Raw genomic sequence first — 72,089 nt, forward strand, 5'->3', positions numbered from 1 at the left:
CCCCGTGGGATATATATTCTACCCACACACAATTGGAACTCTCCTGGGGTACCCTCACACATATTATTCCCTCATTTAGTGGATATTTTCACAAAAAAAGAGAAATTTTCAAAAATCCAAACTATTGGCTGAAAACGACAAAATATCAAGGACTCATTGGGCGAATCACTCTGGAACTGAAATCGGAACGCTCACTGACATTTGCCCTATCTGAAAGTCTGATAAACGTCGGAAAAATGACTAAGTCCAAAAAAAAAATTTTTTCAACTTTTTTCAATTTTGCCCCCGTGGGATATATATTCTACCCACACACATTTGGAACTCTCCTGGGGTACCCTCACACATATTATTCCCTCATTTAGTGGATATTTTCACAAAAAAGTGAAATTTTCAAAAATCCAGAAAATTGGCTGAAAATGACTAAATATCAAGGACTCATTGGGCGAATCGCTCTGGAACTGAAATCGGAACGCTCACTGACATTTCCCCTATCTGAAAGTCTGATAAACGTCGTAAAAATGACTAAGTCCAAAAAAAAATTTTTTTCAACTTTTTTCAAGTTACCCCCGTGGGATATATATTCTACCCACACACATTTGGAACTCTCCTGGGGTACCCTCACACATATTATTCCCTCATTTAGTGGATATTTTCACAAAAAAGTGAAATTTTCAAAAATCACGAAAATTGGCTGAAAACGACTAAATATCAAGGACTCATTGGGCGAATCGCTTTGGAACTGAAATCGGAACGCTCACTGACATTTCCCCTATCTGAAAGTCTGATAAACGTCGGAAAAATGACTAAGTCGAAAAAAATTTTTTTTTCAACTTTTTTCAATTTTGCCCCCGTGGGATATATATTCTACCCACACACAATTGGAACTCTCCTGGGGTACCCTCACACATATTATTCCCTCATTTAGTGGATATTTTCACAAAAAAGTGAAATTTTCAAAAATCCAAACTATTGGCTGAAAACGACAAAATATCAAGGACTCATTGGGCGAATCGCTCTGGAACTGAAATCGGAACGTTCACTGACATTTGCCCTATCTGAAAGTCTGATAAACATCGGAAAAATGACTAAGTCCAAAAAATAAATTTTTTCAACTTTTTTCAATTTTGCCCCCGTGGGATATATATTCTACCCACACACATTTGGAACTCTCCTGGGGTACCCTCACACATATTATTCCCTCATTTAGTGGATATTTTCACAAAAAAGTGAAATTTTCAAAAATCCAGAAAATTGGCTGAAAATGACTAAATATCAAGGACTCATTGGGCGAATCGCTCTGGAACTGAAATCGGAACGCTCACTGACATTTCCCCTATCTGAAAGTCTGATAAACGTCGGAAAAATGACTAAGTCCAAAAAAAAAATTTTTTCAACTTTTTTCAATTTTGCCCCCGTGGGATATATATTCTACCCACACACAATTGGAACTCTCCTGGGGTACCCTCACACATATTATTCCCTCATTTAGTGGATATTTTCACAAAAAAAGTGAAATTTTCAAAAATCCAGAAAATTGGCTGAAAATGACTAAATATCAAGGACTCATTGGGCGAATCGCTCTGGAACTGAAATCGGAACGCTCACTGACATTTGCCCTATCTGAAAGTCTGATAAACGTCGGAAAAATGACTAAGTCCAAAAAAAAAATTTTTTCAACTTTTTTCAATTTTGCCCCCGTGGGATATATATTCTACCCACACACATTTGGAACTCTCCTGGGGTACCCTCACACATATTATTCCCTCATTTAGTGGATATTTTCACAAAAAAGTGAAATTTTCAAAAATCCAGAAAATTGGCTGAAAATGACTAAATATCAAGGACTCATTGGGCGAATCGCTCTGGAACTGAAATCGGAACGCTCACTGACATTTCCCCTATCTGAAAGTCTGATAAACATCGGAAAAATGACTAAGTCCAAAAAAAAATTTTTTTCAACTTTTTTCAATTTTACCCCCGTGGGATATATATTCTACCCACACACATTTGGAACTCTCCTGGGGTACCCTCACACATATTATTCCCTCATTTAGTGGATATTTTCACAAAAAAAGTGAAATTTTCAAAAATCCAAACTATTGGCTGAAAACGACAAAATATCAAGGACTCATTGGGCGAATCACTCTGGAACTGAAATCGGAACGCTCACTGACATTTGCCCTATCTGAAAGTCTGATAAACGTCGGAAAAATGACTAAGTCAAAAAAAAAAATTTTTTAAACTTTTTTCAATTTTGCCCCCGTGGGATATATATTCTACCCACACACATTTGGAACTCTCCTGGGGTACCCTCACACATATTATTCCCTCATTTAGTGGATATTTTCACAAAAAAGTGAAATTTTCAAAAATCCAGAAAATTGGCCTAAAACGACTAAATATCAAGGACTCATTGGGCGAATCGCTCTGGAACTGAAATCGGAACGTTCACTGACATGTGCCCTATCTGAAAGTCTGATAAACATCGGAAAAATGACTAAGTCCAAAAAAAAATTTTTTTCAACTTTTTTCAATTTTGCCCCCGTGGGACATATATTCTACCCACACACATTTGGAACTCTCCTGGGGTACCCTCACACATATTATTCCCTCATTTAGTGGATATTTTCACAAAAAAGTGAAATTTTCAAAAATCCCGAAAATTGGCTGAAAACGACCAAATATCAAGGACTCATTGGGCGAATCGCTTTGGAACTGAAATCGGAACGCTCACTGACATTTCCCCTATCTGAAAGTCTGATAAACGTCGGAAAAATGACTAAGTCGAAAAAAAATTTTTTTTCAACTTTTTTCAATTTTGCCCCCGTGGGATATATATTCTACCCACACACAATTGGAACTCTCCTGGGGTACCCTCACACATATTATTCCCTCATTTAGTGGATATTTTCACAAAAAAGTGAAATTTTCAAAAATCCAAACTATTGGCTGAAAACGACAAAATATCAAGGACTCATTGGGCGAATCGCTCTGGAACTGAAATCGGAACGCTCACTGACATTTGCCCTATCTGAAAGTCTGATAAACGTCGGAAAAATGACTAAGTCCAAAAAAAAATTTTTTTCAACTTTTTTCAATTTTGCCCCCGTGGGATATATATTCTACCCACACACATTTGGAACTCTCCTGGGGTACCCTCACACATATTATTCCCTCATTTAGTGGATATTTTCACAAAAAAGTGAAATTTTCAAAAATCCAGAAAATTGGCTGAAAATGACTAAATATCAATGACTCATTGGGCGAATCGCTCTGGAACTGAAATCGGAACGCTCACTGACATTTCCCCTATCTGAAAGTCTGATAAACATCGGAAAAATGACTAAGTCCAAAAAAAATTTTTTTTCAACTTTTTTCAATTTTACCCCCGTGGGATATATATTCTACCCACACACATTTGGAACTCTTCTGGGGTACCCTCACACATATTATTCCCTCATTTAGTGGATATTTTCACAAAAAAGTGAAATTTTCAAAAATCCAAAAAATTGCCTGAAAACGACTAAATATCAAGGACTCATTGGGCGAATCGCTCTGGAACTGAAATCGTAATGCTCACTGACATTTGCCCTATCTGAAAGTCTGATAAACGTCGGAAAAATGACTAAGTCCAAAAAAAAAATTTTTTCAACTTTTTTCAATTTTGCCCCCGTGGGATATATATTCTACCCACACACATTTGGAACTCTCCTGGGGTACCCTCACACATATTATTCCCTCATTTAGTGGATATTTTCACAAAAAAGTGAAATTTTCAAAAATCCAGAAAATTGGCTGAAAACGACAAAATATCAAGGACTCATTGGGCGAATCGCTCTGGAACTGAAATCGGAACGCTCACTGACATTTCCCCTATCTGAAAGTCTGATAAACGTCGTAAAAATGACTAAGTCCAAAAAAAAATTTTTTTCAACTTTTTTCAAGTTACCCCCGTGGGATATATATTCTACCCACACACATTTGGAACTCTCCTGGGGTACCCTCACACATATTATTCCCTCATTTAGTGGATATTTTCACAAAAAAGTGAAATTTTCAAAAATCCCGAAAATTGGCTGAAAACGACCAAATATCAAGGACTCATTGGGCGAAACGCTTTGGAACTGAAATCGGAACGCTCACTGACATTTCCCCTATCTGAAAGTCTGATAAACGTCGGAAAAATGACTAAGTCGAAAAAAAATTTTTTTTCAACTTTTTTCAATTTTGCCCCCGTGGGATATATATTCTACCCACACACAATTGGAACTCTCCTGGGGTACCCTCACACATATTATTCCCTCATTTAGTGGATATTTTCACAAAAAAGTGAAATTTTCAAAAATCCAAACTATTGGCTGAAAACGACAAAATATCAAGGACTCATTGGGCGAATCGCTCTGGAACTGAAATCGGAACGCTCACTGACATTTGCCCTATCTGAAAGTCTGATAAACGTCGGAAAAATGACTAAGTCCAAAAAAAAATTTTTTTCAACTTTTTTCAATTTTGCCCCCGTGGGATATATATTCTACCCACACACATTTGGAACTCTCCTGGGGTACCCTCACACATATTATTCCCTCATTTAGTGGATATTTTCTCAAAAAAAGTGAAATTTTCAAAAATCCAGAAAATTGGCTGAAAATGACTAAATATCAAGGACTCATTGGGCGAATCGCTCTGGAACTGAAATCGGAACGTTCACTGACATTTCCCCTATCTGAAAGTCTGATAAACATCGGAAAAATGACTAAGTCCCAAAAAAAATTTTTTTCAACTTTTTTCAATTTTACCCCCGTGGGATATATATTCTACCCACACACATTTGGAACTCTCCTGGGGTACCCTCACACATATTATTCCCTCATTTAGTGGATATTTTCACAAAAAAGTGAAATTTTCAAAAATCCAAAAAATTGCCTGAAAACGACTAAATATCAAGGACTCATTGGGCGAATCGCTCTGGAACTGAAATCGTAACGCTCACTGACATTTGCCCTATCTGAAAGTCTGATAAACGTCGGAAAAATGACTAAGTCCAAAAAAAAAATTTTTTCAACTTTTTTCAATTTTGCCCCCGTGGGATATATATTCTACCCACACACAATTGGAACTCTCCTGGGGTACCCTCACACATATTATTCCCTCATTTAGTGGATATTTTCACAAAAAAAGAGAAATTTTCAAAAATCCAAACTATTGGCTGAAAACGACAAAATATCAAGGACTCATTGGGCGAATCACTCTGGAACTGAAATCGGAACGCTCACTGACATTTGCCCTATCTGAAAGTCTGATAAACGTCGGAAAAATGACTAAGTCCAAAAAAAAAATTTTTTCAACTTTTTTCAATTTTGCCCCCGTGGGATATATATTCTACCCACACACATTTGGAACTCTCCTGGGGTACCCTCACACATATTATTCCCTCATTTAGTGGATATTTTCACAAAAAAGTGAAATTTTCAAAAATCCAGAAAATTGGCTGAAAATGACTAAATATCAAGGACTCATTGGGCGAATCGCTCTGGAACTGAAATCGGAACGCTCACTGACATTTCCCCTATCTGAAAGTCTGATAAACGTCGTAAAAATGACTAAGTCCAAAAAAAAATTTTTTTCAACTTTTTTCAAGTTACCCCCGTGGGATATATATTCTACCCACACACATTTGGAACTCTCCTGGGGTACCCTCACACATATTATTCCCTCATTTAGTGGATATTTTCACAAAAAAGTGAAATTTTCAAAAATCACGAAAATTGGCTGAAAACGACTAAATATCAAGGACTCATTGGGCGAATCGCTTTGGAACTGAAATCGGAACGCTCACTGACATTTCCCCTATCTGAAAGTCTGATAAACGTCGGAAAAATGACTAAGTCGAAAAAAATTTTTTTTTCAACTTTTTTCAATTTTGCCCCCGTGGGATATATATTCTACCCACACACAATTGGAACTCTCCTGGGGTACCCTCACACATATTATTCCCTCATTTAGTGGATATTTTCACAAAAAAGTGAAATTTTCAAAAATCCAAACTATTGGCTGAAAACGACAAAATATCAAGGACTCATTGGGCGAATCGCTCTGGAACTGAAATCGGAACGTTCACTGACATTTGCCCTATCTGAAAGTCTGATAAACATCGGAAAAATGACTAAGTCCAAAAAATAAATTTTTTCAACTTTTTTCAATTTTGCCCCCGTGGGATATATATTCTACCCACACACATTTGGAACTCTCCTGGGGTACCCTCACACATATTATTCCCTCATTTAGTGGATATTTTCACAAAAAAGTGAAATTTTCAAAAATCCAGAAAATTGGCTGAAAATGACTAAATATCAAGGACTCATTGGGCGAATCGCTCTGGAACTGAAATCGGAACGCTCACTGACATTTCCCCTATCTGAAAGTCTGATAAACGTCGGAAAAATGACTAAGTCCAAAAAAAAAATTTTTTCAACTTTTTTCAATTTTGCCCCCGTGGGATATATATTCTACCCACACACAATTGGAACTCTCCTGGGGTACCCTCACACATATTATTCCCTCATTTAGTGGATATTTTCACAAAAAAAGTGAAATTTTCAAAAATCCAGAAAATTGGCTGAAAATGACTAAATATCAAGGACTCATTGGGCGAATCGCTCTGGAACTGAAATCGGAACGCTCACTGACATTTGCCCTATCTGAAAGTCTGATAAACGTCGGAAAAATGACTAAGTCCAAAAAAAAAATTTTTTCAACTTTTTTCAATTTTGCCCCCGTGGGATATATATTCTACCCACACACATTTGGAACTCTCCTGGGGTACCCTCACACATATTATTCCCTCATTTAGTGGATATTTTCACAAAAAAGTGAAATTTTCAAAAATCCAGAAAATTGGCTGAAAATGACTAAATATCAAGGACTCATTGGGCGAATCGCTCTGGAACTGAAATCGGAACGCTCACTGACATTTCCCCTATCTGAAAGTCTGATAAACATCGGAAAAATGACTAAGTCCAAAAAAAAATTTTTTTCAACTTTTTTCAATTTTACCCCCGTGGGATATATATTCTACCCACACACATTTGGAACTCTCCTGGGGTACCCTCACACATATTATTCCCTCATTTAGTGGATATTTTCACAAAAAAAGTGAAATTTTCAAAAATCCAAACTATTGGCTGAAAACGACAAAATATCAAGGACTCATTGGGCGAATCACTCTGGAACTGAAATCGGAACGCTCACTGACATTTGCCCTATCTGAAAGTCTGATAAACGTCGGAAAAATGACTAAGTCAAAAAAAAAAATTTTTTAAACTTTTTTCAATTTTGCCCCCGTGGGATATATATTCTACCCACACACATTTGGAACTCTCCTGGGGTACCCTCACACATATTATTCCCTCATTTAGTGGATATTTTCACAAAAAAGTGAAATTTTCAAAAATCCAGAAAATTGGCCTAAAACGACTAAATATCAAGGACTCATTGGGCGAATCGCTCTGGAACTGAAATCGGAACGTTCACTGACATGTGCCCTATCTGAAAGTCTGATAAACATCGGAAAAATGACTAAGTCCAAAAAAAAATTTTTTTCAACTTTTTTCAATTTTGCCCCCGTGGGACATATATTCTACCCACACACATTTGGAACTCTCCTGGGGTACCCTCACACATATTATTCCCTCATTTAGTGGATATTTTCACAAAAAAAGTGAAATTTTCAAAAATCCAGAAAATTGGCTGAAAACGACTAAATATCAAGGACTCATTGGGCGAATCGCTCTGGAACTGAAATCGGAACGTTCACTGACATTTGCCCTATCTGAAAGTCTGATAAACATCGGAAAAATGACTAAGTCCAAAAAATAAATTTTTTCAACTTTTTTCAATTTTGCCCCCGTGGGATATATATTCTACCCACACACATTTGGAACTCTCCTGGGGTACCCTCACACATATTATTCCCTCATTTAGTGGATATTTTCACAAAAAAGTGAAATTTTCAAAAATCCAGAAAATTGGCTGAAAATGACTAAATATCAAGGACTCATTGGGCGAATCGCTCTGGAACTGAAATCGGAACGCTCACTGACATTTCCCCTATCTGAAAGTCTGATAAACGTCGGAAAAATGACTAAGTCCAAAAAAAAAATTTTTTCAACTTTTTTCAATTTTGCCCCCGTGGGATATATATTCTACCCACACACAATTGGAACTCTCCTGGGGTACCCTCACACATATTATTCCCTCATTTAGTGGATATTTTCACAAAAAAAGTGAAATTTTCAAAAATCCAAACTATTGGCTGAAAACGACAAACTATCAAGGACTCATTGGGCGAATCACTCTGGAACTGAAATCGGAACGCTCACTGACATTTGCCCATCTGAAAGTCTGATAAACGTCGGAAAAATGACTAAGTCCAAAAAAAAATTTTTTTCAACTTTTTTCAATTTTGCCCCCGTGGGATATATATTCTACCCACACACATTTGGAACTCTCCTGGGGTACCCTCACACATATTATTCCCTCATTTAGTGGATATTTTCACAAAAAAGTGAAATTTTCAAAAATCCAGAAAATTGGCTGAAAACGACTAAATATCAAGGACTCATTGGGCGAATCGCTCTGGAACTGAAATCGGAACGTTCACTGACATTTGCCCTATCTGAAAGTCTGATAAACATCGGAAAAATGACTAAGTCCCAAAAAAAATTTTTTCAACTTTTTTCAATTTTGCCCCCGTGGGATATATATTCTACCCACACACATTTGGAACTCTCCTGGGGTACCCTCACACATATTATTCCCTCATTTAGTGGATATTTTCACAAAAAAAGTGAAATTTTCAAAAATCCAGAAAATTGGCTGAAAACGACTAAATATCAAGGACTCATTGGGCGAATCGCTCTGGAACTGAAATCGGAACGTTCACTGACATTTGCCCTATCTGAAAGTCTGATAAACATCGGAAAAATGACTAAGTCCAAAAAATAAATTTTTTCAACTTTTTTCAATTTTGCCCCCGTGGGATATATATTCTACCCACACACATTTGGAACTCTCCTGGGGTACCCTCACACATATTATTCCCTCATTTAGTGGATATTTTCACAAAAAAGTGAAATTTTCAAAAATCCAGAAAATTGGCTGAAAACGACTAAATATCAAGGACTCATTGGGCGAATCGCTCTGGAACTGAAATCGGAACGTTCACTGACATTTGCCCTATCTGAAAGTCTGATAAACATCGGAAAAATGACTAAGTCCAAAAAAAAATTTTTTTCAACTTTTTTCAATTTTGCCCCCGTGGGACATATATTCTACCCACACACATTTGGAACTCTCCTGGGGTACCCTCACACATATTATTCCCTCATTTAGTGGATATTTTCACAAAAAAAGTGAAATTTTCAAAAATCCAGAAAATTGGCTGAAAACGACTAAATATCAAGGACTCATTGGGCGAATCGCTCTGGAACTGAAATCGGAACGTTCACTGACATTTGCCCTATCTGAAAGTCTGATAAACATCGGAAAAATGACTAAGTCCAAAAAATAAATTTTTTCAACTTTTTTCAATTTTGCCCCCGTGGGATATATATTCTACCCACACACATTTGGAACTCTCCTGGGGTACCCTCACACATATTATTCCCTCATTTAGTGGATATTTTCACAAAAAAGTGAAATTTTCAAAAATCCAAACTATTGGCTGAAAACGACAAAATATCAAGGACTCATTGGGCGAATCGCTCTGGAACTGAAATCGGAACGTTCACTGACATTTGCCCTATCTGAAAGTCTGATAAACATCGGAAAAATGACTAAGTCCAAAAAATAAATTTTTTCAACTTTTTTCAATTTTGCCCCCGTGGGATATATATTCTACCCACACACATTTGGAACTCTCCTGGGGTACCCTCACACATATTATTCCCTCATTTAGTGGATATTTTCACAAAAAAGTGAAATTTTCAAAAATCCAGAAAATTGGCTGAAAATGACTAAATATCAAGGACTCATTGGGCGAATCGCTCTGGAACTGAAATCGGAACGCTCACTGACATTTCCCCTATCTGAAAGTCTGATAAACGTCGGAAAAATGACTAAGTCCAAAAAAAAAATTTTTTCAACTTTTTTCAATTTTGCCCCCGTGGGATATATATTCTACCCACACACAATTGGAACTCTCCTGGGGTACCCTCACACATATTATTCCCTCATTTAGTGGATATTTTCACAAAAAAAGTGAAATTTTCAAAAATCCAGAAAATTGGCTGAAAATGACTAAATATCAAGGACTCATTGGGCGAATCGCTCTGGAACTGAAATCGGAACGCTCACTGACATTTGCCCTATCTGAAAGTCTGATAAACGTCGGAAAAATGACTAAGTCCAAAAAAAAAATTTTTTCAACTTTTTTCAATTTTGCCCCCGTGGGATATATATTCTACCCACACACATTTGGAACTCTCCTGGGGTACCCTCACACATATTATTCCCTCATTTAGTGGATATTTTCACAAAAAAGTGAAATTTTCAAAAATCCAGAAAATTGGCTGAAAATGACTAAATATCAAGGACTCATTGGGCGAATCGCTCTGGAACTGAAATCGGAACGCTCACTGACATTTCCCCTATCTGAAAGTCTGATAAACATCGGAAAAATGACTAAGTCCAAAAAAAAATTTTTTTCAACTTTTTTCAATTTTACCCCCGTGGGATATATATTCTACCCACACACATTTGGAACTCTCCTGGGGTACCCTCACACATATTATTCCCTCATTTAGTGGATATTTTCACAAAAAAAGTGAAATTTTCAAAAATCCAAACTATTGGCTGAAAACGACAAAATATCAAGGACTCATTGGGCGAATCACTCTGGAACTGAAATCGGAACGCTCACTGACATTTGCCCTATCTGAAAGTCTGATAAACGTCGGAAAAATGACTAAGTCAAAAAAAAAAATTTTTTAAACTTTTTTCAATTTTGCCCCCGTGGGATATATATTCTACCCACACACATTTGGAACTCTCCTGGGGTACCCTCACACATATTATTCCCTCATTTAGTGGATATTTTCACAAAAAAGTGAAATTTTCAAAAATCCAGAAAATTGGCCTAAAACGACTAAATATCAAGGACTCATTGGGCGAATCGCTCTGGAACTGAAATCGGAACGTTCACTGACATGTGCCCTATCTGAAAGTCTGATAAACATCGGAAAAATGACTAAGTCCAAAAAAAAATTTTTTTCAACTTTTTTCAATTTTGCCCCCGTGGGACATATATTCTACCCACACACATTTGGAACTCTCCTGGGGTACCCTCACACATATTATTCCCTCATTTAGTGGATATTTTCACAAAAAAAGTGAAATTTTCAAAAATCCAGAAAATTGGCTGAAAACGACTAAATATCAAGGACTCATTGGGCGAATCGCTCTGGAACTGAAATCGGAACGTTCACTGACATTTGCCCTATCTGAAAGTCTGATAAACATCGGAAAAATGACTAAGTCCAAAAAATAAATTTTTTCAACTTTTTTCAATTTTGCCCCCGTGGGATATATATTCTACCCACACACATTTGGAACTCTCCTGGGGTACCCTCACACATATTATTCCCTCATTTAGTGGATATTTTCACAAAAAAGTGAAATTTTCAAAAATCCAGAAAATTGGCTGAAAATGACTAAATATCAAGGACTCATTGGGCGAATCGCTCTGGAACTGAAATCGGAACGCTCACTGACATTTCCCCTATCTGAAAGTCTGATAAACGTCGGAAAAATGACTAAGTCCAAAAAAAAAATTTTTTCAACTTTTTTCAATTTTGCCCCCGTGGGATATATATTCTACCCACACACAATTGGAACTCTCCTGGGGTACCCTCACACATATTATTCCCTCATTTAGTGGATATTTTCACAAAAAAAGTGAAATTTTCAAAAATCCAAACTATTGGCTGAAAACGACAAAATATCAAGGACTCATTGGGCGAATCACTCTGGAACTGAAATCGGAACGCTCACTGACATTTGCCCATCTGAAAGTCTGATAAACGTCGGAAAAATGACTAAGTCCAAAAAAAAATTTTTTTCAACTTTTTTCAATTTTGCCCCCGTGGGATATATATTCTACCCACACACATTTGGAACTCTCCTGGGGTACCCTCACACATATTATTCCCTCATTTAGTGGATATTTTCACAAAAAAGTGAAATTTTCAAAAATCCAGAAAATTGGCTGAAAACGACTAAATATCAAGGACTCATTGGGCGAATCGCTCTGGAACTGAAATCGGAACGTTCACTGACATTTGCCCTATCTGAAAGTCTGATAAACATCGGAAAAATGACTAAGTCCCAAAAAAAATTTTTTCAACTTTTTTCAATTTTGCCCCCGTGGGATATATATTCTACCCACACACATTTGGAACTCTCCTGGGGTACCCTCACACATATTATTCCCTCATTTAGTGGATATTTTCACAAAAAAAGTGAAATTTTCAAAAATCCAGAAAATTGGCTGAAAACGACTAAATATCAAGGACTCATTGGGCGAATCGCTCTGGAACTGAAATCGGAACGTTCACTGACATTTGCCCTATCTGAAAGTCTGATAAACATCGGAAAAATGACTAAGTCCAAAAAATAAATTTTTTCAACTTTTTTCAATTTTGCCCCCGTGGGATATATATTCTACCCACACACATTTGGAACTCTCCTGGGGTACCCTCACACATATTATTCCCTCATTTAGTGGATATTTTCACAAAAAAGTGAAATTTTCAAAAATCCAGAAAATTGGCTGAAAACGACTAAATATCAAGGACTCATTGGGCGAATCGCTCTGGAACTGAAATCGGAACGTTCACTGACATTTGCCCTATCTGAAAGTCTGATAAACATCGGAAAAATGACTAAGTCCAAAAAAAAATTTTTTTCAACTTTTTTCAATTTTGCCCCCGTGGGACATATATTCTACCCACACACATTTGGAACTCTCCTGGGGTACCCTCACACATATTATTCCCTCATTTAGTGGATATTTTCACAAAAAAAGTGAAATTTTCAAAAATCCAGAAAATTGGCTGAAAACGACTAAATATCAAGGACTCATTGGGCGAATCGCTCTGGAACTGAAATCGGAACGTTCACTGACATTTGCCCTATCTGAAAGTCTGATAAACATCGGAAAAATGACTAAGTCCAAAAAATAAATTTTTTCAACTTTTTTCAATTTTGCCCCCGTGGGATATATATTCTACCCACACACATTTGGAACTCTCCTGGGGTACCCTCACACATATTATTCCCTCATTTAGTGGATATTTTCACAAAAAAGTGAAATTTTCAAAAATCCAGAAAATTGGCTGAAAATGACTAAATATCAAGGACTCATTGGGCGAATCGCTCTGGAACTGAAATCGGAACGCTCACTGACATTTCCCCTATCTGAAAGTCTGATAAACGTCGGAAAAATGACTAAGTCCAAAAAAAAAATTTTTTCAACTTTTTTCAATTTTGCCCCCGTGGGATATATATTCTACCCACACACAATTGGAACTCTCCTGGGGTACCCTCACACATATTATTCCCTCATTTAGTGGATATTTTCACAAAAAAAGTGAAATTTTCAAAAATCCAAACTATTGGCTGAAAACGACAAAATATCAAGGACTCATTGGGCGAATCACTCTGGAACTGAAATCGGAATGTTCACTGACATTTGCCCTATCTGAAAGTCTGATAAACGTCGGAAAAATGACTAAGTCCAAAAAAAAATTTTTTTCAACTTTTTTCAATTTTGCCCCCGTGGGATATATATTCTACCCACACACATTTGGAACTCTCCTGGGGTACCCTCACACATATTATTCCCTCATTTAGTGGATATTTTCACAAAAAAGTGAAATTTTCAAAAATCCAGAAAATTGGCTGAAAACGACTAAATATCAAGGACTCATTGGGCGAATCGCTCTGGAACTGAAATCGGAACGTTCACTGACATTTGCCCTATCTGAAAGTCTGATAAACATCGGAAAAATGACTAAGTCCCAAAAAAATTTTTTTCAACTTTTTTCAATTTTGCCCCCGTGGGATATATATTCTACCCACACACATTTGGAACTCTCCTGGGGTACCCTCACACATATTATTCCCTCATTTAGTGGATATTTTCACAAAAAAAGTGAAATTTTCAAAAATCCAGAAAATTGGCTGAAAACGACTAAATATCAAGGACTCATTGGGCGAATCGCTCTGGAACTGAAATCGGAACGTTCACTGACATTTGCCCTATCTGAAAGTCTGATAAACATCGGAAAAATGACTAAGTCCAAAAAATAAATTTTTTCAACTTTTTTCAATTTTGCCCCCGTGGGATATATATTCTACCCACACACATTTGGAACTCTCCTGGGGTACCCTCACACATATTATTCCCTCATTTAGTGGATATTTTCACAAAAAAGTGAAATTTTCAAAAATCCAGAAAATTGGCTGAAAACGACTAAATATCAAGGACTCATTGGGCGAATCGCTCTGGAACTGAAATCGGAACGTTCACTGACATTTGCCCTATATGAAAGTCTGATAAACATCGGAAAAATGACTAAGTCCAAAAAAAAATTTTTTTCAACTTTTTTCAATTTTGCCCCCGTGGGACATATATTCTACCCACACACATTTGGAACTCTCCTGGGGTACCCTCACACATATTATTCCCTCATTTAGTGGATATTTTCACAAAAAAAGTGAAATTTTCAAAAATCCAGAAAATTGGCTGAAAACGACTAAATATCAAGGACTCATTGGGCGAATCGCTCTGGAACTGAAATCGGAACGTTCACTGACATTTGCCCTATCTGAAAGTCTGATAAACATCGGTAAAATGACTAAGTCCAAAAAATAAATTTTTTCAACTTTTTTCAATTTTGCCCCCGTGGGATATATATTCTACCCACACACATTTGGAACTCTCCTGGGGTACCCTCACACATATTATTCCCTCATTTAGTGGATATTTTCACAAAAAAGTGAAATTTTCAAAAATCCAGAAAATTGGCTGAAAATGACTAAATATCAAGGACTCATTGGGCGAATCGCTCTGGAACTGAAATCGGAACGCTCACTGACATTTCCCCTATCTGAAAGTCTGATAAACGTCGGAAAAATGACTAAGTCCAAAAAAACAATTTTTTCAACTTTTTTCAATTTTGCCCCCGTGGGATATATATTCTACCCACACACAATTGGAACTCTCCTGGGGTACCCTCACACATATTATTCCCTCATTTAGTGGATATTTTCACAAAAAAAGTGAAATTTTCAAAAATCCAAACTATTGGCTGAAAACGACAAAATATCAAGGACTCATTGGGCGAATCACTCTGGAACTGAAATCGGAACGCTCACTGACATTTGCCCATCTGAAAGTCTGATAAACATCGGAAAAATGACTAAGTCCCAAAAAAATTTTTTTCAACTTTTTTCAATTTTGCCCCCGTGGGATATATATTCTACCCACACACATTTGGAACTCTCCTGGGGTACCCTCACACATATTATTCCCTCATTTAGTGGATATTTTCACAAAAAAAGTGAAATTTTCAAAAATCCAGAAAATTGGCTGAAAACGACTAAATATCAAGGACTCATTGGGCGAATCGCTCTGGAACTGAAATCGGAACGTTCACTGACATTTGCCCTATCTGAAAGTCTGATAAACATCGGAAAAATGACTAAGTCCAAAAAATAAATTTTTTCAACTTTTTTCAATTTTGCCCCCGTGGGATATATATTCTACCCACACACATTTGGAACTCTCCTGGGGTACCCTCACACATATTATTCCCTCATTTAGTGGATATTTTCACAAAAAAGTGAAATTTTCAAAAATCCAGAAAATTGGCTGAAAATCACTAAATATCAAGGACTCATTGGGCGAATCGCTCTGGAACTGAAATCGGAACGCTCACTGACATTTCCCCTATCTGAAAGTCTGATAAACGTCGGAAAAATGAATAAGTCCAAAAAATAAATTTTTTCAACTTTTTTCAATTTTGCCCCCGTGGGATATATATTCTACCCACACACATTTGGAACTCTCCTGGGGTACCCTCACACATATTATTCCCTCATTTAGTGGATATTTTCACAAAAAAGTGAAATTTTCAAAAATCCAGAAAATTGGCTGAAAATCACTAAATATCAAGGACTCATTGGGCGAATCGCTCTGGAACTGAAATCGGAACGCTCACTGACATTTCCCCTATCTGAAAGTCTGATAAACGTCGGAAAAATGAATAAGTCCAAAAAAAAAATTTTTTCAACTTTTTTCAATTTTGCCCCCGTGGGATATATATTCTACCCACACACAATTGGAACTCTCCTGGGGTACCCTCACATATATTATTCCCTCATTTAGTGGATATTTTCACAAAAAAAGTGAAATTTTCAAAAATCCAAACTATTGGCTGAAAACAACAAAATATCAAGGACTCATTGGGCGAATCACTCTGGAACTGAAATCGGAACGCTCACTGACATTTGCCCTATCTGAAAGTCTGATAAACGTCGGAAAAATGACTAAGTCTAAAAAAAAATTTTTTTCAACTTTTTTCAATTTTGCCCCCGTGGGATATATATTCTACCCACACACATTTGGAACTCTCCTGGGGTACCCTCACACATATTATTCCCTCATTTAGTGGATATTTTCACAAAAAAGTGAAATTTTCAAAAATCCAGAAAATTGGCTGAAAATGACTAAATATCAAGGACTCATTGGGCGAATCGCTCTGGAACTGAAATCGGAACGCTCACTGATATTTCCCCTATCTGAAAGTCTGATAAACATCGGAAAAATGACTTAAGTCCAAAAAAAAATTTTTTTCAACTTTTTTCAATTTTGCCCCCGTGGGATATATATTCTACCCACACACATTTGGAACTCTCCTGGGGTACCCTCACACATATTATTCCCTCATTTAGTGGATATTTTCACAAAAAAAGTGAAATTTTCAAAAATCCAGAAAATTAGCTGAAAACGACTAAATATCAAGGACTCATTGGGCGAATCGCTCTGGAACTGAAATCGGAACGTTCACTGACATTTGCCCTATCTGAAAGTCTGATAAACATCGGAAAAATGACTAAGTCCAAAAATAAATGTTTTCAACTTTTTTCAATTTTGCCCCCGTGGGATATATATTCTACCCACACACATTTGGAACTCTCCTGGGGTACCCTCACACATATTATTCCCTCATTTAGTGGATATTTTCACAAAAAAGTGAAATTTTCAAAAATCCAGAAAATTGGCTGAAAACGACTAAATATCAAGGACTCATTGGGCGAATCGCTCTGGAACTGAAATCGGAACGTTCACTGACATTTGCCCTATCTGAAAGTCTGATAAACGTCGGAAAAATGACTAAGTCCAAAAAAAAAATTTTTTCAACTTTTTTCAATTTTGCCCCCGTGGGATATATATTCTACCCACACACATTTGGAACTCTCCTGGGGTACCCTCACACATATTATTCCCTCATTTAGTGGATATTTTCACAAAAAAGTGAAATTTTCAAAAATCCCGAAAATTGGCTGAAAACGACCAAATATCAAGGACTCATTGGGCGAATCGCTCTGGAACTGAAATCGGACTCTTACTGACATTTCCCCTATCTGAAAGTCTGATAAACGTCGGAAAAATGACTAAGTCCAAAAAAAAATTTTTTTCAACTTTTTTCAATTTTACCCCCGTGGGATATATATTCTACCCACACACAATTGGAACTCTCCTGGGGTACCCTCACACATATTATTCCCCCTCATTTAGTGGATATTTTCACAAAAAAGTGAAATTTTCAAAAATCCAGAAAATTGGCTGAAAACGACTAAATATCAAGGACTCATTGGGCGAATCGCTCTGTAACTGAAATCGGAACGTTCACTGACATTTGCCCTATCTGAAAGTCTGATAAACATCGGAAAAATGACTAAGTCCAAAAAAAAATTTTTTTCAACTTTTTTCAATTTTGCCCCCGTGGGATATATATTCTACCCACACACATTTGGAACTCTCCTGGGGTACCCTCACACATATTATTTCCTCATTTAGTGGATATTTTCACAAAAAAGTGAAATTTTCAAAAATCCAGAAAATTGGCTGAAAACGACTAAATATCAAGGACTCATTGGGCGAATCGCTCTGGAACTGAAATCGGAACGCTCACTGACATTTCCCCTATCTGAAAGTCTGATAAACGTCGTAAAAATGACTAAGTCCAAAAAAAAATTTTTTTCAACTTTTTTCAATTTTGCCCCCGTGGGAAATATATTCTACCCACACACATTTGGAACTCTCCTGGGGTACCCTCACACATATTATTCCCTCATTTAGTGGATATTTTCACAAAAAAGTGAAATTTTCAAAAATCCAGACAATTGGCTGAAAACGACTAAATATCAAGGACTCATTGGGCGAATCGCTCTGGAACTGAAATCGGAACGTTCACTGACATTTGCCCTATCTGAAAGTCTGATAAACATCGGAAAAATGACTAAGTCCAAAAAAAAATTTTTTTCAACTTCTTTCAAGTTACCCCCGTGGGATATATATTCTACCCACACACATTTGGAACTCTCCTGGGGTACCCTCACACATATTATTCCCTCATTTAGTGGATATTTTCACAAAAAAGTGAAATTTTCAAAAATCCAAAAAATTGGCTGAAAACGACCAAATATCAAGGACTCATTGGGCGAATTGCTCTGGAACTGAAATCGGAACGCTCACTGACATTTGCCCCATCTGAAAGTCTGATAAACGCCAGAAAAATGACTAAGTCCAAAAAAAAAATTTTTTCAACTTTTTTCAATTTTACCCCCGTGGGATATATATTCTACCCACACACATTTGGAACACTCCTGGGGTACCCTCACACATATTATTCCCTCATTTAGTGGATATTTTCACAAAAAAGTGAAATTTTTGAAAAATCCCAAAAATTGGCTGAAAACGACCAAATATCAAGGACTCATTGGGCGAATCGCTCTGGAACTGAAATCGGAACGCTCACTGACATTTGTCCAATCTGAAAGTCTGATAAACGTCGTAAAAATGACTAAGTCCAAAAAAAAATTTTTTTCAACTTTTTTCAAGTTACCCCCTTGGGATATATATTCTACCCACACACATTTGGAACTCTCCTGGGGTACCCTCACACATATTATTCCCTCATTTAGTGGATATTTTCACAAAAAAGTGAAATTTTCAAAAATCCCGAAAATTGGCTGAAAACGACCAAATATCAAGGACTCATTGGGCGAATCGCTTTGGAACTGAAATCGGAACGCTCACTGACATTTCCCCTATCTGAAAGTCTGATAAACGCCGGAAAAATGACTAAGTCCAAAAAAAAATTTTTTTCAACTTTTTTCAATTTTACCCCCGTGGGATATATATTCTACCCACACACATTTGGAACTCTCCTGGGGTACCCTCACACATATTATTCCCTCATTTAGCGGATATTTTCACAAAAAAAGTGAAATTTTCAAAAATCCCAAAAATTGGCTGAAAACGACCAAATATCAAGGACTCATTGGGCGAATCGCTCTGGAACTGAAATCGGAATGCTCACTGACATTTCCCCTATCTGAAAGTCTGATAAACGCCGGAAAAATGACTAAGTCCCAAAAAAATTTTTTTTCAACTTTTTTCAATTTTACCCCCGTGGGATATATATTCTACCCACACACATTTGGAACTCTCCTGGGGTACCCTCACACATATTATTCCCTCATTTAGTGGATATTTTCACAAAAAAGTGAAATTTTCAAAAATCCAGAAAATTGGCTGAAAACGACTAAATATCAAGGACTCATTGGGCGAATCGCTCTGGAACTGAAATCGGAACGTTCACTGACATTTCCCCTATCTGAAAGTCTGATAAACGTCGGAAAAATGACTAAGTCGAAAAAATTTTTTTTTTCAATTTTGCCCCCGTGGGATATATATTCTACGCACACACAATTGGAACTCTCCTGGGGTACCCTCACACATATTATTCCCTCATTTAGTGGATATTTTCACAAAAAAGTGAAATTTTCAAAAATCCAGAAAATTGTCTGAAAACGACTAAATTTCAAGGACTTATTGGGCGAATCGCTCTGGAACTGAAATCGGAACGTTCACTGACATTTGCCCTATCTGAAAGTCTGATAAACATCGTAAAAATGACTAAGTCCAAAAAAAAAATTTTTTCAACTTTTTTCAATTTTGCCCCCGTGGGATATATATTCTACCCACACACATTTGGAACTCTCCTGGGGTACCCTCACACATATTATTCCCTCATTTAGCGGATATTTTCACAAAAAAGTGAAATTTTCAAAAATCCCAAAAATTGGCTGAAAACGACCAAATATCAAGGACTCATTGGGCAAATCGCTCTGGAACTGAAATCGGAACGCTCACTGACATTTCCCCTATCTGAAAGTCTGATAAACGTCGGAAAAATGACTAAGTCCAAAAAAAAATTTTTTTCAACTTTTTTCAATTTTACCCCCGTGGGATATATATTCTACCCACACACAATTGGAACTCTCCTGGGGTACCCTCACACATATTATTCCCCCTCATTTAGTGGATATTTTCACAAAAAAGTGAAATTTTCAAAAATCCAAACTATTGGCTGAAAACGACAAAATATCAAGGACTCATTGGGCGAATCGCTCTGGAACTGAAATCGGAACGCTCACTGACATTTCCCCTATCTGAAAGTCTGATAAACGTCGTAAAAATGACTAAGTCCAAAAAAAAATTTTTTTCAACTTTTTTCAAGTTACCCCCGTGGGATATATATTCTACCCACACACATTTGGAACTCTCCTGGGGTACCCTCACACATATTATTCCCTCATTTAGTGGATATTTTCACAAAAAAGTGAAATTTTCAAAAATCCCGAAAATTGGCTGAAAACGACCAAATATCAAGGACTCATTGGGCGAATCGCTTTGGAACTGAAATCGGAACGCTCACTGACATTTCCCCTATCTGAAAGTCTGATAAACGTCGGAAAAATGACTAAGTCGAAAAAAAATTTTTTTCAACTTTTTTCAATTTTGCCCCCGTGGGATATATATTCTACCCACACACATTTGGAACTCTCCTGGGGTACCCTCACACATATTATTCCCTCATTTAGTGGATATTTTCACAAAAAAGTGAAATTTTCAAAAATCCAGAAAATTGCCTGAAAACGACTAAATATCAAGGACTCATTGGGCGAATCGCTCTGGAACTGAAATCGGAACGCTCACTGACATTTGCCCTATCTGAAAGTCTGATAAACGTCGGAAAAATGACTAAGTCCAAAAAAAATTTTTTTTCAACTTTTTTCAAGTTACCCCCGTGGGATATATATTCTACCCACACACATTTGGAACTCTCCTGGGGTACCCTCACACATATTATTCCCTCATTTAGTGGATATTTTCACAAACAAGTGAAATTTTCAAAAATCCAAACTATTGGCTGAAAACGACAAAATATCAAGGACTCATTGGGCGAATCGCTCTGGAACTGAAATCGGAACGCTCACTGACATTTCCCCTATCTGAAAGTCTGATAAACGTTGTAAAAATGACTAAGTCCAAAAAAAAAATTTTTTAAACTTTTTTCAAGTTACCCCCGTGAGATATATATTCTACCCACACACATTTGGAACTCTCCTGGGGTACCCTCACACATAATATTCCCTCATTTAGTGGATATTTCACAAAAAAGTGAAATTTTCAAAAATCCCAAAAATTGGCTGAAAACGACCAAATATCAAGGACTCATTGGGCGAATCGCTCTGGAACTGAAATCGGAACACTCACTGACATTTCCCCTATCTGAAAGTCTGATAAACGTCGGAAAAATGACTAAGTCCAAAAAAAATTTTTTTTCAACTTTTTTCAATTTTACCCCTGTGGGATATATATTCTACCCACACACAATTGGAACTCTCCTGGTGTACCCTCACACATATTATTCCCCCTCATTTAGTGGATATTTTCACAAAAAAGTGAAATTTTCAAAAATCCAAACTATTGGCTGAAAACGACAAAATATCAAGGACTCATTGGGCGAATCGCTCTGGAACTGAAATCGGAACGTTCACTGACATTTCCCCTATCTGAAAGTCTGATAAACGCCGGAAAAATGACTAAGTCCAAAAAAATTTTTTTTTAAACTTTTTTCAATTTTACCCCCGTGGGATATATATTCTACCCACACACATTTGGAACTCTCCTGGGGTACCCTCACACATATTATTCCCTCATTTAGTGGATATTTTCACAAAAAAAGTGAAATTTTCAAAAATCCAGAAAATTGCCTGAAAATGACTAAATATCAAGGACGCATTGGGCGAATCGCTCTGGAACTGAAATCGGAACGCTCACTGACATTTCCCCTATCTGAAAGTCTGATAAACGCCGGAAAAATGACTAAGTCCAAAAAAAAAATTTTTTTCAACTTTTTTCAATTTTACCCCCGTGGGATATATATTCTACCCACACACATTTGGAACTCTCCTGGGGTACCCTCACACATATTATTCCCTCATTTAGTGGATATTTTCACAAAAAAGTGAAATTTTCAAAAATCCAGAAAATTGCCTGAAAACGACTAAATATCAAGGACTCATTGGGCGAATCGCTCTGGAACTGAAATCGGAACGCTCACTGACATTTCCCCTATCTGAAAGTCTGATAAACGTCGTAAAAATTACTAAGTCCAAAAAAAATTTTTTTTCAACTTTTTTCAAGTTACCCCCGTGGGATATATATTCTACCCACACACATTTGGAACTCTCCTGGGGTACCCTCACACATATTATTCCCTCATTTAGTGGATATTTTCACAAAAAAGTGAAATTTTCAAAAATCCAGAAAATTGGCTGAAAACGACTAAATATCAAGGACTCATTGGGCGAATCGCTCTGGAACTGAAATCGGAACGCTCACTGACATTTCCTCTATCTGAAAGTCTGATAAACGTCGTAAAAATGACTAAGTCCAAAAAAAAATTTTTTTAAACTTTTTTCAAGTTACCCCCGTGAGATATATATTCTACCCACACACATTTGGAACTCTCCTGGGGTACCCTCACACATATTATTCCCTCATTTAGTGGATATTTCACAAAAAAGTGAAATTTTCAAAAATCCCAAAAATTGGCTGAAAACGACCAAATATCAAGGAATCATTGGGCGAATCGCTCTGGAACTGAAATCGGAACGCTCACTGACATTGGCCCTATCTGAAAGTCTGATAAACTTCGGAAAAATGACTAAGTCCAAAAAAAATTTTTTTTCAACTTTTTTCAATTTTGCCCCCGTGGGATATATATTCTACCCACACACATTTGGAACTCTCCTGGGGTACCCTCACACATATTATTCCCTCATTTAGTGGATATTTTCACAAAAAAGTGAAATTTTCAAAAATCCAGAAAATTGGCTGAAAACGACTAAATATCAAGGACTCAATGGACGAATCGCTCTGGAACTGAAATCGTAACGCTCACTGACATTTGCCCTATCTGAAAGTCTGATAAACATCGGAAAAATGACTAAGTCCAAAAAAAAATTTTTTTCAACTTTTTTCAAGTTACCCCCGTGGGATATATATTCTACCCACACACATTTGGAACTCTCCTGGGGTTACCCTCACACATATTATTCCCTCATTTAGTGGATATTTTCACAAAAAAGTGAAATTTTCAAAAACCAAACTATTGGCTGAAAACGACAAAATATCAAGGACTCATTGGGCGAATCGCTCTGGAACTGAAATCGGAACGCTCACTGACATTTCCCCTATCTGAAAGTCTGATAAACGTCGTAAAAATGACTAAGTCCAAAAAAAAATTTTTTTCAACTTTTTTCAAGTTACCCCCGTGAGATATATATTCTACCCACACACATTTGGAACTCTCCTGGGGTACCCTCACACATATTATTCCCTCATTTAGTGGATATTTTCACAAAAAAGTGAAATTTTCAAAAATCCCAAAAATTGGCTGAAAACGACCAAATATCAAGGAATCATTGGGCGAATCGCTCTGGAACTGAAATCGGAACGCTCACTGACATTGGCCCTATCTGAAAGTCTGATAAACTTCGGAAAAATGACTAAGTCCAAAAAAAATTTTTTTTCAACTTTTTTCAATTTTGCCCCCGTGGGATATATATTCTACCCACACACATTTGGAACTCTCCTGGGGTACCCTCACACATATTATTCCCTCATTTAGTGGATATTTTCACAAAAAAGTGAAATTTTCAAAAATCCAGAAAATTGGCTGAAAACGACTAAATATCAAGGACTCAATGGACGAATCGCTCTGGAACTGAAATCGTAACGCTCACTGACATTTGCCCTATCTGAAAGTCTGATAAACATCGGAAAAATGACTAAGTCCAAAAAAAAATTTTTTTCAACTTTTTTCAAGTTACCCCCGTGGGATATATATTCTACCCACACACATTTGGAACTCTCCTGGGGTTACCCTCACACATATTATTCCCTCATTTAGTGGATATTTTCACAAAAAAGTGAAATTTTCAAAAACCAAACTATTGGCTGAAAACGACAAAATATCAAGGACTCATTGGGCGAATCACTCTGGAACTGAAATCGGAACGCTCACTGACATTTCCCCTATCTGAAAGTCTGATAAACGTCGTAAAAATGACTAAGTCCAAAAAAAAATTTTTTTCAACTTTTTTCAAGTTACCCCCGTGAGATATATATTCTACCCACACACATTTGGAACTCTCCTGGGGTACCCTCACACATATTATTCCCTCATTTAGTGGATATTTTCACAAAAAAGTGAAATTTTCAAAAATCCAAAAAATTGGCTGAAAACGACCAAATATCAAGGACTCATTGGGCGAATCGCTCTGGAACTGAAATCGGAACGCTCACTGACATTTGCCCTATCTGAAAGTCTGATAAACTTCGGAAAAATGACTAAGTCCAAAAAAAATTTTTTTTCAACTTTTTTCAATTTTGCCCCCGTGGGATATATATTCTACCCACACACATTTGGAACTCTCCTGGGGTACCCTCACACATATTATTCCCTCATTTAGTGGATATTTTCACAAAAAAGTGAAATTTTCAAAAATCCAGAAAATTGGCTGAAAACGACTAAATATCAAGGACTCATTGGGCGAATCGCTCTGGAACTGAAATCGTAACGCTCACTGACATTTGCCCTATCTGAAAGTCTGATAAACGTCGGAAAAATGACTAAGTCCAAAAAAAATTTTTTTTCAACTTTTTTCAATTTTTCCCCCGTGGGATATATATTCTACCCACACACATTTGGAACTCTCCTGGGGTACCCTCACACATATTATTCCCTCATTTAGTGGATATTTTCACAAAAAAGTGAAATTTTCAAAAATCCAGAAAATTGGCTGAAAACGACTAAATATCAAGGACTCATTGGGCGAATCGCTCTGGAACTGAAATCGTAACGCTCACTGACATTTGCCCTATCTGAAAGTCTGATAAACATCGGAAAAATGACTAAGTACAAAAAAAAAAATTTTTTCAATTTTGCCCCCGTGGGATATATATTCTACCCACACACATTTGGGGCTCTCCTGGGGTACCCTCACACACATTATTCCCCCTCATTTAGTGGATATTTTCACAAAAAAGTGAAATTTTCAAAAATCCAAACTATTGGCTGAAAACGACAAAATATCAAGGACTCATTGGGCGAATCGCTCTGGAACTGAAATCGGAACGCTCACTGACATTTCCCCTATCTGAAAGTCTGATAAACGCCGCAAAAATGACTAAGTCCAAAAAAATTTTTTTTTCAACTTTTTTCAATTTTACCCCCGTGGGATATATATTCTACCCACACACATTTGGAACTCTCCTGGGGTACCCTCACACATATTATTCCCTCATTTAGTGGATATTTTCACAAAAAAGTGAAATTTTCAAAAATCCAGAAAATTGGCTGAAAACGACTAAATATCAAGGACTCATTGGGCGAATCGCTCTGGAACTGAAATCGGAACGCTCACTGACATTTGCCCTCTCTGAAAGTCTGATAAACGTCGGAAAAATGACTAAGTCCAAAAACAATTTTTTTTCAACTTTTTTCAATTTTACCCCCGTGGGATATATATTCTACCCACACACATTTGGAACTCTCCTGGGGTACCCTCACACATATTATTCCCTCATTTAGTGGATATTTTCACAAAAAAGTGAAATTTTCAAAAATCCAGAAAATTGGCTGAAAACGACTAAATATCAAGGACTCATTGGGCGAATCGCTCTGGAACTGAAATCGTAACGCTCACTGACATTTGCCCTATCTGAAAGTCTGATAAACGTCGGAAAAATGACTAAGTCCAAAAAAAAAATTTTTTCAACTTTTTTCAATTTTGCCCCCGTGGGATATATATTCTACCCACACACATTTGGAACTCTCCTGGGGTACCCTCACACATATTATTCCCTCATTTAGTGGATATTTTCACAAAAAAGTGAAATTTTCAAAAATCCAAAAAATTGCCTGAAAACGACTAAATATCAAGGACTCATTGGGCGAATCGCTCTGGAACTGAAATCGTAACGCTCACTGACATTTGCCCTATCTGAAAGTCTGATAAACGTCGGAAAAATGACTAAGTCCAAAAAAAAATTTTTTTCAACTTTTTTCAATTTTTGCCCCCGTGGGATATATATTCTACCCACACACATTTGGAACTCTCCTGGGGTACCCTCAAACATATTATTCCCTCATTTAGTGAATATTTTCACAAAAAAGTGAAATTTTCAAAAATCCAGAAAATTGCCTGAAAACGACTAAATATCAAGGACTCATTGGGCGAATCGCTCTGGAACTGAAATCGGAACGCTCACTGACATTTCCCCTATCTGAAAGTCTGATAAACATCGGAAAAATGACTAAGTCCAAAAAAAAATTTTTTTCAACTTTTTTCAATTTTACCCCCGTGGGATATATATTCTACCCACACACATTTGGAACTCTCCTGGGGTACCCTCACACATATTATTCCCTCATTTAGTGGATATTTTCACAAAAAAGTGAAATTTTCAAAAATCCAGAAAATTGGCTGAAAACGACTAAATATCAAGGACTCATTGGGCGAATCGCTCTGGAACTGAAATCGTAACGCTCACTGACATTTGCCCTATCTGAAAGTCTGATAAACATCGGAAAAATGACTAAGTACAAAAAAAAAAATTTTTTCAATTTTGCCCCCGTGGGATATATATTCTACCCACACACATTTGGGGCTCTCCTGGGGTACCCTCACACACATTATTCCCCCTCATTTAGTGGATATTTTCACAAAAAAGTGAAATTTTCAAAAATCCAAACTATTGGCTGAAAACGACAAAATATCAAGGACTCATTGGGCGAATCGCTCTGGAACTGAAATCGGAACGCTCACTGACATTTCCCCTATCTGAAAGTCTGATAAACGCCGCAAAAATGACTAAGTCCAAAAAAATTTTTTTTTCAACTTTTTTCAATTTTACCCCCGTGGGATATATATTCTACCCACACACATTTGGAACTCTCCTGGGGTACCCTCACACATATTATTCCCTCATTTAGTGGATATTTTCACAAAAAAGTGAAATTTTCAAAAATCCAGAAAATTGGCTGAAAACGACTAAATATCAAGGACTCATTGGGCGAATCGCTCTGGAACTGAAATCGGAACGCTCACTGACATTTGCCCTCTCTGAAAGTCTGATAAACGTCGGAAAAATGACTAAGTCCAAAAACAATTTTTTTTCAACTTTTTTCAATTTTACCCCCGTGGGATATATATTCTACCCACACACATTTGGAACTCTCCTGGGGTACCCTCACACATATTATTCCCTCATTTAGTGGATATTTTCACAAAAAAGTGAAATTTTCAAAAATCCAGAAAATTGGCTGAAAACGACTAAATATCAAGGACTCATTGGGCGAATCGCTCTGGAACTGAAATCGTAACGCTCACTGACATTTGCCCTATCTGAAAGTCTGATAAACGTCGGAAAAATGACTAAGTCCAAAAAAAAAATTTTTTCAACTTTTTTCAATTTTGCCCCCGTGGGATATATATTCTACCCACACACATTTGGAACTCTCCTGGGGTACCCTCACACATATTATTCCCTCATTTAGTGGATATTTTCACAAAAAAGTGAAATTTTCAAAAATCCAAAAAATTGCCTGAAAACGACTAAATATCAAGGACTCATTGGGCGAATCGCTCTGGAACTGAAATCGTAACGCTCACTGACATTTGCCCTATCTGAAAGTCTGATAAACGTCGGAAAAATGACTAAGTCCAAAAAAAAATTTTTTTCAACTTTTTTCAATTTTTGCCCCCGTGGGATATATATTCTACCCACACACATTTGGAACTCTCCTGGGGTACCCTCAAACATATTATTCCCTCATTTAGTGAATATTTTCACAAAAAAGTGAAATTTTCAAAAATCCAGAAAATTGCCTGAAAACGACTAAATATCAAGGACTCATTGGGCGAATCGCTCTGGAACTGAAATCGGAACGCTCACTGACATTTCCCCTATCTGAAAGTCTGATAAACATCGGAAAAATGACTAAGTCCAAAAAAAAATTTTTTTCAACTTTTTTCAATTTTACCCCCGTGGGATATATATTCTACCCACACACATTTGGAACTCTCCTGGGGTACCCTCACACATATTATTCCCTCATTTAGTGGATATTTTCACAAAAAAGTGAAATTTTCAAAAATCCAAAAAATTGGCTGAAAACGACCAAATATCAAGGACTCATTGGGTGAATCGCTCTGGAACTGAAATCGGAACGCTCACTGACATTGGCCCTATCTGAAAGTCTGATAAACTTCGGAAAAATGACTAAGTCCAAAAAAAATTTTTTTTCAACTTTTTTCAATTTTGCCCCCATGGGATATATATTCTACCCACACACATTTGGAACTCTCCTGGGGTACCCTCACACATATTATTCCCTCATTTAGTGGATATTTTCACAAAAAAGTGAAATTTTCAAAAATCCAGAAAATTGGCTGAAAACGACTAAATATCAAGGACTCAATGGGCGAATCGCTCTGGAACTGAAATCGTAACGCTCACTGACATTTGCCCTATCTGAAAGTCTGATAAACATCGGAAAAATGACTAAGTCCAAAAAAAATTTTTTTTCAACTTTTTTCAAGTTACCCCCGTGGGATATATATTCTACCCACACACATTTGGAACTCTCCTGGGGTTACCCTCACACATATTATTCCCTCATTTAGTGGATATTTTCACAAAAAAGTGAAATTTTCAAAAATCCAAACTATTGGCTGAAAATGACAAAATATCAAGGACTCATTGGGCGAATCGCTCTGGAACTGAAATCGGAACGCTCACTGACATTTCCCCTATCTGAAAGTCTGATAAACGCCGCAAAAATGACTAAGTCCAAAAAAAATTTTTTTTCAACTTTTTTCAATTTTACCCCCGTGGGATATATATTCTACCCACACACATTTGGAACTCTCCTGGGGTACCCTCACACATATTATTCCCTAATTTAGTGGATATTTTCTCAAAAAAGTGAAATTTTCAAAAATCCAAAAAATTGGCTGAAAACGACCAAATATCAAGGACTCATTGGGCGAATCGCTCTGGAACTGAAATCGGAACGCTCACTGACATTTCCCCTATCTGAAAGTCTGATAAACATCGGAAAAATGACTAAGTCCAAAAAAAAATTTTTTTCAACTTTTTTCAATTTTGCCCCCGTGGGATATATATTCTACCCACACACATTTGGAACTCTCCTGGGGTACCCTCAAACATATTATTCCCTCATTTAGTGAATATTTTCACAAAAAAAGTGAAATTTTCAAAAATCCAGAAAATTGCCTGAAAACGACTAAATATCAAGGACTCATTGGGCGAATCGCTCTGGAACTGAAATCGTAACGCTCACTGACATTTGCCCTATCTGAAAGTCTGATAAACATCGGAAAAATGACTAAGTACAAAAAAAAAAATTTTTTCAACTTTTTTCAATTTTGCCCCCGTGGGATATATATTCTACCCACACACATTTGGGACTCTCCTGGGGTACCCTCACACACATTATTCCCCCTCATTTAGTGGATATTTTCACAAAAAAGTGAAATTTTCAAAAATCCAAACTATTGGCTGAAAACGACAAAATATCAAGGACTCATTGGGCGAATCGCTCTGGAACTGAAATCGGAACGCTCACTGACATTTCCCCTATCTGAAAGTCTGATAAACGCCGCAAAAATGACTAAGTCCAAAAAAATTTTTTTTTCAACTTTTTTCAATTTTACCCCCGTGGGATATATATTCTACCCACACACATTTGGAACTCTCCTGGGGTACCCTCACACATATTATTCCCTCATTTAGTGGATATTTTCACAAAAAAGTGAAATTTTCAAAAATCCAGAAAATTGGCTGAAAACGACCAAATATCAAGGACTCATTGGGCGAATCGCTCTGGAACTGAAATCGGAACGCTCACTGACATTTGCCCTCTCTGAAAGTCTGATAAACGTCGGAAAAATGACTAAGTCCAAAAAAAATTTTTTTTCAACTTTTTTCAATTTTACCCCCGTGGGATATATATTCTACCCACACACATTTGGAACTCTCCTGGGGTACCCTCACACATATTATTCCCTCATTTAGTGGATATTTTCACAAAAAAGTGAAATTTTCAAAAATCCAGAAAATTGGCTGAAAACGACTAAATATCAAGGACTCATTGGGCGAATCGCTCTGGAACTGAAATCGTAACGCTCACTGACATTTGCCCTATCTGAAAGTCTGATAAACGTCGGAAAAATGACTAAGTCCAAAAAAAAATTATTTCAACTTTTTTCAATTTTGCCCCCGTGGGATATATATTCTACCCACACACATTTGGAACTCTCCTGGGGTACCCTCAAACATATTATTCCCTCATTTAGTGAATATTTTCACAAAAAAGTGAAATTTTCAAAAATCCAGAAAATTGCCTGAAAACGACTAAATATCAAGGACTCATTGGGCGAATCGCTCTGGAACTGAAATCGTAACGCTCACTGACATTTGCCCTATCTGAAAGTCTGATAAACATCGGAAAAATGACTAAGTACAAAAAAAAAAATTTTTTCAACGTTTTTCAATTTTGCCCCCGTGGGATATATATTCTACCCACACACATTTGGGACTCTCCTGGGGTACCCTCACACACATTATTCCCCCTCATTTAGTGGATATTTTCACAAAAAAGTGAAATTTTCAAAAATCCAGAAAATTGGCTGAAAACGACTAAATATCAAGGACTCATTGGGCGAATCGCTCTGGAACTGAAATCGGAACGCTCACTGACATTGGCCCTATCTGAAAGTCTGATAAACTTCGGAAAAATGACTAAGTCCAAAAAAAATTTTTTTTCAACTTTTTTCAATTTTACACCCGTGGGATATATATTCTACCCACACACATTTGGAATTCTCCTGGGGTACCCTCACACATATTATTCCTACATTTAGTGGATATTTTCACAAAAAAGTAAAATTTTCAAAAATCCAGAAAATTGGCTGAAAACGACTAAATATCAAGGACTCATTGGGCGAATCGCTCTGGAACTGAAATCGTAACGCTCACTGACATTTGCCCTATCTGAAAGTCTGATAAACGTCGGAAAAATGACTAAGTCCAAAAAAAATTTTTTTTCAACTTTTTTCAATTTTACCCCCGTGGGATATATATTCTACCCACACACATTTGGAACTCTCCTGGGGTACCGTCACACATATTATTCCCTCATTTAGTGGATATTTTCACAAAAAAGTGAAATTTTCAAAAATCCAAAAAATTTTCTGAAAACGACCAAATATCAAGGACTCATTGGGCGAATCGCTCTGGAACTGAAATCGTAACGCTCACTGACATTTGCCCTATCTGAAAGTCTGATAAACATCGGAAAAATGACTAAGTACAAAAAAAAAAATTTTTTCAATTTTGCCCCCGTGGGATATATATTCTACCCACACACATTTGGGACTCTCCTGGGGTACCCTCACACACATTATTCCCCCTCATTTAGTGGATATTTTCACAAAAAAGTGAAATTTTCAAAAATCCAAACTATTGGCTGAAAACGACAAAATATCAAGGACTCATTGGGCGAATCGCTCTGGAACTGAAATCGGAACGCTCACTGACATTTCCCCTATCTGAAAGTCTGATAAACGCCGCAAAAATGACTAAGTCCAAAAAAATTTTTTTTTCAACTTTTTTCAATTTTACCCCCGTGGGATATATATTCTACCCACACACATTTGGAACTCTCCTGGGGTACCCTCACACATATTATTCCCTCATTTAGTGGATATTTTCACAAAAAAGTGAAATTTTCAAAAATCCAGAAAATTGGCTGAAAACGACCAAATATCAAGGACTCATTGGGCGAATCGCTCTGGAACTGAAATCGGAACGCTCACTGACATTTGCCCTCTCTGAAAGTCTGATAAACGTCGGAAAAATGACTAAGTCCAAAAAAAATTTTTTTTCAACTTTTTTCAATTTTACCCCCGTGGGATATATATTCTACCCACACACATTTGGAACTCTCCTGGGGTACCCTCACACATATTATTCCCTCATTTAGTGGATATTTTCACAAAAAAGTGAAATTTTCAAAAATCCAGAAAATTGGCTGAAAACGACTAAATATCAAGGACTCATTGGGCGAATCGCTCTGGAACTGAAATCGTAACGCTCACTGACATTTGCCCTATCTGAAAGTCTGATAAACGTCGGAAAAATGACTAAGTCCAAAAAAAAATTATTTCAACTTTTTTCAATTTTGCCCCCGTGGGATATATATTCTACCCACACACATTTGGGACTCTCCTGGGGTACCCTCACACACATTATTCCCCCTCATTTAGTGGATATTTTCACAAAAAAGTGAAATTTTCAAAAATCCAGAAAATTGGCTGAAAACGACTAAATATCAAGGACTCATTGGGCGAATCGCTCTGGAACTGAAATCGGAACGCTCACTGACATTGGCCCTATCTGAAAGTCTGATAAACTTCGGAAAAATGACTAAGTCCAAAAAAAATTTTTTTTCAACTTTTTTCAATTTTACCCCCGTGGGATATATATTCTACCCACACACATTTGGAATTCTCCTGGGGTACCCTCACACATATTATTCCCTCATTTAGTGGATATTTTCACAAAAAAGTAAAATTTTCAAAAATCCAGAAAATTGGCTGAAAACGACTAAATATCAAGGACTCATTGGGCGAATCGCTCTGGAACTGAAATCGGAACGCTCACTGACATTTGCCCTATCTGAAAGTCTGATAAACGTCGGAAAAATGACTAAGTCCAAAAAAAATTTTTTTTCAACTTTTTTCAATTTTACCCCCGTGGGATATATATTCTACCCACACACATTTGGAACTCTCCTGGGGTACCGTCACACATATTATTCCCTCATTTAGTGGATATTTTCACAAAAAAGTGAAATTTTCAAAAATCCAAAAAATTTTCTGAAAACGACCAAATATCAAGGACTCATTGGGCGAATCGCTCTGGAACTGAAATCGTAACGCTCACTGACATTTGCCCTATCTGAAAGTCTGATAAACATCGGAAAAATGACTAAGTACAAAAAAAAAAATTTTTTCAATTTTGCCCCCGTGGGATATATATTCTACCCACACACATTTGGGACTCTCCTGGGGTACCCTCACACACATTATTCCCCCTCATTTAGTGGATATTTTCACAAAAAAGTGAAATTTTCAAAAATCCAAACTATTGGCTGAAAACGACAAAATATCAAGGACTCATTGGGCGAATCGCTCTGGAACTGAAATCGGAACGCTCACTGACATTTCCCCTATCTGAAAGTCTGATAAACGCCGCAAAAATGACTAAGTCCAAAAAAATTTTTTTTTCAACTTTTTTCAATTTTACCCCCGTGGGATATATATTCTACCCACACACATTTGGAACTCTCCTGGGGTACCCTCACACATATTATTCCCTCATTTAGTGGATATTTTCACAAAAAAGTGAAATTTTCAAAAATCCAGAAAATTGGCTGAAAACGACTAAATATCAAGGACTCATTGGGCGAATCGCTCTGGAACTGAAATCGGAACGCTCACTGACATTTGCCCTCTCTGAAAGTCTGATAAACGTCGGAAAAATGACTAAGTCCAAAAACAATTTTTTTTCAACTTTTTTCAATTTTACCCCCGTGGGATATATATTCTACCCACACACATTTGGAACTCTCCTGGGGTACCCTCACACATATTATTCCCTCATTTAGTGGATATTTTCACAAAAAAGTGAAATTTTCAAAAATCCAGAAAATTGGCTGAAAACGACTAAATATCAAGGACTCATTGGGCGAATCGCTCTGGAACTGAAATCGTAACGCTCACTGACATTTGCCCTATCTGAAAGTCTGATAAACGTCGGAAAAATGACTAAGTCCAAAAAAAAAATTTTTTCAACTTTTTTCAATTTTGCCCCCGTGGGATATATATTCTACCCACACACATTTGGAACTCTCCTGGGGTACCCTCACACATATTATTCCCTCATTTAGTGGATATTTTCACAAAAAAGTGAAATTTTCAAAAATCCAAAAAATTGCCTGAAAACGACTAAATATCAAGGACTCATTGGGCGAATCGCTCTGGAACTGAAATCGTAACGCTCACTGACATTTGCCCTATCTGAAAGTCTGATAAACGTCGGAAAAATGACTAAGTCCAAAAAAAAATTTTTTTCAACTTTTTTCAATTTTTGCCCCCGTGGGATATATATTCTACCCACACACATTTGGAACTCTCCTGGGGTACCCTCAAACATATTATTCCCTCATTTAGTGAATATTTTCACAAAAAAGTGAAATTTTCAAAAATCCAGAAAATTGCCTGAAAATGACTAAATATCAAGGACTCATTGGGCGAATCGCTCTGGAACTGAAATCGGAACGCTCACTGACATTTCCCCTATCTGAAAGTCTGATAAACATCGGAAAAATGACTAAGTCCAAAAAAAAATTTTTTTCAACTTTTTTCAATTTTACCCCCGTGGGATATATATTCTACCCACACACATTTGGAACTCTCCTGGGGTACCCTCACACATATTATTCCCTCATTTAGTGGATATTTTCACAAAAAAGTGAAATTTTCAAAAATCCAAAAAATTGGCTGAAAACGACCAAATATCAAGGACTCATTGGGTGAATCGCTCTGGAACTGAAATCGGAACGCTCACTGACATTGGCCCTATCTGAAAGTCTGATAAACTTCGGAAAAATGACTAAGTCCAAAAAAAATTTTTTTTCAACTTTTTTCAATTTTGCCCCCATGGGATATATATTCTACCCACACACATTTGGAACTCTCCTGGGGTACCCTCACACATATTATTCCCTCATTTAGTGGATATTTTCACAAAAAAGTGAAATTTTCAAAAATCCAGAAAATTGGCTGAAAACGACTAAATATCAAGGACTCAATGGGCGAATCGCTCTGGAACTGAAATCGTAACGCTCACTGACATTTGCCCTATCTGAAAGTCTGATAAACATCGGAAAAATGACTAAGTCCAAAAAAAATTTTTTTTCAACTTTTTTCAAGTTACCCCCGTGGGATATATATTCTACCCACACACATTTGGAACTCTCCTGGGGTTACCCTCACACATATTATTCCCTCATTTAGTGGATATTTTCACAAAAAAGTGAAATTTTCAAAAATCCAAACTATTGGCTGAAAATGACAAAATATCAAGGACTCATTGGGCGAATCGCTCTGGAACTGAAATCGGAACGCTCACTGACATTTCCCCTATCTGAAAGTCTGATAAACGCCGCAAAAATGACTAAGTCCAAAAAAAATTTTTTTTCAACTTTTTTCAATTTTACCCCCGTGGGATATATATTCTACCCACACACATTTGGAACTCTCCTGGGGTACCCTCACACATATTATTCCCTAATTTAGTGGATATTTTCTCAAAAAAGTGAAATTTTCAAAAATCCAAAAAATTGGCTGAAAACGACCAAATATCAAGGACTCATTGGGCGAATCGCTCTGGAACTGAAATCGGAACGCTCACTGACATTTCCCCTATCTGAAAGTCTGATAAACATCGGAAAAATGACTAAGTCCAAAAAAAAATTTTTTTCAACTTTTTTCAATTTTGCCCCCGTGGGATATATATTCTACCCACACACATTTGGAACTCTCCTGGGGTACCCTCAAACATATTATTCCCTCATTTAGTGAATATTTTCACAAAAAAAGTGAAATTTTCAAAAATCCAGAAAATTGCCTGAAAACGACTAAATATCAAGGACTCATTGGGCGAATCGCTCTGGAACTGAAATCGTAACGCTCACTGACATTTGCCCTATCTGAAAGTCTGATAAACATCGGAAAAATGACTAAGTACAAAAAAAAAAATTTTTTCAACTTTTTTCAATTTTGCCCCCGTGGGATATATATTCTACCCACACACATTTGGGACTCTCCTGGGGTACCCTCACACACATTATTCCCCCTCATTTAGTGGATATTTTCACAAAAAAGTGAAATTTTCAAAAATCCAAACTATTGGCTGAAAACGACAAAATATCAAGGACTCATTGGGCGAATCGCTCTGGAACTGAAATCGGAACGCTCACTGACATTTCCCCTATCTGAAAGTCTGATAAACGCCGCAAAAATGACTAAGTCCAAAAAAATTTTTTTTTCAACTTTTTTCAATTTTACCCCCGTGGGATATATATTCTACCCACACACATTTGGAACTCTCCTGGGGTACCCTCACACATATTATTCCCTCATTTAGTGGATATTTTCACAAAAAAGTGAAATTTTCAAAAATCCAGAAAATTGGCTGAAAACGACCAAATATCAAGGACTCATTGGGCGAATCGCTCTGGAACTGAAATCGGAACGCTCACTGACATTTGCCCTCTCTGAAAGTCTGATAAACGTCGGAAAAATGACTAAGTCCAAAAAAAATTTTTTTTCAACTTTTTTCAATTTTACCCCCGTGGGATATATATTCTACCCACACACATTTGGAACTCTCCTGGGGTACCCTCAAACATATTATTCCCTCATTTAGTGAATATTTTCACAAAAAAGTGAAATTTTCAAAAATCCAGAAAATTGCCTGAAAACGACTAAATATCAAGGACTCATTGGGCGAATCGCTCTGGAACTGAAATCGTAACGCTCACTGACATTTGCCCTATCTGAAAGTCTGATAAACATCGGAAAAATGACTAAGTACAAAAAAAAAATTTTTTCAACGTTTTTCAATTTTGCCCCCGTGGGATATATATTCTACCCACACACATTTGGGACTCTCCTGGGGTACCCTCACACACATTATTCCCCCTCATTTAGTGGATATTTTCACAAAAAAGTGAAATTTTCAAAAATCCAGAAAATTGGCTGAAAACGACTAAATATCAAGGACTCATTGGGCGAATCGCTCTGGAACTGAAATCGGAACGCTCACTGACATTGGCCCTATCTGAAAGTCTGATAAACTTCGGAAAAATGACTAAGTCCAAAAAAAATTTTTTTTCAACTTTTTTCAATTTTGCCCCCGTGGGATATATATTCTACCCACACACATTTGGAATTCTCCTGGGGTACCCTCACACATATTATTCCCTCATTTAGTGGATATTTTCACAAAAAAGTGAAATTTTCAAAAATCCAGAAAATTGGCTGAAAACGACTAAATATCAAGGACTCATTGGGCGAATCGCTCTGGAACTGAAATCGTAACGCTCACTGACATTTGCCCTATCTGAAAGTCTGATAAACGTCGGAAAAATGACTAAGTCCAAAAAAAATTTTTTTTCAACTTTTTTCAATTTTACCCCCGTGGGATATATATTCTACCCACACACATTTGGAACTCTCCTGGGGTACCGTCACACATATTATTCCCTCATTTAGTGGATATTTTCACAAAAAAGTGAAATTTTCAAAAATCCAAAAAATTTTCTGAAAACGACCAAATATCAAGGACTCATTGGGCGAATCGCTCTGGAACTGAAATCAGAACGCTCACTGACATTTGCCCTATCTGAAAGTCTGATAAACTTCGGAAAAATGACTAAGTCCAAAAAAAATTTTTTTTCAACTTTTTTCAATTTTGCCCCCGTGGGATATATATTCTACCCACACACATTTGGAACTCTCCTGGGTTACCCTCACACATATTATTCCCTCATTTAGTGGATATTTTCACGAAAAAGTGAAATTTTCAAAAATCCAGAAAATTGGCTGAAAACGACTAAATATCAAGGACTCATTGGGCGAATCGCTCTGGAACTGAAATCGTAACGCTCACTGACATTTGCCCTATCTGAAAGTCTGATAAACGTCGGAAAAATGACTAAGTCCAAAAAAAATTTTTTTTCAACTTTTTTCAATTTTACCCCCGTGGAATATATATTCTACCCACACACATTTGGAACTCTCCTGGGGTACCCTCACACATATTATTCCCTCATTTAGTGGATATTTTCACAAAAAAGTGAAATTTTCAAAAATCCAGAAAATTGGCTGAAAACGACTAAATATCAAGGACTCATTGGGCGAATCGCTCTGGAACTGAAATCGGAACACTCACTGACATTTCCCCTATCTGAAAGTCTGATAAACATCGGAAAAATGACTAAGTCCAAAAAAAAATTTTTTTCAACTTTTTTCAATTTTACCCCCGTGGGATATATATTCTACCCACACACATTTGGAACTCTCCTGGGGTACCGTCACACATATTATTCCCTCATTTAGTGGATATTTTCACAAAAAAGTGAAATTTTCAAAAATCCAAAAAATTGCCTGAAAACGACTAAATATCAAGGACTCATTGGGCGAATCGCTCTGGAACTGAAATCGTAACGCTCACTGACATTTGCCCTATCTGAAAGTCTGATAAACGTCGGAAAAATGACTAAGTCCAAAAAAAAAACTTTTTCAACTTTTTTCAATTATGCCCCCGTGGGATATATATTCTACCCACACACATTTGGAACACTCCTGGGGTACCCTCAAACATATCATTCCCTCATTTAGTGAATATTTTCACAAAAAAGTGAAATTTTCAAAAATCCAGAAAATTGCCTGAAAACGACTAAATATCAAGGACTCATTGGGCGAATCGCTCTGGAACTGAAATCGTAATGCTCACTGACATTTGCCCTATCTGAAAGTCTGATAAACATCGGAAAAATGACTAAGTACAAAAAAAAAAATTTTTTCAACTTTTTTCAATTTTGCCCCCGTGGGATATATATTCTACCCACACACATTTGGGACTCTCCTGGGGTACCCTCACACACATTATTCCCCCTCATTTAGTGGATATTTTCACAAAAAAGTGAAATTTTCAAAAATCCAAACTATTGGCTGAAAACGACAAAATATCAAGGACTCATTGGGCGAATCGCTCTGGAACTGAAATCGGAACGCTCACTGACATTTCCCCTATCTGAAAGTCTGATAAACGCCGCAAAAATGACTAAGTCCAAAAAAAATTTTTTTTCAACTTTTTTCAATTTTACCCCCGTGGGATATATATTCTACCCACACACATTTGGAACTCTCCTGGGGTACCCTCACACATATTATTCCCTCATTTAGTGGATATTTTCACAAAAAAGTGAAATTTTCAAAAATCCAAAAAATTGGCTGAAAACGACCAAATATCAAGGACTCATTGGGTGAATCGCTCTGGAACTGAAATCGGAACGCTCACTGACATTGGCCCTATCTGAAAGTCTGATAAACTTCGGAAAAATGACTAAGTCCAAAAAAAATTTTTTTTCAACTTTTTTCAATTTTGCCCCCGTGGGATATATATTCTACCCACACACATTTGGAACTCTCCTGGGGTACCCTCACACATATTATTCCCTCATTTAGTGGATATTTTCACAAAAAAGTGAAATTTTCAAAAATCCAGAAAATTGGCTGAAAACGACTAAATATCAAGGACTCAATGGGCGAATCGCTCTGGAACTGAAATCGTAACGCTCACTGACATTTGCCCTATCTGAAAGTCTGATAAACATCGGAAAAATGACTAAGTCCAAAAAAAATTTTTTTTCAACTTTTTTCAAGTTACCCCCGTGGGATATATATTCTACCCACACACATTTGGAACTCTCCTGGGGTTACCCTCACACATATTATTCCCTCATTTAGTGGATATTTTCACAAAAAAGTGAAATTTTCAAAAATCCAAACTATTGGCTGAAAACGACAAAATATCAAGGACTCATTGGGCGAATCGCTCTGGAACTGAAATCGGAACGCTCACTGACATTTCCCCTATCTGAAAGTCTGATAAACGCCGCAAAAATGACTAAGTCCAAAAAAATTTTTTTTTCAACTTTTTTCAATTTTACCCCCGTGGGATATATATTCTACCCACACACATTTGGAACTCTCCTGGGGTACCCTCACACATATTATTCCCTCATTTAGTGGATATTTTCACAAAAAAGTGAAATTTTCAAAAATCCAGAAAATTGGCTGAAAACGACCAAATATCAAGGACTCATTGGGCGAATCGCTCTGGAACTGAAATCGGAACGCTCACTGACATTTGCCCTCTCTGAAAGTCTGATAAACGTCGGAAAAATGACTAAGTCCAAAAAAAATTTTTTTTCAACTTTTTTCAATTTTACCCCCGTGGGATATATATTCTACCCACACACATTTGGAACTCTCCTGGGGTACCCTCAAACATATTATTCCCTCATTTAGTGAATATTTTCACAAAAAAGTGAAATTTTCAAAAATCCAGAAAATTGCCTGAAAACGACTAAATATCAAGGACTCATTGGGCGAATCGCTCTGGAACTGAAATCGTAACGCTCACTGACATTTGCCCTATCTGAAAGTCTGATAAACATCGGAAAAATGACTAAGTACAAAAAAAAAAATTTTTTCAACGTTTTTCAATTTTGCCCCCGTGGGATATATATTCTACCCACACACATTTGGGACTCTCCTGGGGTACCCTCACACACATTATTCCCCCTCATTTAGTGGATATTTTCACAAAAAAGTGAAATTTTCAAAAATCCAGAAAATTGGCTGAAAACGACTAAATATCAAGGACTCATTGGGCGAATCGCTCTGGAACTGAAATCGGAACGCTCACTGACATTGGCCCTATCTGAAAGTCTGATAAACTTCGGAAAAATGACTAAGTCCAAAAAAAATTTTTTTTCAACTTTTTTCAATTTTGCCCCCGTGGGATATATATTCTACCCACACACATTTGGAATTCTCCTGGGGTACCCTCACACATATTATTCCCTCATTTAGTGGATATTTTCACAAAAAAGTGAAATTTTCAAAAATCCAGAAAATTGGCTGAAAACGACTAAATATCAAGGACTCATTGGGCGAATCACTCTGGAACTGAAATCGTAACGCTCACTGACATTTGCCCTATCTGAAAGTCTGATAAACGTCGGAAAAATGACTAAGTCCAAAAAAAATTTTTTTTCAACTTTTTTCAATTTTACCCCCGTGGGATATATATTCTACCCACACACATTTGGAACTCTCCTGGGGTACCGTCACACATATTATTCCCTCATTTAGTGGATATTTTCACAAAAAAGTGAAATTTTCAAAAATCCAAAAAATTTTCTGAAAACGACCAAATATCAAGGACTCATTGGGCGAATCGCTCTGGAACTGAAATCAGAACGCTCACTGACATTTGCCCTATCTGAAAGTCTGATAAACTTCGGAAAAATGACTAAGTCCAAAAAAAATTTTTTTTCAACTTTTTTCAATTTTGCCCCCGTGGGATATATATTCTACCCACACACATTTGGAACTCTCCTGGGTTACCCTCACACATATTATTCCCTCATTTAGTGGATATTTTCACGAAAAAGTGAAATTTTCAAAAATCCAGAAAATTGGCTGAAAACGACTAAATATCAAGGACTCATTGGGCGAATCGCTCTGGAACTGAAATCGTAACGCTCACTGACATTTGCCCTATCTGAAAGTCTGATAAACGTCGGAAAAATGACTAAGTCCAAAAAAAATTTTTTTTCAACTTTTTTCAATTTTACCCCCGTGGGATATATATTCTACCCACACACATTTGGAACTCTCCTGGGGTACCCTCACACATATTATTCCCTCATTTAGTGGATATTTTCACAAAAAAGTGAAATTTTCAAAAATCCAAAAAATTGCCTGAAAACGACTAAATATCAAGGACTCATTGGGCGAATCGCTCTGGAACTGAAATCGTAACGCTCACTGACATTTGCCCTATCTGAAAGTCTGATAAACGTCGGAAAAATGACTAAGTCCAAAAAAAAAACTTTTTCAACTTTTTTCAATTATGCCCCCGTGGGATATATATTCTACCCACACACATTTGGAACACTCCTGGGGTACCCTCAAACATATCATTCCCTCATTTAGTGAATATTTTCACAAAAAAGTGAAATTTTCAAAAATCCAGAAAATTGCCTGAAAACGACTAAATATCAAGGACTCATTGGGCGAATCGCTCTGGAACTGAAATCGTAATGCTCACTGACATTTGCCCTATCTGAAAGTCTGATAAACATCGGAAAAATGACTAAGTACAAAAAAAAAAAATTTTTCAACTTTTTTCAATTTTGCCCCCGTGGGATATATATTCTACCCACACACATTTGGGACTCTCCTGGGGTACCCTCACACACATTATTCCCCCTCATTTAGTGGATATTTTCACAAAAAAGTGAAATTTTCAAAAATCCAAACTATTGGCTGAAAACGACAAAATATCAAGGACTCATTGGGCGAATCGCTCTGGAACTGAAATCGGAACGCTCACTGACATTTCCCCTATCTGAAAGTCTGATAAACGCCGCAAAAATGACTAAGTCCAAAAAAAATTTTTTTTCAACTTTTTTCAATTTTACCCCCGTGGGATATATATTCTACCCACACACATTTGGAACTCTCCTGGGGTACCCTCACACATATTATTCCCTCATTTAGTGGATATTTTCACAAAAAAGTGAAATTTTCAAAAATCCAAAAAATTGGCTGAAAACGACCAAATATCAAGGACTCATTGGGTGAATCGCTCTGGAACTGAAATCGGAACGCTCACTGACATTGGCCCTATCTGAAAGTCTGATAAACTTCGGAAAAATGACTAAGTCCAAAAAAAATTTTTTTTCAACTTTTTTCAATTTTGCCCCCGTGGGATATATATTCTACCCACACACATTTGGAACTCTCCTGGGGTACCCTCACACATATTATTCCCTCATTTAGTGGATATTTTCACAAAAAAGTGAAATTTTCAAAAATCCAGAAAATTGGCTGAAAACGACTAAATATCAAGGACTCAATGGGCGAATCGCTCTGGAACTGAAATCGTAACGCTCACTGACATTTGCCCTATCTGAAAGTCTGATAAACATCGGAAAAATGACTAAGTCCAAAAAAAATTTTTTTTCAACTTTTTTCAAGTTACCCCCGTGGGATATATATTCTACCCACACACATTTGGAACTCTCCTGGGGTTACCCTCACACATATTATTCCCTCATTTAGTGGATATTTTCACAAAAAAGTGAAATTTTCAAAAATCCAAACTATTGGCTGAAAATGACAAAATATCAAGGACTCATTGGGCGAATCGCTCTGGAACTGAAATCGGAACGCTCACTGACATTTCCCCTATCTGAAAGTCTGATAAACGCCGCAAAAATGACTAAGTCCAAAAAAAATTTTTTTTCAACTTTTTTCAATTTTACCCCCGTGGGATATATATTCTACCCACACACATTTGGAACTCTCCTGGGGTACCCTCACACATATTATTCCCTAATTTAGTGGATATTTTCTCAAAAAAGTGAAATTTTCAAAAATCCAAAAAATTGGCTGAAAACGACCAAATATCAAGGACTCATTGGGCGAATCGCTCTGGAACTGAAATCGGAACGCTCACTGACATTTCCCCTATCTGAAAGTCTGATAAACATCGGAAAAATGACTAAGTCCAAAAAAAAATTTTTTTCAATTTTGCCCCCGTGGGATATATATTCTACCCACACACATTTGGAACTCTCCTGGGGTACCCTCAAACATATTATTCCCTCATTTAGTGAATATTTTCACAAAAAAAGTGAAATTTTCAAAAATCCAGAAAATTGCCTGAAAACGACTAAATATCAAGGACTCATTGGGCGAATCGCTCTGGAACTGAAATCGTAACGCTCACTGACATTTGCCCTATCTGAAAGTCTGGTAAACATCGGAAAAATGACTAAGTACAAAAAAAAAAATTTTTTCAACTTTTTTCAATTTTGCCCCCGTGGGATATATATTCTACCCACACACATTTGGGACTCTCCTGGGGTACCCTCACACACATTATTCCCCCTCATTTAGTGGATATTTTCACAAAAAAGTGAAATTTTCAAAAATCCAAACTATTGGCTGAAAACGACAAAATATCAAGGACTCATTGGGCGAATCGCTCTGGAACTGAAATCGGAACGCTCACTGACATTTCCCCTATCTGAAAGTCTGATAAACGCCGCAAAAATGACTAAGTCCAAAAAAATTTTTTTTTCAACTTTTTTCAATTTTACCCCCGTGGGATATATATTCTACCCACACACATTTGGAACTCTCCTGGGGTACCCTCACACATATTATTCCCTCATTTAGTGGATATTTTCACGAAAAAGTGAAATTTTCAAAAATCCAGAAAATTGGCTGAAAACGACTAAATATCAAGGACTCATTGGGCGAATCACTCTGGAACTGAAATCGTAACGCTCACTGACATTTGCCCTATCTGAAAGTCTGATAAACGTCGGAAAAATGACTAAGTCCAAAAAAAATTTTTTTTCAACTTTTTTCAATTTTACCCCCGTGGGATATATATTCTACCCACACACATTTGGAACTCTCCTGGGGTACCGTCACACATATTATTCCCTCATTTAGTGGATATTTTCACAAAAAAGTGAAATTTTCAAAAATCCAAAAAATTTTCTGAAAACGACCAAATATCAAGGACTCATTGGGCGAATCGCTCTGGAACTGAAATCAGAACGCTCACTGACATTTGCCCTATCTGAAAGTCTGATAAACTTCGGAAAAATGACTAAGTCCAAAAAAAATTTTTTTTCAACTTTTTTCAATTTTGCCCCCGTGGGATATATATTCTACCCACACACATTTGGAACTCTCCTGGGTTACCCTCACACATATTATTCCCTCATTTAGTGGATATTTTCACGAAAAAGTGAAATTTTCAAAAATCCAGAAAATTGGCTGAAAACGACTAAATATCAAGGACTCATTGGGCGAATCGCTCTGGAACTGAAATCGTAACGCTCACTGACATTTGCCCTATCTGAAAGTCTGATAAACGTCGGAAAAATGACTAAGTCCAAAAAAAATTTTTTTTCAACTTTTTTCAATTTTACCCCCGTGGGATATATATTCTACCCACACACATTTGGAACTCTCCTGGGGTACCCTCACACATATTATTCCCTCATTTAGTGGATATTTTCACAAAAAAGTGAAATTTTCAAAAATCCAAAAAATTGCCTGAAAACGACTAAATATCAAGGACTCATTGGGCGAATCGCTCTGGAACTGAAATCGTAACGCTCACTGACATTTGCCCTATCTGAAAGTCTGATAAACGTCGGAAAAATGACTAAGTCCAAAAAAAAAACTTTTTCAACTTTTTTCAATTATGCCCCCGTGGGATATATATTCTACCCACACACATTTGGAACACTCCTGGGGTACCCTCAAACATATCATTCCCTCATTTAGTGAATATTTTCACAAAAAAGTGAAATTTTCAAAAATCCAGAAAATTGCCTGAAAACGACTAAATATCAAGGACTCATTGGGCGAATCGCTCTGGAACTGAAATCGTAATGCTCACTGACATTTGCCCTATCTGAAAGTCTGATAAACATCGGAAAAATGACTAAGTACAAAAAAAAAAATTTTTTCAACTTTTTTCAATTTTGCCCCCGTGGGATATATATTCTACCCACACACATTTGGGACTCTCCTGGGGTACCCTCACACACATTATTCCCCCTCATTTAGTGGATATTTTCACAAAAAAGTGAAATTTTCAAAAATCCAAACTATTGGCTGAAAACGACAAAATATCAAGGACTCATTGGGCGAATCGCTCTGGAACTGAAATCGGAACGCTCACTGACATTTCCCCTATCTGAAAGTCTGATAAACGCCGCAAAAATGACTAAGTCCAAAAAAAATTTTTTTTCAACTTTTTTCAATTTTACCCCCGTGGGATATATATTCTACCCACACACATTTGGAACTCTCCTGGGGTACCCTCACACATATTATTCCCTCATTTAGTGGATATTTTCACAAAAAAGTGAAATTTTCAAAAATCCAAAAAATTGGCTGAAAACGACCAAATATCAAGGACTCATTGGGTGAATCGCTCTGGAACTGAAATCGGAACGCTCACTGACATTGGCCCTATCTGAAAGTCTGATAAACTTCGGAAAAATGACTAAGTCCAAAAAAAATTTTTTTTCAACTTTTTTCAATTTTGCCCCCGTGGGATATATATTCTACCCACACACATTTGGAACTCTCCTGGGGTACCCTCACACATATTATTCCCTCATTTAGTGGATATTTTCACAAAAAAGTGAAATTTTCAAAAATCCAGAAAATTGGCTGAAAACGACTAAATATCAAGGACTCAATGGGCGAATCGCTCTGGAACTGAAATCGTAACGCTCACTGACATTTGCCCTATCTGAAAGTCTGATAAACATCGGAAAAATGACTAAGTCCAAAAAAAATTTTTTTTCAACTTTTTTCAAGTTACCCCCGTGGGATATATATTCTACCCACACACATTTGGAACTCTCCTGGGGTTACCCTCACACATATTATTCCCTCATTTAGTGGATATTTTCACAAAAAAGTGAAATTTTCAAAAATCCAAACTATTGGCTGAAAATGACAAAATATCAAGGACTCATTGGGCGAATCGCTCTGGAACTGAAATCGGAACGCTCACTGACATTTCCCCTATCTGAAAGTCTGATAAACGCCGCAAAAATGACTAAGTCCAAAAAAAATTTTTTTTCAACTTTTTTCAATTTTACCCCCGTGGGATATATATTCTACCCACACACATTTGGAACTCTCCTGGGGTACCCTCACACATATTATTCCCTAATTTAGTGGATATTTTCTCAAAAAAGTGAAATTTTCAAAAATCCAAAAAATTGGCTGAAAACGACCAAATATCAAGGACTCATTGGGCGAATCGCTCTGGAACTGAAATCGGAACGCTCACTGACATTTCCCCTATCTGAAAGTCTGATAAACATCGGAAAAATGACTAAGTCCAAAAAAAAATTTTTTTCAATTTTGCCCCCGTGGGATATATATTCTACCCACACACATTTGGAACTCTCCTGGGGTACCCTCAAACATATTATTCCCTCATTTAGTGAATATTTTCACAAAAAAAGTGAAATTTTCAAAAATCCAGAAAATTGCCTGAAAACGACTAAATATCAAGGACTCATTGGGCGAATCGCTCTGGAACTGAAATCGTAACGCTCACTGACATTTGCCCTATCTGAAAGTCTGGTAAACATCGGAAAAATGACTAAGTACAAAAAAAAAAATTTTTTCAACTTTTTTCAATTTTGCCCCCGTGGGATATATATTCTACCCACACACATTTGGGACTCTCCTGGGGTACCCTCACACACATTATTCCCCCTCATTTAGTGGATATTTTCACAAAAAAGTGAAATTTTCAAAAATCCAAACTATTGGCTGAAAACGACAAAATATCAAGGACTCATTGGGCGAATCGCTCTGGAACTGAAATCGGAACGCTCACTGACATTTCCCCTATCTGAAAGTCTGATAAACGCCGCAAAAATGACTAAGTCCAAAAAAATTTTTTTTTCAACTTTTTTCAATTTTACCCCCGTGGGATATATATTCTACCCACACACATTTGGAACTCTCCTGGGGTACCCTCACACATATTATTCCCTCATTTAGTGGATATTTTCACAAAAAAGTGAAATATTCAAAAATCCAGAAAATTGGCTGAAAACGACCAAATATCAAGGACTCATTGGGCGAATCGCTCTGGAACTGAAATCGGAACGCTCACTGACATTTGCCCTCTCTGAAAGTCTGATAAACGTCGGAAAAATGACTAAGTCCAAAAAAAATTTTTTTTCAACTTTTTTCAATTTTACCCCCGTGGGATATATATTCTACCCACACACATTTGGAACTCTCCTGGGGTACCCTCACACATATTATTCCCTCATTTAGTGGATATTTTCACAAAAAAGTGAAATTTTCAAAAATCCAGAAAATTGGCTGAAAACGACTAAATATCAAGGACTCATTGGGCGAATCGCTCTGGAACTGAAATCGTAACGCTCACTGACATTTGCCCTATCTGAAAGTCTGATAAACGTCGGAAAAATGACTAAGTCCAAAAAAAAATTATTTCAACTTTTTTCAATTTTGCCCCCGTGGGATATATATTCTACCCACACACATTTGGAACTCTCCTGGGGTACCCTCAAACATATTATTCCCTCATTTAGTGAATATTTTCACAAAAAAGTGAAATTTTCAAAAATCCAGAAAATTGCCTGAAAACGACTAAATATCAAGGACTCATTGGGCGAATCGCTCTGGAACTGAAATCGTAACGCTCACTGACATTTGCCCTATCTGAAAGTCTGATAAACATCGGAAAAATGACTAAGTACAAAAAAAAAAATTTTTTCAACGTTTTTCAATTTTGCCCCCGTGGGATATATATTCTACCCACACACATTTGGGACTCTCCTGGGGTACCCTCACACACATTATTCCCCCTCATTTAGTGGATATTTTCACAAAAAAGTGAAATTTTCAAAAATCCAGAAAATTGGCTGAAAACGACTAAATATCAAGGACTCATTGGGCGAATCGCTCTGGAACTGAAATCGGAACGCTCACTGACATTGGCCCTATCTGAAAGTCTGATAAACTTCGGAAAAATGACTAAGCCAAAAAAAAATTTTTTTTCAACTTTTTTCAATTTTGCCCCCGTGGGATATATATTCTACCCACACACATTTGGAATTCTCCTGGGGTACCCTCACACATATTATTCCCTCATTTAGTGGATATTTTCACAAAAAAGTGAAATTTTCAAAAATCCAGAAAATTGGCTGAAAACGACTAAATATCAAGGACTCATTGGGCGAATCGCTCTGGAACTGAAATCGTAACGCTCACTGACATTTGCCCTATCTGAAAGTCTGATAAACGTGGGAAAAATGACTAAGTCCAAAAAAAATTTTTTTCAACTTTTTTCAATTTTACCCCCGTGGGATATATATTCTACCCACACACATTTGGAACTCTCCTGGGGTACCGTCACACATATTATTCCCTCATTTAGTGGATATTTTCACAAAAAAGTGAAATTTTCAAAAATCCAAAAAATTGCCTGAAAACGACTAAATATCAAGGACTCATTGGGCGAATCGCTCTGGAACTGAAATCGTAACGCTCACTGACATTTGCCCTATCTGAAAGTCTGATAAACGTCGGAAAAATGACTAAGTCCAAAAAAAAATTATTTCAACTTTTTTCAATTTTGCCCCCGTGGGATATATATTCTACCCACACACATTTGGAACTCTCCTGGGGTACCCTCAAACATATTATTCCCTCATTTAGTGAATATTTTCACAAAAAAGTGAAATTTTCAAAAATCCAGAAAATTGCCTGAAAACGACTAAATATCAAGGACTCATTGGGCGAATCGCTCTGGAACTGAAATCGTAACGCTCACTGACATTTGCCCTATCTGAAAGTCTGATAAACATCGGAAAAATGACTAAGTACAAAAAAAAAAATTTTTTCAACGTTTTTCAATTTTGCCCCCGTGGGATATATATTCTACCCACACACATTTGGGACTCTCCTGGGGTACCCTCACACACATTATTCCCCCTCATTTAGTGGATATTTTCACAAAAAAGTGAAATTTTCAAAAATCCAGAAAATTGGCTGAAAACGACTAAATATCAAGGACTCATTGGGCGAATCGCTCTGGAACTGAAATCGGAACGCTCACTGACATTGGCCCTATCTGAAAGTCTGATAAACTTCGGAAAAATGACTAAGCCAAAAAAAAATTTTTTTTCAACTTTTTTCAATTTTGCCCCCGTGGGATATATATTCTACCCACACACATTTGGAATTCTCCTGGGGTACCCTCACACATATTATTCCCTCATTTAGTGGATATTTTCACAAAAAAGTGAAATTTTCAAAAATCCAGAAAATTGGCTGAAAACGACTAAATATCAAGGACTCATTGGGCGAATCGCTCTGGAACTGAAATCGTAACGCTCACTGACATTTGCCCTATCTGAAAGTCTGATAAACGTGGGAAAAATGACTAAGTCCAAAAAAAATTTTTTTCAACTTTTTTCAATTTTACCCCCGTGGGATATATATTCTACCCACACACATTTGGAACTCTCCTGGGGTACCGTCACACATATTATTCCCTCATTTAGTGGATATTTTCACAAAAAAGTGAAATTTTCAAAAATCCAAAAAATTGCCTGAAAACGACTAAATATCAAGGACTCATTGGGCGAATCGCTCTGGAACTGAAATCGTAACGCTCACTGACATTTGCCCTATCTGAAAGTCTGATAAACGTCGGAAAAATGACTAAGTCCAAAAAAAATTTTTTTCAACTTTTTTCAATTTTACCCCCGTGGGATATATATTCTACCCACACACATTTGGAACTCTCCTGGGGTACCGTCACACATATTATTCCCTCATTTAGTGGATATTTTCACAAAAAAGTGAAATTTTCAAAAATCCAAAAAATTGCCTGAAAACGACTAAATATCAAGGACTCATTGGGCGAATCGCTCTGGAACTGAAATCGTAACGCTCACTGACATTTGCCCTATCTGAAAGTCTGATAAACGTCGGAAAAATGACTAAGTCCAAAAAAAAATTATTTCAACTTTTTTCAATTTTGCCCCCGTGGGATATATATTCTACCCACACACATTTGGAACTCTCCTGGGGTACCCTCAAACATATTATTCCCTCATTTAGTGAATATTTTCACAAAAAAGTGAAATTTTCAAAAATCCAGAAAATTGCCTGAAAACGACTAAATATCAAGGACTCATTGGGCGAATCGCTCTGGAACTGAAATCGTAACGCTCACTGACATTTGCCCTATCTGAAAGTCTGATAAACATCGGAAAAATGACTAAGTACAAAAAAAAAAATTTTTTCAACGTTTTTCAATTTTGCCCCCGTGGGATATATATTCTACCCACACACATTTGGGACTCTCCTGGGGTACCCTCACACACATTATTCCCCCTCATTTAGTGGATATTTTCACAAAAAAGTGAAATTTTCAAAAATCCAGAAAATTGGCTGAAAACGACTAAATATCAAGGACTCATTGGGCGAATCGCTCTGGAACTGAAATCGGAACGCTCACTGACATTGGCCCTATCTGAAAGTCTGATAAACTTCGGAAAAATGACTAAGCCAAAAAAAAATTTTTTTTCAACTTTTTTCAATTTTGCCCCCGTGGGATATATATTCTACCCACACACATTTGGAATTCTCCTGGGGTACCCTCACACATATTATTCCCTCATTTAGTGGATATTTTCACAAAAAAGTGAAATTTTCAAAAATCCAGAAAATTGGCTGAAAACGACTAAATATCAAGGACTCATTGGGCGAATCGCTCTGGAACTGAAATCGTAACGCTCACTGACATTTGCCCTATCTGAAAGTCTGATAAACGTGGGAAAAATGACTAAGTCCAAAAAAAATTTTTTTCAACTTTTTTCAATTTTACCCCCGTGGGATATATATTCTACCCACACACATTTGGAACTCTCCTGGGGTACCGTCACACATATTATTCCCTCATTTAGTGGATATTTTCACAAAAAAGTGAAATTTTCAAAAATCCAAAAAATTGCCTGAAAACGACTAAATATCAAGGACTCATTGGGCGAATCGCTCTGGAACTGAAATCGTAACGCTCACTGACATTTGCCCTATCTGAAAGTCTGATAAACGTCGGAAAAATGACTAAGTCCAAAAAAAAATTATTTCAACTTTTTTCAATTTTGCCCCCGTGGGATATATATTCTACCCACACACATTTGGAACTCTCCTGGGGTACCCTCAAACATATTATTCCCTCATTTAGTGAATATTTTCACAAAAAAGTGAAATTTTCAAAAATCCAGAAAATTGCCTGAAAACGACTAAATATCAAGGACTCATTGGGCGAATCGCTCTGGAACTGAAATCGTAACGCTCACTGACATTTGCCCTATCTGAAAGTCTGATAAACATCGGAAAAATGACTAAGTACAAAAAAAAAATTTTTTCAACGTTTTTCAATTTTGCCCCCGTGGGATATATATTCTACCCACACACATTTGGGACTCTCCTGGGGTACCCTCACACACATTATTCCCCCTCATTTAGTGGATATTTTCACAAAAAAGTGAAATTTTCAAAAATCCAGAAAATTGGCTGAAAACGACTAAATATCAAGGACTCATTGGGCGAATCGCTCTGGAACTGAAATCGGAACGCTCACTGACATTGGCCCTATCTGAAAGTCTGATAAACTTCGGAAAAATGACTAAGCCAAAAAAAAATTTTTTTTCAACTTTTTTCAATTTTGCCCCCGTGGGATATATATTCTACCCACACACATTTGGAATTCTCCTGGGGTACCCTCACACATATTATTCCCTCATTTAGTGGATATTTTCACAAAAAAGTGAAATTTTCAAAAATCCAGAAAATTGGCTGAAAACGACTAAATATCAAGGACTCATTGGGCGAATCGCTCTGGAACTGAAATCGTAACGCTCACTGACATTTGCCCTATCTGAAAGTCTGATAAACGTCGGAAAAATGACTAAGTCCAAAAAAAATTTTTTTTCAACTTTTTTCAATTTTACCCCCGTGGGATATATATTCTACCCACACACATTTGGAACTCTCCTGGGGTACCGTCACACATATTATTCCCTCATTTAGTGGATATTTTCACAAAAAAGTGAAATTTTCAAAAATCCAAAAAATTTTCTGAAAACGACCAAATATCAAGGACTCATTGGGCGAATCGCTCTGGAACTGAAATCGTAACGCTCACTGACATTTGCCCTATCTGAAAGTCTGATAAACTTCGGAAAAATGACTAAGTCCAAAAAAAATTTTTTTTCAACTTTTTTCAATTTTGCCCCCGTGGGATATATATTCTACCCACACACATTTGGAACTCTCCTGGGGTACCCTCACACATATTATTCCCTCATTTAGTGGATATTTTCACGAAAAAGTGAAATTTTCAAAAATCCAGAAAATTGGCTGAAAACGACTAAATATCAAGGACTCATTGGGCGAATCGCTCTGGAACTGAAATCGTAATGCTCACTGACATTTGCCCTATCTGAAAGTCTGATAAACGTCGGAAAAATGACTAAGTCCAAAAAAAATTTTTTTTCAACTTTTTTCAATTTTACCCCCGTGGGATATATATTCTACCCACACACATTTGGAACTCTCCTGGGGTACCCTCACACATATTATTCCCTCATTTAGTGGATATTTTCACAAAAAAGTGAAATTTTCAAAAATCCAGAAAATTGGCTGAAAACGACTAAATATCAAGGACTCATTGGGCGAATCGCTCTGGAACTGAAATCGGAACACTCACTGACATTTCCCCTATCTGAAAGTCTGATAAACATCGGAAAAATGACTAAGTCCAAAAAAAAATTTTTTTCAACTTTTTTCAATTTTACCCCCGTGGGATATATATTCTACCCACACACATTTGGAACTCTCCTGGGGTACCGTCACACATATTATTCCCTCATTTAGTGGATATTTTCACAAAAAAGTGAAATTTTCAAAAATCCAAAAAATTGCCTGAAAACGACTAAATATCAAGGACTCATTGGGCGAATCGCTCTGGAACTGAAATCGTAACGCTCACTGACATTTGCCCTATCTGAAAGTCTGATAAACGTCGGAAAAATGACTAAGTCCAAAAAAAAAACTTTTTCAACTTTTTTCAATTATGCCCCCGTGGGATATATATTCTACCCACACACATTTGGAACACTCCTGGGGTACCCTCAAACATATCATTCCCTCATTTAGTGAATATTTTCACAAAAAAGTGAAATTTTCAAAAATCCAGAAAATTGCCTGAAAACGACTAAATATCAAGGACTCATTGGGCGAATCGCTCTGGAACTGAAATCGTAATGCTCACTGACATTTGCCCTATCTGAAAGTCTGATAAACATCGGAAAAATGACTAAGTACAAAAAAAAAAATTTTTTCAACTTTTTTCAATTTTGCCCCCGTGGGATATATATTCTACCCACACACATTTGGGACTCTCCTGGGGTACCCTCACACACATTATTCCCCCTCATTTAGTGGATATTTTCACAAAAAAGTGAAATTTTCAAAAATCCAAACTATTGGCTGAAAACGACAAAATATCAAGGACTCATTGGGCGAATCGCTCTGGAACTGAAATCGGAACGCTCACTGACATTTCCCCTATCTGAAAGTCTGATAAACGCCGCAAAAATGACTAAGTCCAAAAAAAATTTTTTTTCAACTTTTTTCAATTTTACCCCCGTGGGATATATATTCTACCCACACACATTTGGAACTCTCCTGGGGTACCCTCACACATATTATTCCCTCATTTAGTGGATATTTTCACAAAAAAGTGAAATTTTCAAAAATCCAAAAAATTGGCTGAAAACGACCAAATATCAAGGACTCATTGGGTGAATCGCTCTGGAACTGAAATCGGAACGCTCACTGACATTGGCCCTATCTGAAAGTCTGATAAACTTCGGAAAAATGACTAAGTCCAAAAAAAATTTTTTTTCAACTTTTTTAAATATTGCCCCCGTGGGATATATATTCTACCCACACACATTTGGAACTCTCCTGGGGTACCCTCACACATATTATTCCCTCATTTAGTGGATATTTTCACAAAAAAGTGAAATTTTCAAAAATCCAGAAAATTGGCTGAAAACGACTAAATATCAAGGACTCATTGGGCGAATCGCTCTGGAACTGAAATCGTAACGCTCACTGACATTTGCCCTATCTGAAAGTCTGATAAACGTCGGAAAAATGACTAAGTCCAAAAAAAAATTTTTTTCAACTTTTTTCAATTTTACCCCCGTGGGATATATATTCTACCCACACACATTTGGAACTCTCCTGGGGTACCCTCACACATATTATTCCCTCATTTAGTGGATATTTTCACAAAAAAGTGGAATTTTCAAAAATCCAGAAAATTGGCTGAAAACGACTAAATATCAAGGACTCATTGGGCGAATCGCTCTGGAACTGAAATCGGAACGCTCACTGACATTTGCCCTATCTGAAAGTCTGATAAACTTCGGAAAAATGACTAAGTCCAAAAAAAATTTTTTTTCAACTTTTTTCAATTTTGCCCCCGTGGGATATATATTCTACCCACACACATTTGGAACTCTCCTGGGGTACCCTCACACATATTATTCCCTCATTTAGTGGATATTTTCACAAAAAAGTGAAATTTTCAAAAATCCAGAAAATTGGCTGAAAACGACTAAATATCAAGGACTCATTGGGCGAATCGCTCTGGAACTGAAATCGTAACGCTCACTGACATTTGCCCTATCTGAAAGTCTGATAAACGTCGGAAAAATGACTAAGTCCAAAAAAAAAACTTTTTCAACTTTTTTCAATTATGCCCCCGTGGGATATATATTCTACCCACACACATTTGGAACACTCCTGGGGTACCCTCAAACATATTATTCCCTCATTTAGTGAATATTTTCACAAAAAAGTGAAATTTTCAAAAATCCAGAAAATTGCCTGAAAACGACTAAATATCAAGGACTCATTGGGCGAATCGCTCTGGAACTGAAATCGTAACGCTCACTGACATTTGCCCTATCTGAAAGTCTGATAAACATCGGAAAAATGACTAAGTACAAAAAAAAAATTTTTTTCAACTTTTTTCAATTTTGCCCCCGTGGGATATATATTCTACCCACACACATTTGGGACTCTCCTGGGGTACCCTCACACACATTATTCCCCCTCATTTAGTGGATATTTTCACAAAAAAGTGAAATTTTCAAAAATCCAAACTATTGGCTGAAAACGACAAAATATCAAGGACTCATTGGGCGAATCGCTCTGGAACTGAAATCGGAACGCTCACTGACATTTGCCCTATCTGAAAGTCTGATAAACGTCGGAAAAATGACTAAGTCCAAAAAAAATTTTTTTTCAACTTTTTTCAATTTTACCCCCGTGGGATATATATTCTACCCACACACATTTGGAACTCTCCTGGGGTACCCTCACACATATTATTCCCTCATTTAGTGGATATTTTCACAAAAAAGTGAAATTTTCAAAAATCCAGAAAATTGGCTGAAAACGACTAAATATCAAGGACTCATTGGGCGAATCGCTCTGGAACTGAAATCGTAACGCTCACTGACATTTGCCCTATCTGAAAGTCTGATAAACTTCGGAAAAATGACTAAGTCCAAAAAAAATTTTTTTTCAACTTTTTTCAATTTTGCCCCCGTGGGATATATATTCTACCCACACACATTTGGAACTCTCCTGGGGTACCCTCACACATATTATTCCCTCATTTAGTGGATATTTTCACGAAAAAGTGAAATTTTCAAAAATCCAGAAAATTGGCTGAAAACGACTAAATATCAAGGACTCATTGGGCGAATCGCTCTGGAACTGAAATCGTAACGCTCACTGACATTTGCCCTATCTGAAAGTCTGATAAACGTCGGAAAAATGACTAAGTCCAAAAAAAATTTTTTTTCAACTTTTTTCAATTTTACCCCCGTGGGATATATATTCTACCCACACACATTTGGAACTCTCCTGGGGTACCCTCACACATATTATTCCCTCATTTAGTGGATATTTTCACAAAAAAGTGAAATTTTCAAAAATCCAGAAAATTGGCTGAAAACGACTAAATATCAAGGACTCATTGGGCGAATCGCTCTGGAACTGAAATCGGAACACTCACTGACATTTCCCCTATCTGAAAGTCTGATAAACATCGGAAAAATGACTAAGTCCAAAAAAAAATTTTTTTCAACTTTTTTCAATTTTACCCCCGTGGGATATATATTCTACCCACACACATTTGGAACTCTCCTGGGGTACCGTCACACATATTATTCCCTCATTTAGTGGATATTTTCACAAAAAAGTGAAATTTTCAAAAATCCAAAAAATTGCCTGAAAACGACTAAATATCAAGGACTCATTGGGCGAATCGCTCTGGAACTGAAATCGTAACGCTCACTGACATTTGCCCTATCTGAAAGTCTGATAAACGTCGGAAAAATGACTAAGTCCAAAAAAAAAACTTTTTCAATTTTTTTCAATTATGCCCCCGTGGGATATATATTCTACCCACACACATTTGGAACACTCCTGGGGTACCCTCAAACATATCATTCCCTCATTTAGTGAATATTTTCACAAAAAAGTGAAATTTTCAAAAATCCAGAAAATTGCCTGAAAACGACTAAATATCAAGGACTCATTGGGCGAATCGCTCTGGAACTGAAATCGTAATGCTCACTGACATTTGCCCTATCTGAAAGTCTGATAAACATCGGAAAAATGACTAAGTACAAAAAAAAAAATTTTTTCAACTTTTTTCAATTTTGCCCCCGTGGGATATATATTCTACCCACACACATTTGGGACTCTCCTGGGGTACCCTCACACACATTATTCCCCCTCATTTAGTGGATATTTTCACAAAAAAGTGAAATTTTCAAAAATCCAAACTATTGGCTGAAAACGACAAAATATCAAGGACTCATTGGGCGAATCGCTCTGGAACTGAAATCGGAACGCTCACTGACATTTCCCCTATCTGAAAGTCTGATAAACGCCGCAAAAATGACTAAGTCCAAAAAAAATTTTTTTTCAACTTTTTTCAATTTTACCCCCGTGGGATATATATTCTACCCACACACATTTGGAACTCTCCTGGGGTACCCTCACACATATTATTCCCTCATTTAGTGGATATTTTCACAAAAAAGTGAAATTTTCAAAAATCCAAAAAATTGGCTGAAAACGACCAAATATCAAGGACTCATTGGGTGAATCGCTCTGGAACTGAAATCGGAACGCTCACTGACATTGGCCCTATCTGAAAGTCTGATAAACTTCGGAAAAATGACTAAGTCCAAAAAAAATTTTTTTTCAACTTTTTTAAATATTGCCCCCGTGGGATATATATTCTACCCACACACATTTGGAACTCTCCTGGGGTACCCTCACACATATTATTCCCTCATTTAGTGGATATTTTCACAAAAAAGTGAAATTTTCAAAAATCCAGAAAATTGGCTGAAAACGACTAAATATCAAGGACTCATTGGGCGAATCGCTCTGGAACTGAAATCGTAACGCTCACTGACATTTGCCCTATCTGAAAGTCTGATAAACGTCGGAAAAATGACTAAGTCCAAAAAAAAATTTTTTTCAACTTTTTTCAATTTTACCCCCGTGGGATATATATTCTACCCACACACATTTGGAACTCTCCTGGGGTACCCTCACACATATTATTCCCTCATTTAGTGGATATTTTCACAAAAAAGTGGAATTTTCAAAAATCCAGAAAATTGGCTGAAAACGACTAAATATCAAGGACTCATTGGGCGAATCGCTCTGGAACTGAAATCGGAACGCTCACTGACATTTGCCCTATCTGAAAGTCTGATAAACTTCGGAAAAATGACTAAGTCCAAAAAAAATTTTTTTTCAACTTTTTTCAATTTTGCCCCCGTGGGATATATATTCTACCCACACACATTTGGAACTCTCCTGGGGTACCCTCACACATATTATTCCCTCATTTAGTGGATATTTTCACAAAAAAGTGAAATTTTCAAAAATCCAGAAAATTGGCTGAAAACGACTAAATATCAAGGACTCATTGGGCGAATCGCTCTGGAACTGAAATCGTAACGCTCACTGACATTTGCCCTATCTGAAAGTCTGATAAACGTCGGAAAAATGACTAAGTCCAAAAAAAAAACTTTTTCAACTTTTTTCAATTATGCCCCCGTGGGATATATATTCTACCCACACACATTTGGAACACTCCTGGGGTACCCTCAAACATATTATTCCCTCATTTAGTGAATATTTTCACAAAAAAGTGAAATTTTCAAAAATCCAGAAAATTGCCTGAAAACGACTAAATATCAAGGACTCATTGGGCGAATCGCTCTGGAACTGAAATCGTAACGCTCACTGACATTTGCCCTATCTGAAAGTCTGATAAACATCGGAAAAATGACTAAGTACAAAAAAAAAATTTTTTTCAACTTTTTTCAATTTTGCCCCCGTGGGATATATATTCTACCCACACACATTTGGGACTCTCCTGGGGTACCCTCACACACATTATTCCCCCTCATTTAGTGGATATTTTCACAAAAAAGTGAAATTTTCAAAAATCCAAACTATTGGCTGAAAACGACAAAATATCAAGGACTCATTGGGCGAATCGCTCTGGAACTGAAATCGGAACGCTCACTGACATTTGCCCTATCTGAAAGTCTGATAAACGTCGGAAAAATGACTAAGTCCAAAAAAAATTTTTTTTCAACTTTTTTCAATTTTACCCCCGTGGGATATATATTCTACCCACACACATTTGGAACTCTCCTGGGGTACCCTCACACATATTATTCCCTCATTTAGTGGATATTTTCACAAAAAAGTGAAATTTTCAAAAATCCAGAAAATTGGCTGAAAACGACTAAATATCAAGGACTCATTGGGCGAATCGCTCTGGAACTGAAATCGGAACGCTCACTGACATTTCCCCTATCTGAAAGTCTGATAAACATCGGAAAAATGACTAAGTCCAAAAAAAAATTTTTTTCAACTTTTTTCAATTTTACCCCCTTGGGATATATATTCTACCCACACACATTTGGAACTCTCCTGGGGTACCCTCACACATATTATTCCCTCATTTAGTGGATATTTTCACAAAAAAGTGAAATTTTCAAAAATCCAAAAAATTGCCTGAAAACGACTAAATATCAAGGACTCATTGGGCGAATCGCTCTGGAACTGAAATCGTAACGCTCACTGACATTTGCCCTATCTGAAAGTCTGATAAACATCGGAAAAATGACTAAGTACAAAAAAAAAAATTTTTTCAACTTTTTTCAATTTTGCCCCCGTGGGATATATATTCTACCCACACACATTTGGGACTCTCCTGGGGTACCCTCACACACATTATTCCCCCTCATTTAGTGGATATTTTCACAAAAAAGTGAAATTTTCAAAAATCCAAACTATTGGCTGAAAAGGCCAAAATATCAAGGACTCATTGGGCGAATCGCTCTGGAACTGAAATCGGAACGCTCACTGACATTTCCCCTATCTGAAAGTCTGATAAACGCCGCAAAAATGACTAAGTCCAAAAAAATTTTTTTTTCAATTTTACCCCCGTGGGATATATATTCTACCCACACACATTTGGAACTCTCCTGGGGTACCCTCACACATATTATTCCCTCATTTAGTGGATATTTTCACAAAAAAGTGAAATTTTCAAAAATCCAGAAAATTGGCTGAAAACGACTAAATATCAAGGACTCATTGGGCGAATCGCTCTGGAACTGAAATCGGAACGCTCACTGACATTTGCCCTATCTGAAAGTCTGATAAACTTCAGAAAAATGACTAAGTCCAAAAAAAATTTTTTTTCAACTTTTTTCAATTTTGCCCCCGTGGGATATATATTCTACCCACACACATTTGGAACTCTCCTGGGGTACCCTCACACATATTATTCCCTCATTTAGTGGATATTTTCACAAAAAAGTGAAATTTTCAAAAATCCAGAAAATTGGCTGAAAACGACCAAATATCAAGGACTCATTGGGCGAATCGCTCTGGAACTGAAATCGGAACGCTCACTGACATTTGCCCTATCTGAAAGTCTGATAAACGTCGGAAAAATGACTAAGTCCAAAAAAAATTTTTTTTCAACTTTTTTCAATTTTACCCCCGTGGGATATATATTCTACCCACACACATTTGGAACTCTCCTGGGGTACCCTCACACATATTATTCCCTCATTTAGTGGATATTTTCACAAAAAAGTGAAATTTTCAAAAATCCAGAAAATTGGCTGAAAACGACTAAATATCAAGGACTCATTGGGCGAATCGCTCTGGAACTGAAATCGTAACGCTCACTGACATTTGCCCTATCTGAAAGTCTGATAAACGTCGGAAAAATGACTAAGTCCAAAAAAAAAACTTTTTCAACTTTTTTCAATTATGCCCCCGTGGGATATATATTCTACCCACACACATTTGGAACACTCCTGGGGTACCCTCAAACATATTATTCCCTCATTTAGTGAATATTTTCACAAAAAAGTGAAATTTTCAAAAATCCAGAAAATTGCCTGAAAACGACTAAATATCAAGGACTCATTGGGCGAATCGCTCTGGAACTGAAATCGTAACGCTCACTGACATTTGCCCTATCTGAAAGTCTGATAAACATCGGAAAAATGACTAAGTACAAAAAAAAAATTTTTTTCAACTTTTTTCAATTTTGCCCCCGTGGGATATATATTCTACCCACACACATTTGGGACTCTCCTGGGGTACCCTCACACACATTATTCCCCCTCATTTAGTGGATATTTTCACAAAAAAGTGAAATTTTCAAAAATCCAAACTATTGGCTGAAAAGGCCAAAATATCAAGGACTCATTGGGCGAATCGCTCTGGAACTGAAATCGGAACGCTCACTGACATTTCCCCTATCTGAAAGTCTGATAAACGCCGCAAAAATGACTAAGTCCAAAAAAATTTTTTTTTCAATTTTACCCCCGTGGGATATATATTCTACCCACACACATTTGGAACTCTCCTGGGGTACCCTCACACATATTATTCCCTCATTTAGTGGATATTTTCACAAAAAAGTGAAATTTTCAAAAATCCAGAAAATTGGCTGAAAACGACTAAATATCAAGGACTCATTGGGCGAATCGCTCTGGAACTGAAATCGGAACGCTCACTGACATTTGCCCTATCTGAAAGTCTGATAAACTTCAGAAAAATGACTAAGTCCAAAAAAAATTTTTTTTCAACTTTTTTCAATTTTGCCCCCGTGGGATATATATTCTACCCACACACATTTGGAACTCTCCTGGGGTACCCTCACACATATTATTCCCTCATTTAGTGGATATTTTCACAAAAAAGTGAAATTTTCAAAAATCCAGAAAATTGGCTGAAAACGACCAAATATCAAGGACTCATTGGGCGAATCGCTCTGGAACTGAAATCGGAACGCTCACTGACATTTGCCCTATCTGAAAGTCTGATAAACGTCGGAAAAATGACTAAGTCCAAAAAAAATTTTTTTTCAACTTTTTTCAATTTTACCCCCGTGGGATATATATTCTACCCACACACATTTGGAACTCTCCTGGGGTACCCTCACACATATTATTCCCTCATTTAGTGGATATTTTCACAAAAAAGTGAAATTTTCAAAAATCCAGAAAATTGGCTGAAAACGACTAAATATCAAGGACTCATTGGGCGAATCGCTCTGGAACTGAAATCGTAACGCTCACTGACATTTGCCCTATCTGAAAGTCTGATAAACGTCGGAAAAATGACTAAGTCCAAAAAAAAAACTTTTTCAACTTTTTTCAATTATGCCCCCGTGGGATATATATTCTACCCACACACATTTGGAACACTCCTGGGGTACCCTCAAACATATTATTCCCTCATTTAGTGAATATTTTCACAAAAAAGTGAAATTTTCAAAAATCCAGAAAATTGCCTGAAAACGACTAAATATCAAGGACTCATTGGGCGAATCGCTCTGGAACTGAAATCGTAACGCTCACTGACATTTGCCCTATCTGAAAGTCTGATAAACATCGGAAAAATGACTAAGTACAAAAAAAAAATTTTTTTCAACTTTTTTCAATTTTGCCCCCGTGGGATATATATTCTACCCACACACATTTGGGACTCTCCTGGGGTACCCTCACACACATTATTCCCCCTCATTTAGTGGATATTTTCACAAAAAAGTGAAATTTTCAAAAATCCAAACTATTGGCTGAAAACGACAAAATATCAAGGACTCATTGGGCGAATCGCTCTGGAACTGAAATCGGAACGCTCACTGACATTTGCCCTATCTGAAAGTCTGATAAACGTCGGAAAAATGACTAAGTCCAAAAAAAAATTTTTTTCAACTTTTTTCAATTTTACCCCCTTGGGATATATATTCTACCCACACACATTTGGAACTCTCCTGGGGTACCCTCACACATATTATTCCCTCATTTAGTGGATATTTTCACAAAAAAGTGAAATTTTCAAAAATCCAAAAAATTGCCTGAAAACGACTAAATATCAAGGACTCATTGGGCGAATCGCTCTGGAACTGAAATCGTAACGCTCACTGACATTTGCCCTATCTGAAAGTCTGATAAACATCGGAAAAATGACTAAGTACAAAAAAAAAAATTTTTTCAACTTTTTTCAATTTTGCCCCCGTGGGATATATATTCTACCCACACACATTTGGGACTCTCCTGGGGTACCCTCACACACATTATTCCCCCTCATTTAGTGGATATTTTCACAAAAAAGTGAAATTTTCAAAAATCCAAACTATTGGCTGAAAAGGCCAAAATATCAAGGACTCATTGGGCGAATCGCTCTGGAACTGAAATCAGAACGCTCACTGACATTTCCCCTATCTGAAAGTCTGATAAACGCCGCAAAAATGACTAAGTCCAAAAAAATTTTTTTTTCAATTTTACCCCCGTGGGATATATATTCTACCCACACACATTTGGAACTCTCCTGGGGTACCCTCACACATATTATTCCCTCATTTAGTGGATATTTTCACAAAAAAGTGAAATTTTCAAAAATCCAGAAAATTGGCTGAAAACGACTAAATATCAAGGACTCATTGGGCGAATCGCTCTGGAACTGAAATCGGAACGCTCACTGACATTTGCCCTATCTGAAAGTCTGATAAACTTCAGAAAAATGACTAAGTCCAAAAAAAATTTTTTTTCAACTTTTTTCAATTTTGCCCCCGTGGGATATATATTCTACCCACACACATTTGGAACTCTCCTGGGGTACCCTCACACATATTATTCCCTCATTTAGTGGATATTTTCACAAAAAAGTGAAATTTTCAAAAATCCAGAAAATTGGCTGAAAACGACTAAATATCAAGGACTCATTGGGCGAATCGCTCTGGAACTGAAATCGGAACGCTCACTGACATTTGCCCTATCTGAAAGTCTGATAAACGTCGGAAAAATGACTAAGTCCAAAAAAAAAACTTTTTCAACTTTTTTCAATTATGCCCCCGTGGGATATATATTCTACCCACACACATTTGGAACACTCCTGGGGTACCCTCAAACATATTATTCCCTCATTTAGTGAATATTTTCACAAAAAAGTGAAATTTTCAAAAATCCAGAAAATTGCCTGAAAACGACTAAATATCAAGGACTCATTGGGCGAATCGCTCTGGAACTGAAATCGTAACGCTCACTGACATTTGCCCTATCTGAAAGTCTGATAAACATCGGAAAAATGACTAAGTACAAAAAAAAAATTTTTTTCAACTTTTTTCAATTTTGCCCCCGTGGGATATATATTCTACCCACACACATTTGGGACTCTCCTGGGGTACCCTCACACACATTATTCCCCCTCATTTAGTGGATATTTTCACAAAAAAGTGAAATTTTCAAAAATCCAAACTATTGGCTGAAAACGACAAAATATCAAGGACTCATTGGGCGAATCGCTCTGGAACTGAAATCGGAACGCTCACTGACATTTGCCCTATCTGAAAGTCTGATAAACGTCGGAAAAATGACTAAGTCCAAAAAAAAATTTTTTTCAACTTTTTTCAATTTTACCCCCTTGGGATATATATTCTACCCACACACATTTGGAACTCTCCTGGGGTACCCTCACACATATTATTCCCTCATTTAGTGGATATTTTCACAAAAAAGTGAAATTTTCAAAAATCCAAAAAATTGCCTGAAAACGACTAAATATCAAGGACTCATTGGGCGAATCGCTCTGGAACTGAAATCGTAACGCTCACTGACATTTGCCCTATCTGAAAGTCTGATAAACATCGGAAAAATGACTAAGTACAAAAAAAAAAATTTTTTCAACTTTTTTCAATTTTGCCCCCGTGGGATATATATTCTACCCACACACATTTGGGACTCTCCTGGGGTACCCTCACACACATTATTCCCCCTCATTTAGTGGATATTTTCACAAAAAAGTGAAATTTTCAAAAATCCAAACTATTGGCTGAAAAGGCCAAAATATCAAGGACTCATTGGGCGAATCGCTCTGGAACTGAAATCAGAACGCTCACTGACATTTCCCCTATCTGAAAGTCTGATAAACGCCGCAAAAATGACTAAGTCCAAAAAAATTTTTTTTTCAATTTTACCCCCGTGGGATATATATTCTACCCACACACATTTGGAACTCTCCTGGGGTACCCTCACACATATTATTCCCTCATTTAGTGGATATTTTCACAAAAAAGTGAAATTTTCAAAAATCCAGAAAATTGGCTGAAAACGACTAAATATCAAGGACTCATTGGGCGAATCGCTCTGGAACTGAAATCGGAACGCTCACTGACATTTGCCCTATCTGAAAGTCTGATAAACTTCAGAAAAATGACTAAGTCCAAAAAAAATTTTTTTTCAACTTTTTTCAATTTTGCCCCCGTGGGATATATATTCTACCCACACACATTTGGAACTCTCCTGGGGTACCCTCACACATATTATTCCCTCATTTAGTGGATATTTTCACAAAAAAGTGAAATTTTCAAAAATCCAGAAAATTGGCTGAAAACGACCAAATATCAAGGACTCATTGGGCGAATCGCTCTGGAACTGAAATCGGAACGCTCACTGACATTTGCCCTATCTGAAAGTCTGATAAACGTCGGAAAAATGACTAAGTCCAAAAAAAATTTTTTTTCAACTTTTTTCAATTTTACCCCCGTGGGATATATATTCTACCCACACACATTTGGAACTCTCCTGGGGTACCCTCACACATATTATTCCCTCATTTAGTGGATATTTTCACAAAAAAGTGAAATTTTCAAAAATCCAGAAAATTGGCTGAAAACGACTAAATATCAAGGACTCATTGGGCGAATCGCTCTGGAACTGAAATCGTAACGCTCACTGACATTTGCCCTATCTGAAAGTCTGATAAACGTCGGAAAAATGACTAAGTCCAAAAAAAAAACTTTTTCAACTTTTTTCAATTATGCCCCCGTGGGATATATATTCTACCCACACACATTTGGAACACTCCTGGGGTACCCTCAAACATATTATTCCCTCATTTAGTGAATATTTTCACAAAAAAGTGAAATTTTCAAAAATCCAGAAAATTGCCTGAAAACGACTAAATATCAAGGACTCATTGGGCGAATCGCTCTGGAACTGAAATCGTAACGCTCACTGACATTTGCCCTATCTGAAAGTCTGATAAACATCGGAAAAATGACTAAGTACAAAAAAAAAATTTTTTTCAACTTTTTTCAATTTTGCCCCCGTGGGATATATATTCTACCCACACACATTTGGGACTCTCCTGGGGTACCCTCACACACATTATTCCCCCTCATTTAGTGGATATTTTCACAAAAAAGTGAAATTTTCAAAAATCCAAACTATTGGCTGAAAACGACAAAATATCAAGGACTCATTGGGCGAATCGCTCTGGAACTGAAATCGGAACGCTCACTGACATTTGCCCTATCTGAAAGTCTGATAAACGTCGGAAAAATGACTAAGTCCAAAAAAAATTTTTTTTCAACTTTTTTCAATTTTACCCCCGTGGGATATATATTCTACCCACACACATTTGGAACTCTCCTGGGGTACCCTCACACATATTATTCCCTCATTTAGTGGATATTTTCACAAAAAAGTGAAATTTTCAAAAATCCAGAAAATTGGCTGAAAACGACTAAATATCAAGGACTCATTGGGCGAATCGCTCTGGAACTGAAATCGGAACGCTCACTGACATTTCCCCTATCTGAAAGTCTGATAAACATCGGAAAAATGACTAAGTCCAAAAAAAAATTTTTTTCAACTTTTTTCAATTTTACCCCCTTGGGATATATATTCTACCCACACACATTTGGAACTCTCCTGGGGTACCCTCACACATATTATTCCCTCATTTAGTGGATATTTTCACAAAAAAGTGAAATTTTCAAAAATCCAAAAAATTGCCTGAAAACGACTAAATATCAAGGACTCATTGGGCGAATCGCTCTGGAACTGAAATCGTAACGCTCACTGACATTTGCCCTATCTGAAAGTCTGATAAACATCGGAAAAATGACTAAGTACAAAAAAAAAAATTTTTTCAACTTTTTTCAATTTTGCCCCCGTGGGATATATATTCTACCCACACACATTTGGGACTCTCCTGGGGTACCCTCACACACATTATTCCCCCTCATTTAGTGGATATTTTCACAAAAAAGTGAAATTTTCAAAAATCCAAACTATTGGCTGAAAAGGCCAAAATATCAAGGACTCATTGGGCGAATCGCTCTGGAACTGAAATCAGAACGCTCACTGACATTTCCCCTATCTGAAAGTCTGATAAACGCCGCAAAAATGACTAAGTCCAAAAAAATTTTTTTTTCAATTTTACCCCCGTGGGATATATATTCTACCCACACACATTTGGAACTCTCCTGGGGTACCCTCACACATATTATTCCCTCATTTAGTGGATATTTTCACAAAAAAGTGAAATTTTCAAAAATCCAGAAAATTGGCTGAAAACGACTAAATATCAAGGACTCATTGGTCGAATCGCTCTGGAACTGAAATCGGAACGCTCACTGACATTTGCCCTATCTGAAAGTCTGATAAACTTCAGAAAAATGACTAAGTCCAAAAAAAATTTTTTTTCAACTTTTTTCAATTTTGCCCCCGTGGGATATATATTCTACCCACACACATTTGGAACTCTCCTGGGGTACCCTCACACATATTATTCCCTCATTTAGTGGATATTTTCACAAAAAAGTGAAATTTTCAAAAATCCAGAAAATTGGCTGAAAACGACCAAATATCAAGGACTCATTGGGCGAATCGCTCTGGAACTGAAATCGGAACGCTCACTGACATTTGCCCTATCTGAAAGTCTGATAAACGTCGGAAAAATGACTAAGTCCAAAAAAAATTTTTTTTCAACTTTTTTCAATTTTACCCCCGTGGGATATATATTCTACCCACACACATTTGGAACTCTCCTGGGGTACCCTCACACATATTATTCCCTCATTTAGTGGATATTTTCACAAAAAAGTGAAATTTTCAAAAATCCAGAAAATTGGCTGAAAACGACTAAATATCAAGGACTCATTGGGCGAATCGCTCTGGAACTGAAATCGGAACGCTCACTGACATTTCCCCTATCTGAAAGTCTGATAAACATCGGAAAAATGACTAAGTCCAAAAAAAAAATTTTTTCAACTTTTTTCAATTTTACCCCCTTGGGATATATATTCTACCCACACACATTTGGAACTCTCCTGGGGTACCCTCACACATATTATTCCCTCATTTAGTGGATATTTTCACAAAAAAGTGAAATTTTCAAAAATCCAAAAAATTGCCTGAAAACGACTAAATATCAAGGACTCATTGGGCGAATCGCTCTGGAACTGAAATCGGAACGCTCACTGACATTTGCCCTATCTGAAAGTCTGATAAACGTCGGAAAAATGACTAAGTCCAAAAAAAAAAATTTTTTCAACTTTTTTCAATTTTGCCCCCGTGGGATATATATTCTACCCACACACATTTGGAACTCTCCTGGGGTACCCTCACACATATTATTCCCTCATTTAGTGGATATTTTCACAAAAAAGTGAAATTTTCAAAAATCCAGAAAATTGGCTGAAAACGACTAAATATCAAGGACTCATTGGGCGAATCGCTCTGGAACTGAAATCGGAACGCTCACTGACATTTCCCCTATCTGAAAGTCTGATAAACATCGGAAAAATGACTAAGTCCAAAAAAAAAATTTTTTCAACTTTTTTCAATTTTACCCCCTTGGGATATATATTCTACCCACACACATTTGGAACTCTCCTGGGGTACCCTCACACATATTATTCCCTCATTTAGTGGATATTTTCACAAAAAAGTGAAATTTTCAAAAATCCAAAAAATTGCCTGAAAACGACTAAATATCAAGGACTCATTGGGCGAATCGCTCTGGAACTGAAATCGTAACGCTCACTGACATTTGCCCTATCTGAAAGTCTGATAAACATCGGAAAAATGACTAAGTACAAAAAAAAAAATTTTTTCAACTTTTTTCAATTTTGCCCCCGTGGGATATATATTCTACCCACACACATTTGGGACTCTCCTGGGGTACCCTCACACACATTATTCCCCCTCATTTAGTGGATATTTTCACAAAAAAGTGAAATTTTCAAAAATCCAAACTATTGGCTGAAAACGACAAAATATCAAGGACTCATTGGGCGAATCGCTCTGGAACTGAAATCGGAACGCTCACTGACATTTCCCCTATCTGAAAGTCTGATAAACGCCGCAAAAATGACTAAGTCCAAAAAAATTTTTTTTTCAATTTTACCCCCGTGGGATATATATTCTACCCACACACATTTGGAACTCTCCTGGGGTACCCTCACACATATTATTCCCTGATTTAGTGGATATTTTCACAAAAAAGTGAAATTTTCAAAAATCCAGAAAATTGGCTGAAAACGACTAAATATCAAGGACTCATTGGGCGAATTGCTCTGGAACTGAAATCGGAACGCTCACTGACATTTCCCCTATCTGAAAGTCTGATAAACATCGGAAAAATGACTAAGTCCAAAAAAAAATTTTTTTCAACTTTTTTCAATTTTGCCCCCGTGGGATATATATTCTACCCACACACATTTGGAACTCTCCTGGGGTACCCTCACACATATTATTCCCTCATTTAGTGGATATTTTCACAAAAAAGTGAAATTTTCAAAAATCCAGAAAATTGGCTGAAAACGACTAAATATCAAGGACGCATTGGGCGAATCGCTCTGGAACTGAAATCGGAACGCTCACTGACATTTCCCCTATCTGAAAGTCTGATAAACATCGGAAAAATGACTAAGTACAAAAAAAAAAATTTTTTCAACTTTTTTGAATTTTGCCCCCGTGGGATATATATTCTACCCACACACATTTGGGACTCTCCTGGGGTACCCTCACACACATTATTCCCCCTCATTTAGTGGATATTTTCACAAAAAAGTGAAATTTTCAAAAATCCAAACTATTGGCTGAAAACGACAAAATATCAAGGACTCATTGGGCGAATCGCTCTGGAACTGAAATCGGAACGCTCACTGACATTTCCCCTATCTGAAAGTCTGATAAACGCCGCAAAAATGACTAAGTCCAAAAAAAAATTTTTTTCAACTTTTTTCAATTTTACCCCCGTGGGATATATATTCTACCCACACACATTTGGAACTCTCCTGGGGTACCGTCACACATATTATTCCCTCATTTAGTGGATATTTTCACAAAAAAGTGAAATTTTCAAAAATCCAAAAAATTGCCTGAAAACGACTAAATATCAAGGACTCATTGGGCGAATCGCTCTGGAACTGAAATCGTAACGCTCACTGACATTTGCCCTATCTGAAAGTCTGATAAACATCGGAAAAATGACTAAGTACAAAAAAAAAAATTTTTTCAACTTTTTTCAATTTTGCCCCCGTGGGATATATATTCTACCCACACACATTTGGGACTCTCCTGGGGTACCCTCACACACATTATTCCCCCTCATTTAGTGGATATTTTCACAAAAAAGTGAAATTTTCAAAAATCCAAACTATTGGCTGAAAACGACAAAATATCAAGGACTCATTGGGCGAATCGCTCTGGAACTGAAATCGGAACTCTCACTGACATTTCCCCTATCTGAAAGTCTGATAAACGCCGCAAAAATGACTAAGTCCAAAAAAATTTTTTTTTCAATTTTACCCCCGTGGGATATATATTCTACCCACACACATTTGGAACTCTCCTGGGGTACCCTCACACATATTATTCCCTCATTTAGTGGATATTTTCACAAAAAAGTGAAATTTTCAAAAATCCAGAAAATTGGCTGAAAACGACTAAATATCAAGGACTCATTGGGCGAATCGCTCTGGAACTGAAATCGGAACGCTCACTGACATTTGCCCTATCTGAAAGTCTGATAAACTTCAGAAAAATGACTAAGTCCAAAAAAAAATGTTTTTCAACTTTTTTCAATTTTGCCCCCGTGGGATATATATTCTACCCACACACATTTGGAACTCTACTGGGGTACCCTCACACATATTATTCCCTCATTTAGTGGATATTTTCACAAAAAAGTGAAATTTTCAAAAATCCAAAAAATTGCCTGAAAACGACTAAATATCAAGGACTCATTGGGCGAATCGCTCTGGAACTGAAATCGGAACGCTCACTGACATTTGCCCTATCTGA

The sequence above is a fragment of the Phyllobates terribilis genome, unplaced genomic scaffold (genome assembly GCF_046119375.1).
Source record: "Phyllobates terribilis strain yellow unplaced genomic scaffold, ASM4611937v1 Scaffold_2__4_contigs__length_985480577, whole genome shotgun sequence".
NCBI classification, from domain to species: Eukaryota; Metazoa; Chordata; class Amphibia; order Anura; family Dendrobatidae; genus Phyllobates; species Phyllobates terribilis.